At 35.0% G+C, this 72,089-nt stretch overlaps 4 protein-coding genes and 2 pseudogenes across 4 annotated transcripts; 4 read left to right on the top strand and 2 right to left on the bottom strand.

Annotated features, from left to right (window-relative positions):
- The window catches only part of LOC103561516 (olfactory receptor 11H12-like), a 940-nt pseudogene extending 381 nt beyond the window's left edge, over positions 1 to 559 (bottom strand).
- A 4,869-nt stretch (positions 560 to 5,428) lies between these two features.
- LOC103561508 (olfactory receptor 4N4C) lies at positions 5,429 to 6,367 on the top strand. Its single transcript, XM_008536157.2, has one exon. The coding sequence runs from the start codon at positions 5,441 to 5,443 to the stop codon at positions 6,365 to 6,367; it is 927 nt and encodes a 308-aa protein (XP_008534379.1). The 5' UTR covers positions 5,429 to 5,440.
- Positions 6,368 to 16,872: 10,505 nt separating this feature from the next.
- Positions 16,873 to 17,796, top strand: LOC103561517 (olfactory receptor 4N2-like). Its single transcript, XM_008536167.2, has one exon. It carries the CDS (start codon positions 16,873 to 16,875, stop codon positions 17,794 to 17,796), a length of 924 nt encoding a protein of 307 aa, XP_008534389.2.
- Positions 17,797 to 35,743: 17,947 nt separating this feature from the next.
- Positions 35,744 to 36,624, top strand: LOC103561518 (olfactory receptor 4K15-like; annotated as a pseudogene).
- A 2,652-nt stretch (positions 36,625 to 39,276) lies between these two features.
- LOC103561519 (olfactory receptor 11H4-like) lies at positions 39,277 to 40,248 on the bottom strand. Its single transcript, XM_008536168.2, has one exon. The coding sequence runs from the start codon at positions 40,228 to 40,230 to the stop codon at positions 39,277 to 39,279; it is 954 nt and encodes a 317-aa protein (XP_008534390.1). The 5' UTR covers positions 40,231 to 40,248.
- A 14,314-nt stretch (positions 40,249 to 54,562) lies between these two features.
- LOC103561509 (olfactory receptor 4Q2-like) lies at positions 54,563 to 55,500 on the top strand. Its single transcript, XM_008536159.1, is given in 2 exon segments — positions 54,563 to 55,475; positions 55,478 to 55,500. Coding segments are annotated over 2 exon segments (936 nt in total).
- The last annotated feature ends 16,589 nt before the right edge of the window (positions 55,501 to 72,089 follow it).

Below are 72,089 nucleotides of genomic sequence, written 5' to 3'. Positions count from 1 at the left end.
TAGTGGTCCTGGGTTACATACAGTATAGTCAATAGTGTTTGAACCACAGAAGGGCATCTGAGAGAACAATGGGGATCAGGAACCACAGAAATCCACATACCCAGCAGGTAATGACCAGTTTGGTACAGAGAGGCACAGTCATGCTGTTAGGATAGCGCAAGGAACAGCAGATAGCAAGGTGCCAATCAAAGGTAATGGCGACAAAAAAGAAGCAGTCAGATGTTCCCAAAGAGAAAAAGAAATAAACTTGGAGGAAACATCCAGCAAAAGAGATGATCTTTTTCTCTGAAAGGAAGTTGAGCAACATCTTGGGGACTGTAGAAGAGACATACCAGATCTCTAGAAAGGAGAAATTCCCTAGGAATATGTACATGGGGATATGGAATCATTAGTCACACCATAGAGCACAAACAATGGCCCCATTCCCTGTTATGGTCAGAGCACATATTGTGGTGAAGAGTGAAAAGAGGAGGATCTGAATCTTCCACTCACAGGAAAATCCTAGGAGTAGAAATTCTTTTACAAAAGCAAAGCTGGAATCTGCTTCAGAGATATTCATTGGGTCAGCATGATTAGATATGAGAGAAAAGATCAAGAAGTGTCAATATTTAAGTTAATTGACTGAAATACGTCAGAAGGACATGTGGTTTCCCAATTAATATGAAACAAGTATTTGATTTCATTGATTAGTGTCCCTTGCATTTTTACCTGAGGCATTTGAGGTCTACATAGTATGACTAAAGCACCCAGTTTGGAATGAATGCTCTTACCTTATAGTGTAAAATGATTGAGGGCATCAGGAATCTATGCCCTAGCAACACTGGTCTATGGGCCACAGACTGCTTGAGGAATGCCTAAAATCAGACTCCTCACGTGAAAGACTAAGGAGGAAAAAGATTATTTAGACCTTTATTACCTCTTAATCGCACTCTTGCAGTCCTTAGAAAGTCCTAAAACATAACCTTGATCTTATTATTTGCCTGCTCATCAGCCATCAACGGTTTCATTATTCAAAAATTCGCAAGTTCTCCATAAATCAGTTTCAAATTACTTTTCCTGTCTTGTTTTTCCCTACTCCCTTTTACAGATAAATTGGACAACATATCATTCTCTGAATAGCTTTTTTCCCCCTGTATTTATTTCTTTATGTCATTTTCTGTATTTGGAGCCTCCTTGCCTCCATCTACACCTGCAAAACTCCATCTATCCTTCAAGATATAGTTCAAATGACATTTTTCCATAATTCTTTCCCTTATTCCCCTAAGCAAAGCAATTTTTCCATCTCTGAATTTTTATTTAGCCTTCTTTGTATATTTCTTCTGATACTTATCTCAAGATGCTTTATGTTACACTTATTTGTGTACTTATCTTTTCTCCTCTCTCAGATTGTAAGGTCTGTAAAAGCAGAGAACAAATATTATTCAACTTTGATTTAGTGACGATGGTAAAGATATATTGCATTGATTAGTCTTTATTAAATGTTTGTTGAATAAATGACATTCTTCTTTCTTATTATATGAGTTTTGTTATTTGTAAAATCAACACGTGGTACTCAAAGGAAAAAAATACCACCCCAAGGTGCATGATAATATTATACTATATTTACAGATACTAAAGGAACTCAGAGGAAGGGAAGGATTTATGTAGGTTAAAACTCATTAAGAGAGACTTTTTTTAACGCTATTTGAAGAGCTGGCTTGAACTGTGATGTGGAATAGTGTTACTCAAACTGTGGTCAGTGGACCAAGGCAGTTCTCAAATTGTTGTTACCAGTCCGTGACAAACAGAGAAATTCAGAGCAAACATTTAAAAACATTTATAGAGGCTAGTTTTATGTTTGTTGAATATAATACTATTTTAAATATTTATGTTTTTATATTTAATTTTCCAGTTATGAATTTTTATTTTACAAAACTCTTAGCTGCAATAAATTGGAAAGGAAAAGAGCTAGTCCTTCACTTCAGTTAGTTTCAGAAGCACTGATTTAGAGAACAAGCAGAATTTATACTCAATGAGCAGGACAATCTCAGAGAAACTGTGTGTGGGGAACTTGGGTGGAAAGAGTGGTTAGGCTCTAATGTGCATCTTTGGGGCTGGTAGGAGAGGGGAGGAAGAGGACAGGAGTGGGTGGGAAGAAAACTTTAGGAAAAGGAAGCTACTTTGGTTGAACTAGAGAATGAAAGGTTCTTCACGTATTCTAGATGGTAAGCCCTTGTTAGATATATGATTTGCACATATTTTCTCCAGTTCTGTGGGTTGCATTTTCACTCTGTTGGTGGTGTCTTTTGATGTGCCAGTTTTTAATTTTGATAAAATCTGACCTATCGTTTCCTTCTTTCGTTGCCTGTGCTTTTGGTATCACACCCAAGAAATCATTGCCCAATCCAATGTCATGAAGATTTTCCCCTAAGTATTGTTCTGAGAGCTTTATAGTTTAGCTCTTATATTTAGATCTTTGATCTATTTTTAATTAATTTCTTTTATATGGTGTAAGGCAAGGGTCTTACTTCATTCTTCTGCATTTGGATATCCAGTTTTTCCACTACCATTAGTTGTAAAGACTGTCCTTTCCTCCATTTAGTAGTCTTGGCACCCTCGCTAGAAATCATTTGACCCTATACGTGAGGGTTTATTTCTGTGCTTTCTGGTCTAATTCATTGCTCTATATGTCTGACTTTATGCCAGTACCACACTGTTTTGATTACTGTAGCTTTCTAATACATTTTGAAATCAGGAAGTGTGAAGTCTCCAAATTTATCCTCTTTCCTAAGAAGGATTATGCAAAGAAGTCTTAGGGAGCATCATTTATTTCCTCTTTGTCTATCTCTTTGTCATCAGAAATATGTTTTATCTAATGTATTTGCCATTTCCTTTCTTCATATATTAATGATCTCCTGTCAGTTATACTACTTTTCTCTTTTTGAATTGCAGTGTAAAATACAAAATAACCTCCCTTCGCTTTCTACTCACTCAGACCTAATAAACATGCTTGCCATTTCATTATCTCTGACACTGATGGAATGTTGATTTTAAAACCCAGAAATGACACAGTTTCTCTTTAACTGATATACACTTGAGTATTTGTACCTAATAGATCTTTAGCTTAATTCGCTGATTATATGTTATTGGCATTCTAATAATTCCCATTGAAAGTGTTCTGTAGCTTTGTTAGCCTTCAAATTCCCAAAGTACATCATCCTCTTTGTATCACAAATTAGTTGTGTATTTCCAAATGTAAGAGTCTCCTCTGTGAGAAGAGGTATTTAAGAACAAAGGCAGGAATAGCCATAATTGTCCATTCCATGAGGAGTTGACGTCTGCTGTGCGAGAGTAGTGTTGGATTGCTAGAGAGGTGAAAGTGTTCGTCATTCTTCATATTTATAAGGAACTGCAAGAAAGCATAAATGGAAACATATTACAACTCTTCAGGTGGGACATCGGCTGTGTCAGAATGCAATGGTCAGAATTGTAGTAGAAATAGACTAATATTGGAGGACTACATGTGAGAATACAGCAGCACTTTTTATCTATTCTCAATAATATGGCTGTAGTGCCTCCTGATATTTAGAATTACTTATTGGGGATATATAAAACCTTTATTAAAATAGCAATTGTCTTGGGATGTTAATACTTGGTCTTAAATGTACACATCATATATTAACTGAAATAAGTGAGGGATGTTAGATAGTAAAGAATCCCATGTGCTAAAGAGTCCTTAGAAGACCAGAAGTACGAGATAGGAAATAAAACACAAGGCACAGTCGAAGAGCCTGCAACACTTAACCTTAGAGGCACAAAGCTTTCTTTTATGTCTAAGATGGCCTCAGTGTTTGAAAGAGTGTGAAATAACCAACCGTATGAGTCTGTAAGATGCACACTACTTAGGAATATGTAGAGAGGGATTCCTGACTGACTTTTCTAACAGCAGGTTTTATGCACAGAAGGAAGGATAAACATTGAAGCCAATGAATGCCTAAGTAAAGAAGGAAAGGAAGGAAGGAAGAAAGAGAAAGAAAGAAAGAAAAGATGAAGGGGACAGAAAAGCTAATTTGGATGGTGCCATTTGTTAATTATTACCCTTCAATTTTGCTTAGGAAATAATGTGTGTGTTTTTGGTATGTGTATGCATGCACACATTTGTACAAACATATGTTTGTGATATAAAGGACCTCTTTCATAATTCCTAATTTTGACTATACATGGAGACATCTGTTATTAATTAATCTGTTTGGGTTGAGATATACAAAAAGCAGACATTTTGATGTTTTGAATAGATGTTTCACTGTAAGTATTTCCTTTGGTTTCTTGATTTGGGACTTTATTGTTTTCCTCTTCCTTCTTTCTCTCTCTTCTCTTTTTTCTGTTTCCCCTTACAGTTAACCTTAGTGGGTCCTTCTTTCCCTCCTCTCTGCAGTCCATATTCCACAGCACTATTTAAAAAGAAATTTGCCATGTAGTTGAAAGCCTGCAAAATATAGTTTTATATCACACTGTAGTATTTTGCTCTAGTTCGACTCTTCAAGCTTTTTAAATTTTTCATCGGCAAATAAACCATTTTGAGCATGCACAAGAAACATATATTTTGTTTGTATATCTTATACTAAGTTATACCATGATTCTATAGAAACTATGAAACTTTCAAAAATAGAATTTCAAGGAATGGAATATAATAATATATGTGTAGGAATTGTACCAGTATTGTTTTCATACCAATAAATTATAATGTCCATTGAGTGAGCACATTCCCAATTTGGAGACCATTGTACCCATAAGCAGCAGATCTTAATTTCTCCAGAATGGCCAGGATTCTTTTTATTTATATCAGGTTGATGGGTTGATATTGTATAGAGAAAAAGGAAATATTTTAAGTAAACACAGCCTTTTTTTTTAACTTTTTAGGTCAGCATTTCTAAGGCATAATTTACATATAGTAAATGTACCAATTTCTATGCAGTTTAATGGTCCAATACATTTTGACAAATAAATGGACACTTGTAACCATTACATCCAAGATATGGAACATTTCTATCATCTTAAAGGGACCTGTCATTTCTCTTTGCTGTTAATCCCTACATCACCCCCTTTCAAATAAAAACCTGAAGAACTTGATAACTGTGGTTAAGTTTTTTCTGAATCAGAAAATTTTCATATGCCTCTTGCATATCATAAACAAATCCAGGGCAGGGACATTCCAGAGTGCCACATGAGAAAACAGTTAAGTAGAAGCACAGGACTGAGGCAGGAGAAGAGTGTGGCTCCAAGACCAGTGTTGACAGATAGGAAGGTAGAAGAATAAAGGGTAAAGATTTCTTAGACAGCGGGAAAGTGATGGCATAACATACATGTGGCAAACTCTGCTTTCAGTTTGAGAAGAACTATGATCTAGATGGAAGAGATGGAAACAAAATCTCTACTGCTTGATGTTTCATAGGCAGAGGAGATGGAGATAGAAAACAGCACAGTAGTGACAGAATTCATCCTTCTTGGTCTGGCCCAGTCTCAAAATATTCAATTCATGGTCTTTGTGCTGATCTTAATTTTCTACCTCATCATCCTCCCTGGAAATTTCCTCATCATCCTCACCATCAGATTAGACCCTGGCCTCACAGCCCCCCTCTACTTCTTTCTGGGCAACTTGGCCTTCCTGGATGCATCCTACTCCTTCATTGTGGCTCCCAGGATGCTGGTGGACTTCCTCTCTGAAAAGAAAGCAATCTCCTACAGAGGCTGCATCACTCAGCTCTTTTTCTTGCACTTCCTTGGAGGAGGAGAGGGATTACTCCTTGCTGTGATGGCCTTTGACCGCTACATGGCCATCTGTCGGCCTTTACACTATTCCACTGTCATGAACCCTAGAGCCTGCTATGCCTTGATATTGGCTCTGTGGCTTGGAGGCTTTGTCCACTCCATTATCCAGGTGGCCTTCATCCTCCGCTTGCCCTTCTGTGGCCCAAACCAACTGGATAATTTCTTCTGTGATGTGCCTCAGATCATCAAGCTGGCTTGCACAGACACTTTTGTGGTGGAGCTCCTGATGGTCTTCAACAGCGGCCTGCTAACACTCCTGTGCTTCCTGGGGCTTTTGTCCTCCTACGTGGTCATACTCTGCCATGTACGTGGGTCTGCTTCTGAAGGGAAGAACAAGGCCATGTCCACCTGTACCACTCATGTCATTATTATACTTCTCATGTTTGGACCTGCCATCTTCATCTACACTCGCCCCTTCCAGGCCTTACCAGCTGACAAGGTGGTTTCCTTTTTCCACACAGTGATCTTTCCGTTGATGAATCCTGTGATTTATACCCTTCGCAACCAAGAAGTGAAATCTTCCATGAGGAGGCTATTGAGTCAGCATGTGGTCTGCTGAATGGATTTTATAATATGTCAAGAAGGGGGAATTCCAGCTGTGAATCATTCATTTATTCAACACATATTGTTTTTCATTTAATGCTTCCCTCCCTTTTGTCAGGTACTATTGTAGGCAATGGGGGAGAGTTCTGAGTAACAAGAGAATAAACTTGGTATATTTAAAGAATATAAAAAGAAACAGCAGAGCTGTTCAAGTATAATGAGTAAGTGCGAAAGATCTAGGGGTTAAATTATATGTGACAGTAAGGGTCAAATTACTAGGTCTTTCATGCTGAGATAAGAAGTTTTATTCTATTCTAATTGAGGTAAGAATTCCTCTTAACATTTTAAGCCAGAGAGTAACTCATCCATAATTGTTTCTTCTATAGTTTAGAACAACATCATCAAGATTCTGGGCAGAGATCAATAAGGCAGTAACCGTTATTAAGAGTCAAATGTGATGCAGCAGACCTGTTTTGAAAGGTTGGCAGCAGATGTTAGCTCAGGGCGAATCTTTCCCAGTAAACAAACAAAAAAAAAGAGAGTGAAATGTTTGGTAGATTTCACCAGGCGAGCCATCTGCGTCTGATGTTTTCTTAGGGGGACGATTTTCAAGTACAAATTAAATTTCTTTAATAAATACACAGCTATTCAAGTTATCTAATTCTTCTTGAATTAGCTTTGGTAGCTAATAACTTTAGAATTTTGTAGATTCAATCTAGCTAATCAAATTTATTGGCATGAAATAGCTCATAAAATTCCCTTAATATTCTTTTAATTTCTGTAATATCTGTAATGATTGCCCCCACCCCAATTCCTGATGTTGACAATTTGTGTAATCTCTCTCTTTTTTTTCTTGACTAATTTGGCTAATGTTTTATGAATTTTATTGTTCTTTACAAAGAGTTAGCTTTTGGTTTCATTTATTTTTCTCTATTTTTTTTTAATTTCATGTATTTCTTCTCTTATCTATATTATTCATTCCTTCTTTGGATTTAATTTTCTGTTCTTTTTCTAAGGTGGAACATTAGATTATTAATTCAACCTCTTTCTTATAAACTCTTTAAATATATTCTGTTGATGGGACAAATTTCCTTCAAAGCACTGCTTTATCTACATCTCACATATTTTTATATGTTGCATTCTCATTTCAATTCAATTAAAATATATTCTGATTTCTACTGTGACTTTCTTACTCATGGGTTAATTAGAATGTGATTTCCTCCTGCATATTTGGGAATTAAAATATATTCTGATTTCTACTGTGACTTTCTTACTCATGGGTTAATTAGAATGTGATTTCCTCCTGCATATTTGGGAATTAGCCTCATACATTTCTAGTTTAATTCTCTTGTGGTCCAAGAACATATTTGATATGACCTCAAGTTTTTTGAAAAATGTGTTGAAATTTGTCTTATATCCCAGAGTAAAATCTAACATATTAGACTTGCCATGTTGAATGTCAAAATAAGTTTTAAATTTTAAGTGTAAGAGTATACTTTTGAAAAATGAAGCTAGTCTGATTATGTCCTGTAGATATATGTATAGGACATATCAGCAAGATGTTAAGAAGTTATAAATTTTATTGAGTTAGCTAGATATAGTCTTTACATATAGTATAAAACAGCAGTCTCATGGGTATTTCCTGAATTTCCTTTTGCTGAATTGTAACCTTAAATATGATCACTGTAAGGAATTACTCTGTTTTTCCTATCTTGTCTCTTACTATTTCTCCACGTCCATAGGCTTTGATTCTCTGATGCCTTTTTGCACATTCTGCTCTCTCCTTTCACCACTTTATATGAACATTTCAGTCATGACTCAGCCATAACACTCCTTCCTTCTTGAAATATTCCCCGTGCCCCAGTACAGGGTTCACTTCTCTTTGCTTTGGTGATGCTCTAAGCATAGTTCTTTTATAAAACATCTCACTGTTATTTTAATCATGTGTATCTGTATTGTTCACAATGTTCTGCCTTATTTGAAGTAGAATTTGTGTTATTAATTTTTGTATTTCATGTCTTAGCACAATGACTTGTTCTGGTTGATTCTCAATAATGTTTGGTAAGAAATGAATGAGTGAATGAATACATTATTCTTTCTGCCATAGAAAGCAGAATAGGAAAATTCGAAATGAGACAATATAGAGTTTTACCTAATGTGATTATGTGAATAACAATAATAATTTAAAAAACTGACTTTGTGGTAGAAAGGAATTAAGAAGTAACATACAGAATAGGAAAAAGGTCAGAGAATGTATATAGCATTTTGAAATGTAGTTTTCCACATTTTTCAACATGTGTAAAGTTTTTTGTTTGTTTAAATATAAGGCCTTATTATATATGCTTTTTTAACTAGCTCTTTTAAAAATATTCTAGAACATATATTATGTAAGTATACACACACATATATATATACTTAAGTATTTTATATATATAATATTTTTAATGCCTGCGAAGCATGGAGTTGTATGCTGTTAAAATTTATTGGAATAATCTAATTTTGGATGTTTATCACATTTGTTTATTAATACAAAGAAAAGAATGTATAATCATATTTGCTTATATATGCAAATATTTTGGGGAAGATACACAAAGAATAACATCTGTTTCTCATTGTGAAGTTTGTGTGGAAGAAATATAGATGAGGGACAGAGATGGGGAGGAATTTTCTATCTCTATAAATATTTTCATTCTCTTGGTACCTTGGCCTCTTTTCGGAACCTCAACACACCAGATTTTTCTTTTTGAGGGCTTCTTTGGAATGGCTTTTTTAGACATTCAGAACTCTCTTTAATGGAACCGTCTCAGAAATACTCTCCTGACCACCCCTTCTAAAACATCAATCTCTTTCTAGAGCTCTTTCCAATTCATACCCTGTTACGTTTCGTCTAACACTCATTACTGTTTTCTTTCCCGCTTATTTGTTTATTGTCTATCTCCCTGCATTAGAATGCAAAATTCCAAAGAACAGGGACATTGTTTCTCTTGTCCATACTGCATTGCTGATACAATACTGCCTGTGGTAGACACCCAATAAGTGACTGTTGAATTGAGTTCAAAATCTAAGAGAGTGCCAAAAACTCAGTAATAGAGATAAACAATATCTTAATACTTTAAACCATCAAAAATACCCCATGTACAGGTGAGAAAACAGTCTAAGAAACGTTGTCTTATTTTCCACAAGCCACAGAACATTTATAGATTAGAATCAGCACTGTATCCTTAGCTTTTCACTTTCTTTCTAGTAATCTTTCCACTGTAATAGTTCATTTTTGTGTATATACTTCTTGCTCAGTAAGTTGGCTATGTATTATCTTGGGTCAACCTGAGGATAGAACTCTTGAAAATTTTTGTTTGTTTGTTTTTTCTTATGTTCTAAATCTATTCAAGATGATAAAGCTTTCCAAGCTGGGTTAAAAAGCCTCTGTTATGAGAACAGTTTTGATCTTCAGATTAATTTTATTGTACCAATGGGATGAACATTAAAAAGTTAAGGAAGCCCCAGATTATGTTTATAATTATGGAAAAATATAACGTATTTAAGTCTCAGGACTCTAACCTACTCCAAGATGAGCTGTTATTCTACCTAGGTGTGTATCTAACTCCATATATTTTCCTTTTCTTTGTCCTTTTTCCTCTATATAGACCTGTTTATCACTCAGTTTCTTTGTGTAGCTACATGGATTTGTGGAATGTGTATGCCTGTGGGCCAGTTTCTATCTCTTCACTTTAAAAAATATAGAGAGAATTATATAATTTCCTTTCTATTTATGTTTCCACTAGTCTTTCTTTCCCGTTTTCTTGTTTTTTTTTTTTTCTTTTTGAGGAAGATTAGCCCTGAGCTAACTACTGCCAATCCTCCTCTTTTTGCTGGGACTGGCCCTGAGCTAACATCCATGCCCATCTTCCTCTACTTTATATGTGGGACGCCTACCACAGCATGGCTTTTGCCAAGTGGTACCATGTCCTCACCTGGGATTGGAACCAGGGAACCCCGAGCTGCCAAAGTGGAACGTGTGAACTTAAGAGCTGTGCCACTGGGCCAGCCCCTCTGTTTTCTTGTTTTATATTTTGATCATTCTAACTTTCTCTGTACTTCTTTTCCCTCTCCTTTCTTCTTTCTTCTTGTTTTCTGCTTCTCACACTGTGTCTTTGTCTGAGATGAAAATATATTAGAACAAATGCATATTTGATTACGAATTGTATTTAGTTCACAAGAATGTATGTTCATTATTTCAGTTATAAAGCAACTCATCTCAGATTCCCATTTGAAGCAAAACAACAAAAACCACAACTAGATACAAAAACCAAAATTGTTACATTTAATTGCTCTTATCCTTAATTTTTCATTTTATTAACCTTTAATGGAAAAACAAAAATTCTTCATCTTTGTTTTAGCTAAGCAGAGTAAAAGTGAGCAAACAACAAATTCTGAGATCATGATACATCTTTTTGTTTCCTATTTGGGATGTCACTTTTCCTCAAGGAAATGGTCTATCCTACACCAAACAGTTCTTTTCTCTAAGAAGAATTATACCTTCAAAATTTTCACGAGCATTACGTATATTCTCTCTGCTTATGTCTTCATCAACAACAATATGCTGACTCCTACATACTCATCACTGACTTGGCCTCATTACTTGGTTTCAGGGCCAGTGGATGGTGAAGCTAGAAAGAGGTGAGTAAGGGACTTGTCTTGAGCCCAAAATTTAAGGGAGTGGCAAAAAAAGTAATAGAGATAAAAAATATTTTAATCAATATTTAAAAAAAGAAATTAATTCAAAAAGCCCACGATGAGAAGATGAATACTGAATTTTAAATAAAGACAGAATCAGTCATAGTGTCATGCTGAGTCATATCAGAACCTGAGGCAAAAGGGAAAATCTGCAATGTTGATGTCTTTATTTAAAAAAATTGATATTCTGTTCATAATTTTCACATTTACTTTGATTTTCAAAGTGTTATTTATCTTGCTGACTGACATTTTTAGTCTCTTGGTAAATTTTGTGACTGAGGCAAGTACCTCAGTAGACTCCCCCTCATCCTTGCCTTGCTGGCTTTCTTTATATGTATATATATGCCAATAATCTTTTTTCACTTATTTATATTTTTTCTACTTTTGAATTTTATTATAAGATGTAAATTAACTTCTTTTCACCTTCTATTTACTTTTTTTTAAAAAATTGGCACCTGAGCTAACATCTGTTGCCAATCCTTTTTTTCTTCTTTTCTTTTTCCCCAAAGCCCCCCAAGTATGTAGTTGTTTATTCTAGTTGTACACCCTTCTGGTTGTGCTATGTGACATGCCACCTCAGCATGGCCTGATGAGCGGTGCCCTGTCTGCATCCAGGATCCAAACTGGTAAAACCCGGGGCTGCCCAAGCGGAACGCACAAACTTAACCACTGGACCATGGGGCCAGCTCCTGTATTTACTTTTGACCTAATAAATATGCTTCCAAATGGGATTCTATTATCTCATTCACTGATAGGATTTTAATGTTAGAATTCAGAATTAACCCAGTGTGGCATGATGTGACACATTTTAAAATATTTATTCCTTACAAAGTTCTGGTATTTACCCTTGCCTAATTTAGTTGGCATTCTAATAACTCCCTTTGGAAATATTCAGTAGGGTTGTAGTGATCTCAAATCTCCAAAGCACTTTCTTCATTGCATCATAAAGACTTAGAGGAGGTTTCAAAAGCTAACCTTCCCTATGTGAGAACAATTATTTATGAACAATGACAAGAAGGGTCAGTTAACGTTTATCAGGAGAATGGCTACTTTGTGAGAACTACATAAAACCCCTGGAGACTCCAATTTCCTGGGTGGGGGATGGGAGGTATTCATACTTACAAGAAACAAGAAAGAGAAGACAATAGAAAAAATATCGCAACTATTCTACTGGGTCTTCTGCTGCCTTGGAATACAATGGAATAAAGGTCAGTGTTTCAGTAGGAATAGCCAGAGGCTAAGATCTAAATTCAGCAGCGTGGCATTTTCTACCGTCTCCTTCAATAGATCTCCATCTGCTGGTGACTCTTAAAACTATTTTAATGGTGCACTAAAACTTTCATTCTAGTATTATAATTAAATGAAATTATCAGTAGACTTCAGAGAGTTGGCATCTAGTGTTAAAACCAAGGAGCATACAAATGACTGATACCTTTATGTTTTTGTTTTTTGGTGAGGAAGGTTGGCCCTGAGCTAACATCTGTTGCCAATCTTGCTCTTTTTGTTTGAGGAAGATTGTCCCTGAGCCAATCTTCCTTTATTTTTTGTATGTGGCATGCTGCTACAGCATGGCTTGAGGAGCAGTGTATAGGTCCGTGCTGGGGATGCGAACCTGTGAACCCCAGGCTGCCAAAGCAGAGTGCATGAGCTTAACCAATACTCCTCTGGGCTGGCCCCCTTATATGTTTTATTTTCCTTACAAAGTACAGATGAAAGGGGGGACGATGCAGAAAGTGTAAGCTAAGATCTCCAGAGAAAATTTTAACAGATTTTATGATTTTGCAGAAGATTAGCCCAGATTTCCTAATTTCCATACTCAACATATTTGAAAGTGTCCTCTGTTGCTTACGGTTTTGTTATTCATCAACATAGGACTTTGACAGAGAGAGAGAGTTGTGAAACTGAGAAAACTTTGATATACAAACAACTGACTGCATTGGCAATTTTGCGTGAGGTATTTACCGCGCCTCCACAATTTCTTCTCTCTATTAATCACTCAGATTTATGCAGCTCCATCACCCAGGGTTTACCCTCAAGCATTGACAAAGGATTTAGTGGCAATGTGAACACTCAATAGAGCTACCTCTTAACATCTAAATATGTTCATGGTTAGCTTTGGTTTAGACACACTTGAATGAGTTACTTATTATTACCATCATCACTTCATTTGATACTCATATCACCTCTGTCAAACAGAAAAAGTCAGCATATTAGTCTATTTTATAGATGAAAACTCAGCCTTCTGAAAGCTAAGTGACCTTCCCAGGGTCATACATTTATTGAATTGCTGAGGCAAGGCATTGGAGTCAGATAAAATGATTCCAAACCAAGGATATTTCTGCATTATGACATTGCCTAAAAACCTAGGATTTGAAGGGAATTCAGAAGTAATTTACCTGAAAAATCACATTTTATTGATGAGGGAATTTCCTGGTGGCAGACCTATACTTTCGTGTAGTGTGTTCTATATATCCATCATCAGCATCAGTATCAATTAAATATTTGATCGTGTTTTTCAACCTGATCAACATTTTTCAGAACATGAAAAACTTGTTAATTTATATTTAAATAATTTATAAGCTTCAATCAATATATTGAGAGATATTTCACTCAAATTTCTGGAAACTTTATTAAATATATTCATTTCCTTAGAATGATAATAGTGTGATCTACTTTTCTTAACAAAAGGTAAATTATCTCATTTTCTCAGGTTCACTTACATGCAGAAAAAACATAAGAGGAAATGAGAAGTAATTAGTGAGTGGTTCAGATTTGTAAATTGCAAGAGAGATGCTATTCAAGAGAAAAAGGTACTGATGAGTAAATTATATATTTTTACTTTGTAGACCAAATGTTTAAAATGGAAGACAGTGGGAAGCATATACATTGCTCAATCTTGCTTGAAAGGAAACAACAGTGAGGTTTTTTTGTTTTTGTTTTTAGATATAATGGCAAAACAGGCATGGGATATAATGGAGCTGCTGTGAACATAAGACAAGTAGACAGTGAAAAAATATCAGAGTGGAAGAACACGAATAAATGAGAGGGAGAAAGATGAGAAAGAGATTTTAAAAAGAGCAAGATGCAAAGAAAGCAAAGTAAATAGGGAAAGAATATTAGGGGAAAATGAGAAAATAAATCAACAAGGGAAAAGAAACCACAATCAAACTTAGAAAATAAATTAGAAAAATAAAGGCTTAGTGATGAATGAAAGGGGAGAGAAGGAGAAATGAGGGAAAATAAGGAAGGAATCATGAGGAAATGTTTCAAAGAGATGGGGAAATCAACCCCTTGGGTCTCTAATCACCTGGCACCAGGAGCTGATCTGACCACAGTTTCCACTCCAGGCTGCACAGTGTTCCCTCTAGATATTTGAGTCTCCACCCTTCTCCCTCACTTTCCCTACTCCTCTACTGTACCATCATTTCCAAAGTCAGGTGACTCTCTGAATTAGCTGAAGTGGCAAAGAAGATTAGAGACATAGTGATGAAGATTTAGATTTCTGTTTCAGCCTCTTCTGATAATACTTTCCTGCTAATGTTCCCACTAATTTGGCCAAAATAGAATATTTTGTCCTGAAGAGGTTGTAATTTGTAGATTTTTTTCCCCAGAAATTTATTTTATTTTATCGAGAGAAATGCTCATACATAGTCTCTGGATATAAGCCAACCACCATCTCAGAATCACAGGTACAGGAAATACACAGATGAGAATGGGACATGGGAAGAAAATGGATCAACTATGTCAGTTAGTGTGGAATCCCATCTGTTAGGCAATAGTGAGAAAACAGAGATGAAAGATAAGAAATAGCCAGGGGAGGAGCCTATAACCCTCAATCACAAAGACCTTCAGAAATCCTCTGATGTCTTAGAGATATTGTTACACACTAACACATCATGAAATAATCCACTCTGATTGAGCTTGTGGGACACAGAAAAGCTAAGAGTAAGTAGAAGGGGGATCTTGACTTATATCCCTGAGTGTGTTTTTATAGGCAGATGATGGAATGAATGCTGAGATAAATGGCTGCCTCAGTGGAGAAAAGTTAAGAAGTGAGAGAGAAGCTTATTTGGAGAGCCTACGAAGTATTTTTTTCTATTAAAAATTTGTGTAGTTTCCATTTTGCCTGTGTGTGTGTGTGTGTGTGTGTGTGGTGTTTGTATGCGTATATATATTGATATGTTTAAGTATGACTTTCATAAATTCCAACTGTGGCTGCTAGTAACACATGGGAACGCGTATATTCACCACTCTATTCAGCTCTAAAGATATTTAAAGCTGATATTTTTAATGTTTCCTAAAATTCCTAAAAGTATGTTTTAATGTTTCTTAATAATGAACAGTATGGGCTGTTTTTGTGTATATTTTTCTCTCTTTTAGTTCTCTTCTCTACTTTCTTTCCCTCACCTTTCTCTTTCCCTGACTTTCTTTTCTAAATACTGACTCACTAGCATTTTCTGTCAAAGATTTTCCCTTCTCTTTGTAGTCAAATAGTATGGTGAAAATTGGTATATATCACATTGTATTTTTCTATAGATTAGCAATTTTCAAACTTTACAAATGTTTCCTAGCCATAACAAAGCATTTTTGAGCAGCTAACTTAACTATATGCACATTTTAAGTGCATGTATACTATTCAACTAACACATATTATAAATATTAAAAAGCAGCATTTTTAGTTATTCAAGCACACAAAAAGGAGCATCCATTGATTAAAGCTGTGCTAATAATTTCTTTATGGGTTTAAATAGTATACAACTGCATTCTTCTACTACTGGTCAATCAGAACAAAAAGGAAACTCATTCTAAACTTAAGGAATATAACCACAGCAGCCTTAGTTTTCTTCTTTGAAAGGAATGAATTAGAGTATAAGATCTTTATTGTTACTTCCACCTCTTCTATGCTATGATTTCATGAGTTAATTGATTTTAAAAAATTTTATACAGGCAGATTTTTTATTGCAGCATATTGTTTCTTGAAAGACTCTCCCTTGGGTGTCAAAATAGGATCTGAGAAATATGAAGATTGAGAGTATATAATAAATAATTGAGATTCAGATAGTGTTGATTAAGCTGCATGAACAAGATATGGAATGGCTTCATAAGTGGTACTTAATCAAGGATACAGCTAAGAAAGACTACCTCTAAGTTAGGTGAAAAGTACAGTTATTGTTTGGATCCCAGTGACTAGTTTAGAGTCAGGGTGATACAAGGACACCAGACCAGAGGAGGGTAATCAGAGAATTAATAATAGAATACAGAGAGTAAGGCAGAGATATAGCAGGTAGGAACTGGGAATTCCAAAGAAACTGAAGAAAGGAAATACTTAGTAAAATTTTTGACTTGGTGGAGGAGGAGAAAAGGGGTGTATATCTAAGAAAAGAGCTAAACCTCAAGCACAGTACAACCACAATAAGGCAGAGATTTGATAATTGGAGTTAGATTGAATCTCAATCAGGAAAATTCTCCTATGACTCAAGAAGGTACGAATCCCAAGGTGTGGGATGCCAGACTCTTAAAGTGGAAAGTAGTCCTATAGGAGCACGTGGTTGAATGGGGGATATGAGTGTGGCTTTGAGAACAATATTTTTGTTTGTTTGCTTGTTTGCTTTAAATCTACAAGAGGGAAAGTTTTAGAGTTTACTTAGGATACTGGAAAGAGTTGAGATGTTGTTTTAGCTGAAGTGGTGGATATGTCAAACATTTTTAGCTGGAGAACAACTAGGGTCTAGGCGGAAGAAATAGTAATAATGATAAACTCTGCTTCTTCATGTGCTGCAGGCAGAGATGGAGAGTGAGAACAGTACAGTGGTGGCAGAATTCATCCTCCTTGGTCTGACCCAGTCTCGAGATATGCAGCTCCTGGTCTTTGTGCTCGTTTTAATTTTCTACCTCATCATCCTCCCTGGAAATTTCCTCATCATCCTCACCATCAGATTAGACCCTGGCCTCACAGCTCCCCTCTACTTCTTTCTGGGCAACTTGGCCTTCCTGGATGCATCCTACTCCTTCATTGTGGCTCCCAGGATGCTGGTGGACTTCCTCTCTGAAAAGAAAGTAATCTCCTACAGAGGCTGCATCACTCAGCTCTTTTTCTTGCACTTCCTTGGAGGGGGAGAGGAGTTACTCCTTGTTGTGATGGCCTTTGACCGCTACATGGCTATCTGTCGGCCTTTACGCTATTCCACTGTCATGAACCCTAGAGCCTGCTATGTCTTGATATTGGCTCAGTGGCTTGGAGGCTTTGTCCACTCCATTATCCAGGTGGCCCTCATCCTCCACTTGCCCTTCTGTGGCCCAAACCAACTGGATAATTTCTTCTGTGATGTGCCTCAGGTCATCAAGCTGGCCTGCACAGACACTTTTGTGGTGGAGCTCCTGATGGTCTTCAACAGTGGTCTGCTCACACTCCTGTGCTTCCTGGGGCTTCTGGCCTCCTATGCGGTCATCCTCTGTCATGTACATGGATCCTCCTCCAAGGGGAAGAGCAAGGCCATGTCCACATGCACTACTCATATCATCATTATATTTCTGATGTTTGGACCTGCCATCTTCATCTACACTTGCCCCTTCAGGGCCTTCCCAGCTGACAAGGTGGTTTCTCTCTTTCACACAGTGATCTTTCCTTTGTTGAATCCTGTCATCTATACCCTTCGCAACCAGGAAGTGAAAGCTTCCGTGAGGAGGTTGTTTAATCAGCACATAACCTAACTGAAGGGAAACAAAAATAAGAAAATCAAGAGTCGAGAATTTCATCAGAAATTAACTTATTTGTTTCCAAATACTGCATTTATTGACTATCTTCCACTAGTTAGAACTATTATAGACACCGGGAAAAAGAGTTATTAATAAAACAAGTAAAGTCACTGATCTTTTGGAATCTAGTGGGAATAGACAGCCATTATGATAGAAAATAAACAGCATGGTTTCAAGGAGAGATATTGTCCTGAAGATACCAAAAAGAAAAGCAAAATAGATAGATAGATGATAGAGAGTGTGGGGTGGAGGTAATCAGTTTACTTTCAATCTTCAAGCAGGGTCTTATTCAGAAGGTGACATTTTATCTGATATCTAGATAAACTGAAAGAGTTAACCATGCAAACATCTGAAAGCAGAGCATTCTAAGCAGAGGGAAGACATATTGCAAAAACCTGAAGATGGTAATGAACTTGGAATATTTGAAGAACACAGCAAAGTTCAAATTAATTGAAGTATATTGACCGAATGTGAAAATAATTAGAATTAAAGTTTGAGATATTGGTAGTGTCCTATACATGTGTGGATATATAAAGAGACTATAACAAGTTTGATTTTTTTGTAATTACAATAAGAATTTATTCTTTTTTTTTTTTTTTTAAAAGATTGGCACCTGAGCTACCAACTGTTACCAATCTTTTTTTTTCCTGCTTTTTTCTCCCCGGTCCCCCCAGTATATAGTTGTATATTTGAGTTGTGTGTCCTTCTGGTTGTGGCATATGGGACGCCACCTCAAGGTGGCCTGACGAATGGTGCCATGTTGACGCCCAGGATCCGAACTGGCGAAACCCTGGGCCGCCGAAGAGGAGCGCATGAACTTAACCACTGGGCCACGCGGCCGGCCCAAGAAACCATTCTGAAACTTTAAGAAAAAGAGTGATTTCTCTGATGCAGTTCATAAATGACTTAGGGCTGTAAACTCAAGATTCTTTACAGATATCAAAGAGCTGAAAAATGACATTAAGAGGGAAATATTATGCTTATAAGCATATTCTGAAAGAAATTAAAATGTAAATTTTTCTTCCACAATTAGAGGAAGGCAAAACAAAGCTGGTTATTTTCACGTGAAAAGGTCATGGAAGCATTTAACTTTCTTTTTTCCAGAACTTCATGATTTCCCCCAGCAGATTTTTGTGACTCCTAGCTGTTTGTTGATTTCAACCTCAGTTGATTTCACAGTGAGTATAATGAGGATAATTCTTTCGTGGACCAGTCAGGAATCCACTGCAGATAGCAGAAACCTTTCTAGCTATTTTAAACATTATACAATTTAATATAGAGAGCTGTGTTCCTACAAAATAGTTGAAAAGTCTAGAAGAACACACTATATGTTGGGCATCCAGAGATGTCTCCCAGAACAACCCAGGAGACCTGGGCTGTCAAGGGAGCTATTGCTCAATCTTTGCCATCTGTTGTCTGCAAAATACCACCATGGTGGCTGTAGCACGAGGAACAATACAATGATCCAGAGCCACCGTCTGCCTGTCAGATCTCCCCTAGCAAAACAGAAGCCTCTCCAGCTACTGTCTCTCTGCTTAACTGAATTATCCAAATTCATGTCTCTTATGAGCGCATTGATGGGTTAAAAAGTTTAACTACTTTTTAAAATACTTTAAAGAAGTATTAACCATAACGAAAGAGTAACTTTAAGATATAAGGAAAGCCTATAAAGTTCCCTAGGGCAGAGGGAGAGTACACAAGGAAGGGCAATCTTATATATACAACATATACACAGGCAAAAAGATCACAGCATACACACAAATATCTAACTCAATAGATATTTAGCAAGTCTCAACAAATCAAAGCTTTCTTTTCCATTCTTTTTTCAGATTTTAAAATTGTTATTCACCATTCACTAGAAATTTACCTCATTCTTTTAGTTTATATACATTGCATTCATTTAGTACATATTTTCATTAGGTAGAGTTCATCATTTTACATAATACTCCATAAACTTGAGCAAGAACAACTTTATTTCAGAAATGGATAAACAGAAAAAATTGAGTCATTCATGGGATAAGGTATTAAATAAAAAATATTTAAATATATGAAACTACGTAAATAAAAAATAATTTACGATCTATTTCAGAATCTTCTCAATTATTTCCTGTTTATTGATAATGCATTCATTTAATTTTATGGGTCATTTTAATTTTTTGCTCTGACTCCAGAGTCCACAATAATGTATATTCAAAATGTTCCTCTCAACATTCTTTCGATAAGAGTACAGGAAATGATTTTCTACTTGAAGGATTCCCTGTGTGAATTGTGATTTCATTCATCTAAATGAGAGGCTTTGTTGATCAGAGGTGACAAATTTTCAGATATGCAAGATGAATAAGTTCTGGTGAACTAATGTGGAGCATGGTGACAATAGTTAATAATAATGTATTATTATAATGTATTTGATTATTGGAATTTCCTAAGAGAGCAGATCTTAATTGTTTTCCCCCCTAAAAAGAAAAGGGTAACTACATGTGTCTTGTATGTGTTAATTAGCTTGATTGTGTATATGTATATCAAAACATCATTTTGTATACCTTAAATATATGCAATTTTTATTTGTTAATTATACTTCAAAAAAGCTGTGGGGAGAAGAATGAGAGGCTAGGGTTATATCCTAGAGACATAGGAAGACTTGGGCTTCCTGTTTGAAATAAATCGGCAGTGCAAGATAATGGTGCTCTTACATGAGGCTGGGATCACATTGCACTCTTAGGTTCTATGACTGTTGTCAATAGTTAATTGTCAGAACTAGTAAGCTTCCTAATACAGAAGTTCTTCAAAATTTCTCTAGTTCAATAAAATTAGATTTATATATCAGTGCTGCATCTTTACAAGAAAAAGAATGAGATGTAAATTTGAGCTAATAATTAGGATTATTCTGATTCCAAACAAAACATATTTTTAGGAGCATGTAACTTTTATAACTTGATTATTTTCTCTCTCTATGCAAAAAAATAAAATGAATAAAGTTCTAAAATGACCCTATTCTTTCATTAATTATAAACATATATTAATAGGGTCATGGAGAACACTAAGCAGGAGAAACACAATTTAGCCTAAATATAGCATTGATAGGCAAAGAAAATAGAAAATTTTGGTACTGCTCTTAAATAATCAAGCAAAGATGAGTTTGAGAAAATTAAGAGAAAGTTATAATATGCACTTTAAGAATTTATATACATGAAAAATTGACAAATTGGGTTGCAATTATAGACCTAGATAATATATATTCAACAGTATCTCCTTAGTAAGAATTGACTAAATTGTGTAAGATTCCTGCAATAGCTGTAAGGTACATTTTTGTTATTATGGAGATATTTAACATATTAAGAACATCTACTGTATTATCACTATTTTGATAGAAAAATATCATGTTATCATATTTAAGTTCTAAAACTTTTCGTAAAGTAGATTTTTTTAAAATTTTTTCCTTTTTCTCCCCAAAGACCCCCAGTACATAGTTGTATATTCTTCGTTGTGGGTCCTTCTAGTTGTGGCATGTGGGACACTGCCTCAGCGTGGTTTGATGAGCAGTGCTATGTCCGCGCCCAGGATTCGAACCAACGAAACACTGGGCCGCCTGCAGCGGAGCGCGTGAACTTAACCACTCGGCCACCGGGCCAGCCCCTTCAATATTTTTCTATTCGGCAAATACACATCACGTCTGGGATCTCAGAATCACTCACCTTAAAAGTGTTCTTAGTTGGTAATTATGAACTTATGTAGAAATAGGAGCTTGTATTTCAAATCTTTCACTTAATGGGCTTTCTCTGATCAGTTAAGATAATTTCAGTTCCCCTGAAGTTATGGGTCATAGAAGAGAGAGGAAAATCTTTAAAACCGAATCATTTAAACACCGAATTTTTAGTATGTGCTGTGAGTAGCTGTACAACACTCTGCTTTTGGACCAAACATGAAGTTCTTAGTGATGACAAAGCAATCATACGCTCAATTAGCAACCGGGACACCATAGCTGGATCTCTTCCCTGGACTCTAGGGACCATTAGGGAATTTATGAATATTGATTAGAATTTTTAAGCTTACATTCCCAAATCCTTCAGTTATTAAAAGGCAAATAGACTTGCATAAACATTAGTCTCTCCTTTTTGCCAAGAATCGAAACACTGGTTTTGCACTTTGTTGTTTTCCTTCTTATCTTCCCAAGTCCAGCAAATCCTTTCTGAATCCATCCCTGGTAGAACCATCATTAAGGAAAATACTGAAGAAATCTTGAGTATTTCCTCTTTTCCCACCTCATCCGATTTTTGCTTCTCTCTATAGCATCCTACTTCTGTGACATAATATTTTTTGCTCTTTTCTACTCTCAAAATCTACCTTCCAGTAAGGGTAGCAGAACAGTAGTTTATACCTCAGTGTAAATTTAAATTCATCAGTTACTTCTCCCAGGAATTCGTACATGTTCATTTCTTTCTAATTTTATAATACAGTTCCATCAACAGCGAGAGAGAAGTGTTGGCAGATTAGATCTAGAACAGGGACAGGAAGAAGAGATCTTACCAATGTCCCCTGAGGCCATATCATGTAGGCCCCTCATATTCTGGTCATTCTACGGTCTGCTCTTATGATTGCTGTCCTTCTTTTTCTTGAATAAAGGTCCGTACTGTATGATTTGCTCCTAAACAGCCTATAGTACCAAAGCATTAGGGAGATAGGACTCATTAAAAAGCTTGTTAATGTCTTCCTCTTTTCAATTGTAGGTGAATTAATTGCTCTAATTTGAGATTGAGTCTTCTTTCTAGGCATTTCATGAAAAGATTACATTAAAACTAGCAAACAATGTAAATCAGTGTGCTAGGAAATTCACAAATTATGTAGTTTGGTTAACCACACTCATTATTAGCTACATAGGCACTCATAACATACAAAGACAAAAACAAATTCAAGAGTTCAGACACTTTAAGAACTTTTTTCTCCTATGAAATATTTCAAATTACTCTCATTTCTATAAAAACAGAGACTTTCATAATACTAACACTAATGCTTTTTAAATTTTTTTTTGAGGAAAATTAGCCCTGGGCTAACATCTGCCAATCCTCCTCTTTCTGCTGAGGAAAACTGGCCCTGAGCTAACATCTGTGCCCATCTTCCTCTACTTTATATGTGGGACACCTACCACAGCATGGCTTGCCAAGCGGTGCCATGTCTGCACCCGGGATCCAAACCAGTAGTGAACCCCGGGACCCAGAAGCAGAATGTGTGCACTTAACCACAGTGCCACCAGGCTGGCCCCCGACTAAGGCATTTTTAATTTAATTTCTTTCTGAGGGAAATTATTCAAGGCAAATAACGCTGTAATTAAGTTAGAATTGAGACATTATGCAAGGTAGAATCTCATGTTATATTTTGTCTACAACAAAAAAATATACAATTTGGTAATACATTTTTTTCATATTGCATTTCAAAGTAATAGGATAATATGAAAATTCCTTTTTTTCAGTCTGTTTTACAGATCTCTGTAGGCCTTTCCTGCACCACTGAGGTTTCATTGTACAAAAATGGTGAAAGAAGAAATGAACATTTTAGTTAAGGTGAAAATAACTTTAGTTAATTGAAAACAATATAAAGAAAAGTGTCTTGAGCTGCTTGTCAAAAGACTTAGATTTGAACATCGACTATGACTAACGGGTGACCTTGAGCAGATTACTTGCTTTTGATCACGTCACCAATTCTTTAATCTTTCAATTCCTATCCACTACTCTTAAGATAAAAGGGAAAAAATCCTCTTTAACCTGTTTAATAAGGCTCCGTATGATATGACTCCCCACTTATATCACCACGCTAACTTGCACCATCATTTAATTAATATATTTCTCCCTGACTGAACTAAACTCCATGGGAATAAGGACTTTATCTGTGGTAGATAAATGTAATCTTAAAGTGTTTTTGATAAACTGAATACTTAAAAATATAAGAAGGGATGCTACCAAAAGCCAGGGCAGACTTGGTTTCTTCAACTCTCAAAATGTGTTACCTGTGCTATGTGTATGAGCTAAGTGGATGAGCAATACTTCTGAGAAGGAACAGAAACTTAGTGCATAGCTCAGTGTATTTAAAGGAACTGATGTGAAGGAACAGACTAGAGAGAGAAGATGATGTGGCCAGTGGAAAGTGTACCTCAAGATGCTGGTTTAGGACAAAAGGTAAAGAAGCTTTAGTTCCACTAAGTCTAAACAACTGGCAATAATATGATTCAAGTTCATCACAGGACAAAGAGAAAAGCATCAAGGATACGATTTTCAGGAATGCAGATTAACAGAGAGAAACAGATTACAGGAGAAACAGATTAAGTGATGGCAAAGGCACTTCAAGATAGTCTTTAGGAGATTAAAAGGGTCAGGGGGTGGTAAAATCTGAAAGCAGAGTCAAGATTCAATATTTCATCATAGGTGTTTTACATTTTTGACAAAATTTATATTTTATCATAAATATTTCTTTGGAGAAGATCTTTGCCACATAACATGCTGTATTTTCAATATCTTGAAATTCTGATATATATTATCATAGAATTAAATACATGAAGGATACCACAAGGGAACTGATGTGCCAACAAAATTTGAAGAAAATCTCTCAACTCTATCTTGTGATAGAATTTTCACAATTAAAAAAAATTACAACAGTTATTCTCTAACCCTCTGAAGCATTTACAGTTTGTCCATTTTTGCATTAACTCTGCAGCTCTCTGTCACAATATAGTCTTCAGGGAACTTAACGGTCATGATAACCTATAGAAAATCATACCAGTCCACTACGTTGAAGACATACAGTGACTGGACGTGTGAGTAAAACGTGACATAAAAGAGCATAAAAGATAATTCCTATAAACTTTTTAGAGACCAGCTAAATCATTCAGATTTTAAACAGTCCAATAATCTGGGGTATGCCACATAATCTTGTATTTCTTCTTTCCTGGATGTGAGTATTAGCAACACAAAATTACAGATTAACTGTAGGTTCAATGTGTCATGTGAACTAGAAAATCTAAGGATCACCATGAGGGAGCGTAATCCTGAATGAGAATGAAGAACTTTGAGCAGAGCACAGCATCATGCCAATTATTTTTGCTAATGATATGGTTTATTGAGTTACAGAATTGGATTTTTATCCTAAGTGCAAGGGATTGCATAAAATCAGTTCCTGGTGTAATATTTAAATATAATTTTAACCAGTTTTTGTATTGTTTATAATTCTAAAGTACAAATTCCCTTGAAAATATTTAGTAATCCTTTTAAACATTTTATAAAGAATTTAGAGATCCTAATTTACATGAAGTGTCATTCATGTTACTAAACATATGATTTCTCGAATTGAATACATGATAATTTTATAGCTTGGAATCTAAAAGTACAAGTAAATTGAGTTTCTAACAGCTTCACTCAGCTTATTCCTAACATTTTTCCATATATTGACGTAGCAGAAAAAAATACTGTGTTTTACAACATGGATTTCACCTCATTAATGTACATTTGTCAGCTTATCTTTTCCTTGTGTATTGAATATTTTGATTTTTTATAATTTATCTATTTCTGTGTTCCAATATTTTTTCTCTTTTCTTTTAGATTATTTGATATGCATTTCTACTCATTACAAAACTTTTTCTAGATAATTGGTCCTATCGGTAGCATATATATCTATATTCCAAGTCTACTTATTTTTAAATAGAATAAATTTGTTATAATGAATTCTACCATATTTCATAAAAAATTCCAAATGACTCTGAAATTGTTTGCAGATATGGCAAGTGATGAATATTTAAATTCAGAGAAAAAGTTAATTCCATGTGAACCTAAAACATAGAAATGCAAATTGCGACAAAATTTATTTGCGGCTGAGCATCAAACCCAAAATCTACTCTTTCATAGCTTTTGGAAAATAGAAGAGGGAAAGTAAAATTCACATAATCTGATAATGCAGATTTAAAAAAAACTATTATTGTTTCATTTGCTAGCCCCCAAAAAGAAAGAATTGCTTAACAGAAAATAGAAAGCCTGCAACTGTCATCACTTTGGATACCGTATTTTAATTACACTATAAAACATAAGTCAGTGGCTTTGTGCATAGATATTAATTCTGCATGCTAAGTCTTAACACAAGCTGAATTTTGGATACAGACACACAGACTTTTTGAACAGTGATACTCCATAACTAAGATTCCTTGAAACTGAAACTTTTGGTCAATTTCACTTGTACAATGTCAAATACAGTAATGATCTTTTAAACTTGACTATGTTTTATATATTTTTATACTGTGCCAAAAACACTTTTAATATACAATAAGCATTAATGCAGTCATAATATAATTGATAGTATTTTTTTCCTTTTAACTCTGTCCTGCTGGTGAAAATAGAGGGGTATTGATAATACCCTTGAAAAATCAAGTCATTTCACCGCTTTGATCTTCAGTAGTCTCATAGAGAGGAGGAGTATGAGGTGCAAGGGGAAGATGGAGTGAGAGGTAGAGAGAGCAGCAGAAGAGGGAGAGGAAAATTAGAATTGAAGAGTGGATGTTTGATTTGGTTAATTCTTTATAGTGTCAGTGATACATTTCCCACTTTTTAATTCTTAGTTCACCATTGTGTCTACTTGTGTTTTTAGTGACCAGGCATGGCTGTAACCTATCATATTAAGTTTGACAAAAAATGCAAAAGTCACAAAGTTGAAAAAAGAAAGCTTGAAAAATCTGACTACGTAATTTTCCATGAGGTTGTTTTTTTGTTTGTGTTTTTATTTTTTTAAGTCCATCACAAATGAAGTCAAAAGAAAAACTACGTGAAAAGCAGTATTATTTGTAGGGGTAATATCTTTAATTTGTAAGAGCTGTTATAAGTCAATAAGTAAATGGCCAACAAGCTAGTCAAAAAATTAGCAAAGTGTTTGAGTAGGTATTTTATTATTAATGCAAAGCAAGTGACTCTTGAACATATCAATAAATGATAAAACTATCGTATAAGAAAATGCAAGTATAAGTACAGTGAAATTCTTTTATTCACCTACATAATTGGTGAATATTCAAAAGTTTGATAGTAAATGTGTTTATAAGAGTTGGATAAAATAGGAGACCTCAAACATTGTTATTATATCTCTAAGTTGGTAGAATATATGGAGGGAAGTTTTCGATATCTATTAAAATTTTAAAACTTTGAATTGACAATTATGCTTCTATTATTTTTTACAGATATATCTACACATGTATAAAACCAAATATGTACATAATATTTATGCAAGCATTGATGTGAAAAATAAAATATTGACAAAACATCTAAACATTAAAACCTAAGTGTCCATCAATGTGGACTCCTGAAATATGCTATTGGTACATCCATAAAATAGAATACTATACAGTTATTAAAAAATAATTAGGTACTATTTGGTGCTTTGATTAATTTACAAGGAAACGAAGTGCCCCAGAAGAAGGGGGAACTAAAGAACACTTTACCGTGGATTTTTGGGTTGGAAGGTTTGTCAGAATTTAACCCAGACTCCTCACTTTCACTGAGGTAATTCAATCCTAGAGATTAAAATGACCTGTCCAAATGACTCAATGAATTAGTGACAGAGGCAGGATTCACTTACACATCTCAGTCTTTCCTTCTACCAAGTTGCTGGACTATAGAATTGTAGATCTGTGTACAGGTTGCTGTTTTAGTAGGTGTTTCACGAATATAGAGACTTTGAAAAGAATGTACAAGTTGAGGATGCATTACAATTGGTGTTAGAGCCAAAGATTTTTCAAACTTTATACTTAGGATTTTCCAGAGAACAGATTTATTATAATTTGATGCTAGATTACTCCAGATATAGATGCTTTCTATTTGTATAATGATTTTTTAAAGATTTTTTCCTCTACAACAAAATACATTATGTTTTGATTTTACAGTCTAAGCAAATGCCCTCTACTCGGCTAATAGGTCTAATCTAGGTGGTGTTGCTTCCTTAAATATTCTTAGGAGAAGAATAAGACTAAACCAACACAAGTCATGATTGATTTTATTCCAGGTCACATGTAATCAGTCACATCCTCTATATTGACCAAAACAATGCTTTATTTCTGATATGAACTTTAGAATGGATCTAAACTTATAATGGCCACTTTTTTGAATGTCTAACAAGTACCAAAGACATTCAGGGTCACATTTGGTCATAGTGGCGTTGTGTGGCAGAGAGTGTACCTTATCCCTTTTTTGTAGATGATGAAACTGAGAAGCTCAGTGGGAACCTGTATGTCTAACAGCCATTTCCTATTCATTACAGCACCACAAGTGAAAGCAGACTCAGAAGTGGAGACCTTGCTCTCTTCTCTTGATTTTATAAAGTCTTGCTCTGAGATCAACAAAATTGCAGCAGCAACTAGAAATCCATAAGACCGAAAAGGCCTATGAAAGCTAAAAGCAAATATCAAAAAGTCTAACCATCAAAGTAAATATTCTTTACTACAAGAGGACGTCTTGGGTTGTCACTCAAAGTCCGTTAGTTACCAATTTTAAATGCTTAAATTATTAAAGCCATTTTGTTAAAAATTCAAGCAAGATATAATATTATAAAGCAAAAGTGCTGCCTCTACTCTCCACTCTCTACACCATTTTCAGAAGTAATTGCCAAAATTTTTACATGTATCCTTCAAGAGATTTCCTTTGACTTTTCATATTCAGTCATATACGCACACATGCAAAATCACTTTTCAAGTGTTTGGTTTTTTTTATGTAAATGGAAGTGTATTTTCTTTCAGCTTGTTTTCATAACAGCATGTTTTAGAAATATTCCCATGGTCAGTCATAGATCTGCTACATCTTTTTAACTCCTCCACAGTATTCTATCATTTATTTATCCATTTCCTTATTTACAGTTATTTAGGTATTTCCCTTTTTTTTGCTATTGCAAACACTGCTACAGTGAACATCCTTATACATATTTTTTCACATAGAATATATGCAAAGATATGTGTATTTTATATCTTACTAACTACTACTATCATATCACTCCCTAAATGAGATAGACCAATTTACACACCCAGCAATAGCATATGAGGGCAGCCATTTTCTCCCATTCTTGCCAAAACTAAATATTGCAACTGTAGGGTACCCAGCCTCTAATGACCCTAGTATTCTGGTTTTCGTGCATTTGTGTTCTCCCTTGCACATTAAATTAGAGATGGTTTCTGTGTCCAAAAGAATATGATGAAAGTGACCATGTGGTGTTTATGAGGCTTGGTCAGAAAAAATGGCTTTGTTCTCTTGGAGTTCTCACTCTGGGTAGTGTTAGTCACTATGCCAGGAGGACACTCAAGTGAGTCTATAGAGACGAACTGAAGCTTTCTTCCAACCTACAGAACCAACTGCTGGCCATAAAAGTGTATTTTCCAGACACAGTCAAACCTTCGATGATTGTAGCTTCATGAGAATGAGACACTGGAACTGTCCAGACAACCACTACTGAATTCTTAATGTACAGAAACTGTGAGAGATAATAAAATACTTTTTAAGATGAAAAAAAGAAAAAAATTAGAGAGTTCTTTATGTGCTGATAGGAATTATTTCCACAAGGTGTTCATATATGAGAATATCAGCATGTGTAATCATGTGCAAAACATGCTACCATTTGTGTTTAGTGACATAAACATATACGATGTATTACATGTATTACATGGCAGAGATTTCGAATATAAGGAGCAACCGTCTATAAAAGTCTTAGAAGAATTAAATGAGGAATCTAGGGACCAGCAGCAGGAACCTACTACCCTTAGCTTGAAGGGACAAGAGAAGAGAATGGGAATTTGTGACAGCTGGAGCCGTGGAGGGACCACAAGGTATTCAGTAGACAAGTCAGTAATTACTGCCAGAATTTCAGCAATGTGGCAAGGAGGAGAAGTGAAGAAATATCCAGACCACTCTCTCCTTCCCTGTAATGTCCTGCCATTACTGTCCGCTCTCCAATCTCAATAAAAGCCAGAGGCAAAAAAGCCCAGATAGTGTAGTCCATGAAGTTTAGCCTACACGTGAACAGATCAGAAAAGGGTATAAAATGAAGCAAATGGGAGAAAAAATCAGAACAGCAAGAGTGTTGAATGAGGGATAATGAAGTGGGGACAGTGATGCAAGTAGCTCTCTCATGAATCTTGTGTATAAACAAGAAGAGAAAAAATTATAGTTGGGAGAGGATTCATTACACAAGCAAGGTACTTAAATAGAGAAAATGACAAGACTCTAGACTTCGGATAATACTTTTGGCTTTAATAGGATAGAATGAGTTTATCGAGTGCATACCGTTTTCTAAAACCCATATAAAAGTCCAAATGTCCTGTTTTAAAATGTGAGATGACGATCAAAGCCATTTTCTGCACATTCTCCCCCCACCATCACATAGGCCCACAATCGTTAAATATCTTCAGCACGTTCCACTACTGTGGCCCAGGGTTTGCCGGTTCAGATCCTGGGTGCAGACTTATGCACTGCTTGTCAAGCCACACTGTGGCAAGTGTCCCGCATATAAAGCAGAGGAAGATGGGCATGGATGTTGGCTCAGGACCAGTCTTCCTCAGCAAAAAGAGGCAGATTGGTGCCAGATGTTAGGTCAGGGCTAGTATTCCTCAAAAAAAATATTTAAAAATTAAAAAATTAAAAATAAAAAAATAAAATCAGAAATGAAACAGGAGAAGTTACAATAGATACCACAGAAATACAAAGGATTATAAGAAACTCCTAGGAAAAGTTATATGCCAATTAATTGGATAACCTAGAAGAAATGTATAAGTTCTTAGAATTACACAACCTCCAGAAAATGAATCAAGAAGAAATAGGGACTATGAATAGACCAATCACAAGCAAAGAAATTGAAACAGTGATCACAGACAGCCCCAAAACAGAAGTCCAGGACCAGACAGCTTCTCTGGTGAATTCTACCAAACATTCAAGGAAGATTTAACAACTATCCTTAAACTCTTCCCCAAAATTGAAGAAGATGGAATAAATTCAAACTCATTTTACAAGGCCAACATTACCCTGATAACAAAACCAGGACAACACATAAAAGGAAAATTACCAGCCAATGTTGATGATGAACACAGATGCAAAAGTCCTCAGCAAAATATTCACGAACTGAATACAAAAATACGTTAACAGAATCTTATAACACAAGCAAGTGGGATTTATTCCAGGGATGCAGGGGAGGTTCAACAACCACAAATCAATCAATGTGATAATCTATATAAATAAAATGAACAATAAATGTCACACGATCATCTCAATAGATGCATAGAAAGCATTTGCAAGATCCAAACATCCATTTATGATAAAAACTCTGAATAAAATGGGCATGGAAGGAAAGTACCTCAACATACCAAAGGCCATATATGACAGACCCACAGCCAACATTATGCTCAAAGGTGAAAAACTGAAAGCCATTCCTGTGAGAACGGGCACAAGACAAGAATGCCTATTATCACCACTATTATTCAACATGGTACTGGAAGTTTTAGCCAGAACAATTGGGCTCTGGTACATAGTTGTATATTCTAGTTGCAGTTCTTTCTGGTTGTGCTCTGTGGGACACTGCCTCAGCATGATTTTATGAGTGGTGCCATCTCTGCACCTAGGATCTGAAACAGCAAAACCCTGGGCTGCCAAAGCGGAGTGTGCAAACTTAACCACCAGGCCACAGGGCAGGGCCCCCATCCCCAGACTTTAAAATTTGCTCCTACTGGGAGAAATAACATTCTTCAGCATCCGTTGGATGGGGACAAATATAGGGAACCCATGTCTTTCCAGACTTATACTTTGAAGTATTGTTGTCCTTAGTACATAGCAATGAGAAAAGCCATCACAATAGTTAGAAGCTAATTAGTGATTTGATGTCACTGGACTGTAGTGACCAAGAGACCCAAAAGAGAGTTGTGATAGCAGAAATCACCTTCATTAGGGCTAATTACATAAGAGAGAGTTCGTTTGCTCACAAGATTTATAGGGCATCACCTTGAGGATTTCACAAAACGGACAAAGCAGCAGGACTAATGGAAATGCTTCGACCTGTTGGAGAAAATGTAACAGAGTGGAAAGAAAAGCAATGAATGATTTTGTTGGCTAGTCCTTTCTGCTTCAGGAGAGATTTAGAACAAGGCCACTGGGAGTGTCAAAAATTAATGAGGAGCCATTTTGTTCCTCTTTGTACTATATAGCAGTGCAAATGTCTTGGTATTTTAACAGTTCTAGAGGAGCCATATGCCTGGTTTCAAAGGCAAGGATTCTGGGGTAGGGCAGTGACAGGTGTTTTACAGTAGAAACACTGCATCCTACATAAGGAAATTCCAGTGAAGGGACTTCAAGTAATTTTGAAAAAATTTGAACTTTTTAGTCCAAATTTTTAGAAAAAGTGGTCTGCCAGGATATTTCACTAAATAAAAGGCTTCTGGTCTTAGGAGGAATTACATTATTCCTTTGTGAGAAGAAGGAGCTAAAGGTAATATGATTTTAAATTGTGTGTTTTTCTCTCTACTATATATCCAATTACCTACTGATCATCTCCACTTCAAATCCATTATGTACAATACTTAACTCATCATCTTATGTATATTTGACACATAATGAAAGTTTAAAAAAATTAATGAATGTACTCCCCTAGGAGTATGTATCTTCTTGTTAGTTCCCAAAGCAAGAAATCTGAGCGCCAAAGTTGCGTGTCCCTTACCTTCAAATGCAGCCAATCAATAGGACTTACCTTTAACTATCTCTGAATCTGCTCAATTCTCTTTGTCCAACCCTTCTCTTCCATTGCAGGCATCCAATTTATCTCATAAAGGTGGCATCCTTGACAAGATTCTTTAATATTTCCAGAGATAATTTATGGCTATATAAGTAAATAAAGTAAATACCTACATGTATTTAGAAAAAATGCTGGTGAGTGAAGCTCTGATTTTCTCCTCTTCTGAGGTTATTCTACATCAAGGACAGAATATAAAAGGATAAAGAAAGAATTTTCTTCTTATTATCCCATAGAATTTTGATGCTAGTGTGATACTAGAAATCAACTAATTCAACATCCTAAGTGTATAGATATATTGAAAGAGCTCTTGAGGAGTTAGTTGCTTGACTCAGATTGCACTGTCCAGTTAGAGACATGTCTACGTTAATCCCTTGTCTAATGTCCTTCCTAGTCTACCATGATACTTTTTCCACAAGTTGGGACATTTTCAATTTATGATTAGAGCTAAGCTGATTCTTCATCTCTTCCCAGATACATGAGTTTAGAGCACTTTTTGGCCAATACTTCCCAGTACCCTGCCTTGATATCTGTTGCTTCTACTACCCTTTTCATGTAGATAATCTCTAAAAATCTTTAATTTTGAGTTTATTTTCTCCTTAAGATCTCCTGCTGGGTGATGTAATACATTCAAATGACGTTACACCTTTATAAGAAGGAACCCTAAGTATACAGCTCTAATTTTAAGGTTCCAAAATGTATCATAAGTCACCACTGCACCACAAATTTAATATCTGAAAAAGTAACATATTTTCCCTAAATTTTCCTTTACAGTAAATAGCGACTCTGCTAATTTCATCATAATCATGCTCTGAAACATCCAGGCTCAAATCATCAACATGATAGGTGATGTTTACTTCTCTAATATCCCTATATTTGCTTCTCAAATCTATTTTAGTAAGTGGTATCTATAGACTGCACTGTGTTCACCACCAAAGGCTGGTTTCCATCTGTCACAATACATATGCAACCCTTGATCCTTTCCACCCAACTCCTGCCCCCTTCTCCTCTGGTAACCACCAAACTATTCTCCTTATTTATGTTTTTGTTTGTTCATCTTCACAAAACAAGCCCTGAGAAGCTAAATGAATTGCTCAGTGACATACAGCTGCCCACTGACAGGACTGTGATCTTAAAATAGATTTTTTTATTCTAATAGCTTTATGTTTTCTCTATAGTATAGTAATTTCATTTGGTGTAAAAAAACAGACCATTTTATCTAACAATGAATGTGCTAGGCTGTAAGGGGAAATGATGATCCACTAACTTCTCTAAATGAACAAGGGATTATGAACATTAGTAAATGATCTTCAGAGAGGTAAGTTATAAACCTAACTACTTTATCACCAATGCCTAGCACAGTGGCCTGAGAAAAGCAGCCATTTACTTGTGTACAGAGTAAATGAACTACAAAATAATGCATTTATATTAGAAGTGAAGGATGTATATTCAGAGTATATTTAGTTAGAGTTCCTGTTGCTCATCACTTTGATTAAATCAATTTGCCCAACATTTTCCTCCATGGAAAATAGGGTACTTTCTTTTTATGGGAATCTCAAGAAGTCAATGACAATGGAAGAATACAGCTTTGTAGAAGATTCATTGGGAGGATGATTCTTGTAATGACTTTCTCACATAATTGGATTAGGTATTTTAATAATAATATGTGAATTAATATTTGGTGGGTTTTGTAGATAGTTGCAGATTTGAAATACAGGGGTGAGTCCCTGAATTTGGTTCCTAGGCATTAAAATTATTCATCATATGCCCTGTTGCTATGCATAAACTCCTCAGTGAAACTCAAGGAGACTCTAGGCTATTTGAATTGTGATCTAAGAAGATGTTAACTTTAAGCATTGCAGGTGATTAAAAATCAATAAACCAAAGACGCTCTCACCCCAGACCTGTAGAGAAAGATTCTCAAAAGCAGATGCTTCTTTACATTTCACCTTTTATTCTTCTTATCCACCACACAGATTTTCTAAGCTCTAGATAGCTTGTAAAAGTAAAAATAACATAAAAAGAAGAAAGTCTGGGTAAAATAGAATGTAGAATAACCCAGTAAAAGGGAAAAACATTTTTCTCATGAGCTGAATTTCTTATGATGAATACTCTTATGCAATATAACTATAGTTTTTAAAAGCCCCACCAAATCAAATCAAATATCAATCATAATTCAATAATATGTCTATGGTTACTAACACCAAAGACTGAGTTTAAAGAAGCTTAGCATCTTCAGGGAATATTTGAAAGAAAAAAGCTCACTAGATTCCTTCATGTGACGGAACTCCATGCAAAGCTGAATCACAGCTCCAGGAAGAGTGCCAATAAGCTCTCAGTGTTTCATTTCTTCTGTGGTTTTGTATTTCACTTTATATAATTTGTAACTGGATAGAGAAGTGGATGAGACCTAACCGCTCAAGGCAAGGATTCTTCATATGAGCTCTCTCACGTGGTATAATGCTGTCTCTTTCTCTCTGTTTTAATTTTTATAAATATATAACACACACAAAAGTGCGCAAAGCAGAATTGCACAATCTTCATACATTTTCACAAAGTGAGCCACATCAAGAAACAGAACATTACCAACAATTCAGAGCTCCTTTCTGTCTTCTTGCCTTTATTCCTCTTCAAGGATAACTATTCTTGGAGCTTTTTTTAACACTATAGATTAGTTTTGCCTACTTTTGAAATTTATCTAAACAGCTTCCTACACTACACACTCTTTTTTTCTAAGGTTTTGGTCAACATTAAGTCTGTAAAATTATCTTGCTCTGTGTTCGACATTCAAGAAAATTGTTATAACATTTATTGTAGAAAAATAATTTAGATATTTTCTCTGTAGATTTGTACAGTGAATTTCTGTAATGTCAAAAAATAACTTTTCAAGTATTCAATTTCATTTGTAAATTAGTTTATTACATTTCTTAAATAGTTGGATATGCCATTGGTGGAACATCTTGACATCTCTCCCCTTCATTATTTACTAATGTTGTTATGCTGTCTATATAATTTTTAATAATGCATGAAAACTCAAACACATAAATGTAAGAAGAAATTAGAATCCATAGGGACTGAAGTGGAATCGGGAAATCAAACCCATACTCTGTTCATTAATTGATCCTGTTTCTCTCCTATTCAGGTTACTGAAGATAGGTTCATTCCAAAGTCAATGAATGAAACAAATCATTCTTGAGTGACCAAATTTGTGTTGCTTGTACTTTCTAATTCTCAGGAGCTCCAGCCTTTCTTATTTGTCATATTTTCACTACTTTACCTAACAATACTACTGGCCAACTTTCTCATTATCCTCAATGTGAACTCAGTGATGCTCAGCTTCATAACCCCATGTACTTTCTACTTGCAAACCTCTCTTTTATAGATACACATGTTGCCTCTTTTGCTACTCCAAAAATGATTGCAAACTTTCTGGTTGGGTGCAAGACTATTTCTTTTGATGTCTGCCTGGCCTATATTTTCTTTGTTCACTTTTACACTGGTAGTGAAATGGTTCTCCTTGTGTCCATGGCTTATGACCACTATGTTGCTACATACAAACATCTCCACTATTTGGCAATCATGAGCCACCATGTATGTATTATTCTCATTCTCATCTCCCAATTTGTGGGCTTCATCCATACTACTAGCCCATGGGCATTTACTGTTAACTTGCCATTTTGTGATCTGAATCAGGTAGACTGTTTTTTCTGTGACCTCCCTCTAGTGACAAAGCTGGCCTGTGTAAACACTTATGCTGTCAGCCTACTAAGAGTTGCAGACAGTGGCTTTCTTTCTATGAGTTCCTTCCTCCTCTTGGTTGTCTCCTACACTATGATACTTATCACAGCTAAGAATCGCTCCTCTGCCAGTGTGGCAAAGGCCAACTCCACATTGATTGCTCACATCTCAGTTGTCATATTATTCTTTGGACCATTCATCTTTCTATGTGTGATTGTGTGGATATTTGCTGTTCAGGAGACAACTTTCCTTTCCTTTCAGGTAAATAATTGATAACACTATGAGATTCCTCTCACCACTGAATAGTGAAGCCTGTTTATTCTGACCTATGGTATAGTTGTGGTAAATTGCTCTTCCTAAATTCAACACTGACAGGATTTTAGGTCCAAAAAAAAAGAAAACAAGAAAAGAAACATAATTACCTCTGGAATTTGCCTGTATCTTTTTTACTTCTATTACCTAACTGATATTTCTGTAAAATTTGAAAGTAAATTTTAAAATAAAGTTCTTAATTTCAAGGAGTTGAGGGAAGGGGTAATATTATGTCATGTTTAAGAATTTGATTCTAAATCCAGTTCCTGGTTGCAGTCCCCATTCAACCACTTACTATCTGTATTGCCTTGAGAAGGTCCTGGATATCTCTAACTTCAGTGAAACTACAAATGGTTGTGAAGAGTCAATGAAGTAGTGTGGAACAAGCAATAAGCAAATTGCTGGATCAGAATCACAGCTTAGAGAAGTTGGAGATACTCTTTTCAATATGCTACATATACCCAATCCATTTTCTTTTTTTCTTTACAAAAAAAATCATTTTATTGAGGTATGATTGGCCTAAAAAGTTGTACATATTTAAAGCATACAACTAGATGTTTGGAGATAAGTGTACATCCCATCCATGAAATCATCACCCTTTTACCCCCAGGGATGTCTTTCTGGTGAAGGAGTTGAATGGAAAGCAGACCAACTGCTTTAATTCCTTTCTCTCACACACTGATAAGCAAATTATTTGCTGCAACATGGCTACCACCAAAATAGTGTTTGGGGAGCTTTTACTTCAAAATAGTTATTTGGAACTTGCATATGATTCCTGTCTTAACAAATTCCTGTTAAAATAACCAAATAAATTCAAAAGTTGAAAAAATCATCTTCACTGAAAAATAATAGTATAAATACCCATAGACATAACTTTTATGACCTTGTATTTGGGAAGAGTTTTTTTTACATATGATGCCAAAAGCACATGTGACAAATTAAAAAAGTAGATAAATTGAAATTTATCAAAATTCAAAACTTCAAAGAACATGTTCAAGAAAGTAAAAAGGCAATTTATAGACTGGAAGAAAATATTTGCAAATTTTATATCTGATAAGAGGCTTATATTCAAAGTATATTAATATCTTCTGCAACTCAATGATAAAAAGACAAATAACCCAATTTAAAAATGGTTGAAGGGTTTGACTATATGTTTCTCCAACTAAGACATACAAATGGCTAATAAACACATGAAAAGATGATCAATCTTATTAGTCATGAGGAAAAATGCTAAAAAAACACAGTAAGATACCACTTCACACCTACTAGGATGGCTAAAGTCAAAAAGGCAGGAAATAGCAAGCATTGGTAAGGATGCAGAGAATTGAAATTCTCATTACATGCATTGCTTGTGAGATAGAAAAATGATACAGCCTCTTTGCAAAACTGTCTGACAGTTCCTTAGAATGTTAAATATAGAGTTTACATACAACCCAGCAATTCTACTCCCAGGGATATACACTACAGAAAGAAAACACGTTCACATAAAAACTTATTCAGGACTGTTCATAGCAGTGTTGCTCATAATAACTACAAAATAGAAACAATTCAAATACCAATCAATTGCTGAATTGATAAACAAAATGTAGAATAGCCATACAATGGAATGTTATTCAGCCATAGAAAGGAATGAAGCATTAGTATATGCTACAACAAAAATGGACCCTCATAAACATTATACTAAATGAGAGAAGCCAATCAGGAAAGGCCACATATTGTATGATTCCATTTATATGATGTCCAGAATAGACAAAAACACAGAAACAGAAAGTGATTGCCAGGACTTTAGAGAAGTAAGAGTGGGGAGAAATTGCTACTGGGTAAAGGATTTCTTTGTGGAATGAAGAAAATTCTGGTTGAGAGTATAAGATACTACTACCCTTGAGATAGTTAGCAGAGGCAATTCTAACAACTTCTGTAATTACAACAGTACCTGGGAGCTACCAGCCATTACATCTTAACCTACTGGCAAAAATGGCATATCAGGAAAAGGCAATGCAAAGTTCATCCTAAATAGAGCTCTTTTCAAAAATAATTCTTAGAAGTAAATACATAAAGGAAAAAATTTAATGGCAATCATCTGGATCTAAATACAAAGTATTTTCACTAAATCTTGGTGAGAAAGTGAGAAGAAATACAATTATGATAAATAAATTTTCATGAGAAAACTCAATGCGTGTTTTTTATGTTTTTATTATTGACACAAGAGTTAGCATTTAAACATTGTTTTGTAAAGATAACATACATAGATTCTGACTCACCTGAAAAATTTTAATAATAAATGTAAAATCCAGGACAGATTGTGTGTACATGTGTATGTAATATTGGCAGCCAAATATTAACTAGTATTAAATCTGAATTCCAGCAAGATGACTGATAATTTTTTCTTTGATTATTTTTCTTTAAATTTGAAAAATTTTACTATTAATACAAATTATTCACTAATAATAAAAAACGAACAGATGAATACAATTGGCTTTATAAACATTTTATTACTTTGAATATGTTCCTCCTCCCCCCAAAAAGATATTTTCCATTTCAATTAATACAATTGAATATCAATCTTTTAATTATTTATTTTCTATATATTATTTCAGTTATGAACACAATTCTTCAAACATTTCTTCTGTGCCTCTGACTAAATAGCAGGGTTCTGAATAATTTTCTCAGAGCTACCTTCATTTCCTTATTCCGGAGACTGTAGATCAAGGGGTTGAAAAGTGGAGTAATCACAGAATAGAACAAACTCATAATTTTCTGGATCTCAGCTGGATTGCCTGCTGTTGGACTCACATATACAACCATGATACAGCCATAGAATAAGGATACCACGGCCAGATGGGAACCACATGTGGAGAAGGCCTTATGCCCGCCTTCTGCTGAGGTGACTCTGAGCACAGCTTTAATTACCAGGATGTAGGAGCTTGTAATGAAAAGTAAGGTGGAGAAAATGAGGACTGAGTTATAGATGGCACAGAGGATCTCAGTGGCAGGCGCTGGCACACAAGACGGCTTAATTAGGAGATCTGGGTCACAAAGGACGTGATCAATTTTATTGAGACAACAAAACGGGAGTTGAGAGATTGGGTAAACAGGCAAGAGGAAGTACAAGAAGCCACACACCCAGCAGCAGGCTCCTATTCTGATGCAGCGTTGAACTGTCATGACAGTGGGGTAGTGCAGGGGCCTGCAGATAGCAAGGTACCTGTCAAAGGCCATGGCACACAAGAAGAAGGTCTCAGTGGTGCCTATGGAGAAGAAGAAGTAAGACTGAAGGAAGCAGCCAGAAACAGAGATGGTGGTGTTCTCAGAGAGAAAATTGGCTAGCATGGTAGGGACAGTGGAGGTGATAAACCAGATCTCCAGGAAGGAAAAATTTGCCAGCAGCATGTACATTGGAGTTTGTAGTTGATGGTCCCACCTTACAGCACAGATAATGCACAGGTTTCCAATTAGTGTCAGAATATATCTCCCAGAGAAGATTGAAAAGAGGAGCATCTGAATTTCCCAGGCATAAGGGAAGCCTAAAAGGATGAATTTACTCACAGAGCTAGAGCAATTATTCATGGTGGAATATTGGTTTGTTTTTAATGCTGCAAAAACAACAAATTTCCATGTTAGAAGTGACCTTAGATATTATTACTCATTAGGGCAGATGTCTTGCTTTGGGTCACATCATTCTGCATGTCAGTAAGTAACAAAATATCATGACTCATGCAGTGATATTTCCATTATTTTGAGGTATTCATAGACTTACTCTGGATATAATAAAAATACAAAGTGAACTGTCACTTTCCAGTCATCCTGAGGTTTACTATCAAACTTAGTTGGTATTGACAGTGAGCAACTATATACAAGGATGTCCAATGTCAGGTCAAGCATTGAATGAATAAGAACTGAATGAACACAGCCAGGAGATAACTCAGTGTTTGTGACATACAAAGATATTAAAGAGAATGATGCTCTATATTGTTTGCTCTATTTTTGAGAGAAATATGCAAGATGGTTTGAGGACAGTATCCAATAGATTTTAACACTGTTTATAAGATAATTGCTTTTAGCTTTATTGTGTTAGGTTACGGGAATTATTCCTATATTTTTTCTAGAATAGATTATAAATAAATGTTAAAATGAAAATTTATTAGATTTCCCTTTTCAATTCCTCCTTTCAGTAAAAATACACTCTAAAAATACGATATGTATATAATTTTTAAATGTTCACTGCATTACAGTACCTGATATGCTGCATAGAAAGTCAAAGAGATCTTGACCATTGAATTTATTAATAAAAACAGTCCAGGTAAATGGATATATTTCCTACTCGTAATCTTATAGTGAAGAAATCCCACTTTCTAAATTTCAAATCTAATGACAAATTTTCTCTAAGTTGATTCTCCAACACTGTAATTTAAATTCTTCGAATTAGCCACATTTACAATGATCATAATCATTGAGTAATTCAAAAAATATAAATATGGAAGATAGAAGATAGTATTTAATAAGACTCTCCAATACCATATGATTATTACAGAGAGTGAGTCTTCAAATCTCAGGTATTTTGTGTGGAAAAAGAAAATACTCAAATCTGACGTTCTAGAAGAGTGGTTTTTAAGGTACAGTCCAGGGACTACGGATGTTCTTCAAAAGTTTTCAGGGCATCGAGGTCAAAACTATTGTCATAATACGACTAAAATATTTGCTTCATTCATTCTCAGTTTTGTTGATACTTAAATGAAGTTTTTCAGGCTGCATGATGGGTGATCTCACAAAATACTAATTAGGGGAGTGGATACAAGCATCTAACTGTCCTCTCTTAAGGTAAACATTAAGAGATTTTCAAAAAATATAACTACACTATTTTCTGTTATTTTGACAAAACAATTATTTTCAAATTGAAATTTATGTTAATATGTTTAGTTTATTATTGCTACTTTAAAATGAAGTTTTATTTAAACATTATTTTTCCTGTTTTCATTTCTAAATGGTAAACATGAATAATTATAACTTACATAAACAAAAGCTCTTTGGGGGTCTTTGACGAGTTTTAGGATTATAAAGAGCTCCCAAATCAACAAGTTTGAGACCCACTGTTCTAGATAAATCTCGCCTTCTGTAAAATAATTAAATCCTTTTCCAAACCATGCAGGGCAAACTATAGTTTGGATCAGAGCATTATGTAGTGCTTGCCTTGTGTGCATTTTTCCATTGGTATATTGTATTGTTGCTATTTTCTCTAAACATTGTCATCATTAAGATTACATATGAAAATAGTAGTTTGACTTTGGAAAAAAATAGCCTTTAGGAAATAAAAACACGTCAACTTTAAATTCAACATTCACGCATTATAGAATGGTGAAGCTTTTATTTGCAAAAATAAATGACTCTATAATGTGAAGATATAATATTTTTTTGTTTTGGTTTGGTTTGGCATTACATAGCGTAGACAGGCTAAATTTTAAACAAATTGTTGTGAGAACACTCAGCAAATTTCAAGTGTACAATACATTAACTATTGGCACCACATTGTACATTAGATCTCCAGAATTTATTAATCTTATAACTGAAACAAAGAAAAAAAAGAATAACTACATAAGGTGATAGATTTATTAATTAGTTTGATTTTGGTAATCATTTTACACTGTATAAGTTTATCAAATCATCTCATTGTACTCTTTTTTTTTCTTTTTTTTTCTGAAGAAGACTGGCCCTGAGCTAACATCCGTGCCCATCTTCCTCTACTTTATATGTGGGATGCCTACTACAGCATGGTTTAGCCGAGTGGTGCTGTGTCTGCACCCGGGATCCAAACCAGGGAACCCCGGGCCACCAAGGTAGAACATGTGAACTTAACCACTGTGTGACAAGGCTGGCCCCTCATTGTACTCTTAAATGTATCTAATTTTTATTTGTCAATCATACTTCAATAAAGTTTGAAAAAATATACCATAAAATAGGACAATCAACTTGGAAATGAAGAGAAAAGAAAGAAAAAAAAAAAAAAGAAAGAAATTGGCCCGTAGGCCTAAAATCTTAATCAGGAGTTCAAATATATTCAAACCCTTTAAATTCATGAAAATATGTCTTTTTTTTAAAAAAAAAGTTATTTTAAAAAATAAGCTTTGACATTTGAAAAGCAATGGATTTATACTAAGGAAGAATTTTTTTTAAGCCAGTCAATTCATGAGAATTCCAAACTAAACACAAACAATTACCCAGACTGATGCCCTAGATTGAATGACTGACAGTGTTACTCAATCTCAGCCCCTACAAGCCCTCAACAATTCTCTCTTGCTTTTCCATTGACTGGATTTTCTCACTTCATATGTTTTCATTCATTCTAATAATTCCCATACGTTTGTCGATATGTCTCTAAATATCTTAGTGTCTACATATTTCTCTGTTTCATTTGGTTTCTGTGTGTGTCTGTGTGTCTGTGTGTGCAAACACTTTTGTAATTCTTGACATGTCTATAATTTATTCAACTGTAGCATATCTTCTCCAGGTTTCATATGGTATTTTCCTGGTGTCCAGTTTCCTTCTATCCAACTGAGTTTTTTCTCTCTCCTCCTCCCACAAATCTCTATCTACCTCTTCACTTCTTATCCTGTTTCTCCACAGTAACTGATTACATATGAAAGTAAAATCGATATTTTATTAATTATATTGAATCTATTTTATGAGTATAAATATTTTCAGTTTGAAAAACTGCTGTGTATAATACTTATATCTTTCTAAAATGAAGTAAATTTTTTAAAGCTACTCATATAAGTAACCCTCATCTTTGACATATACAAAGATATTTCCCAGATTGAATTAAAAACTGAATTGTGAAAAGCAAAACTTTAAAATATAAAATAAATGGAAATTTATACAGGAGAATATTAGCATTACAAAATGGAAAACTTTGTTAAACAGGGCATAGTAAAACCAAATCTATAGAGATTAACATATTTTTAGTTGTATTAAAAAAAAAACTTCGGAAAAACAAGACACCATATAATAATAGTAAAAGAAATGCCAAAGTAATTCCAAATAAAAAGTAACATCCAGATATCAAAAGGAGTGCTGAAAATCAATAAGTAAAAGACAAACAATATGTTAGAAAAGTGGGTTAATGTTAATCTCTGCCTGCAAGAGGGGTGCTGACAATCTGCTGTATTTTACCAAGAAACTTAAGGAAACAAACTCTACTAATAATATTATCCTTCATATCGATCGAGCATCATCCCTCACAACACACTCAATTCCTAATCTATGTGATGTTGTTCTTCCTTAAGATTACACTTGATATAAAATAGTTTGATAGTTATTAAAGTCAAATATGTATCATTTATAAAGATATGTCAAAGTCAGTTATGCTCACAGAGACTGTTCCTCAAATTTTGCAGTCAAACTATGAGTAAAACGCCCTTGTCTCCTAGCTTCTAGAAGTAAATATAACAGGGATAGGCAATATATCACTTGAAGTCTCATTGAAGGAAGATGTATGCACATTCATTTTCTGGAATTTTCTCTGATGCAGCGTTTGAACCTCGTCATATATAGTCAGAATACAAAGGGGGAGCTGGTAAGCCTCTTTAAGAGTAAATTTTTAAAGTAAATTTTTTTATAAGCTCTCAGCAAAAAATGTTGGCTTTGATCCCAGAGAAGGAATACTTTCATAATTCTCATATTAAGTTGCAGAATATAAAACTAGAGAAAGGTGAAATGAGGAAATAGGGGAGTTTGGAGTCATGTGAGCTTTACTTTACCTGAAGAAACAGAGTGCGCATCACAGAAATCTGTTTGGCTGAATGTCATCTTCCACGTCAGAGTGCAAACTCTAGTCTCATATCTCAGAAAAAGCAAATATAATAATGTTCCATGCATTATTGTGGGAATTCATATGAACTGCTGAGGAAACTTTTTGGAGTAAGAACATTACAAGATTAAGAAATGAGTCGAGGACATTCTTTGGACTTGCCCTCTCTAGCTCTCTTTCTTATATATACTGTGAAGGTGACTTGACAGTTGCAAAAAGAATAACAGTTTCATGATCTAGATAGAATCAAATGAACAATTCAAATGAACCCCTTTACCTCTTAAGGAGTGTCTTTGGAGAGTAGCTCTCTAGAGAGGGAATTTATAACGTTGTCCTACTGAACCCAGTTTCTCATTCTGTTCTTTACTCACCATGCTGGAGTTTGTCTCAGCTTCTTACACATTTCCTATTCTAATTCAGGGATTTTACATTTAGAATAATGAGGGAAATTGAAACAAATAAAAATGATTTTGGCAAGAATAAGCTTACTTTTTTTAAACTATGATCAGAAATAATCTCCTGGTGATAAAGGGAAAGCTGTAGCTCAGGCAACGAGACTTGGTTCCAAGCTTGGAGAAAAGTCTCTGGACTTTTGTCTCTGGAGCCCATGTACTTAACCACGTTAAAAACTGTTCATCATCTTCTCTCCAACTTGTTTGTCCCACCACAGCTCACCACCACCACCAAACTGAGAGATGCATCCTCTAGCTATGAGTAAAATTTCTTAACATAGGAAAGATATTTATGAAAACCTCCCATATGTTAACCACTTTGATATTTTAAAGACTCCATACTATAACATTAGCATTTTCTGAATAGACACAAATTTATGTACTGATCTCCAGTTTGTTGAGCCCTTAGGTATGATATTCAGCATTACAAATATTCTGAATATAATATTAACCCATATTCTAATGCAGAATATTTCCAACAATGAAATATTATCAAGTAAGATTTATTCCTTTAATTTAAGAGGTATCCAACATTGTATCACATGTGAATATAATACAAGAATATAAATTATTACATTAATTAATGGAAAAAAACATAGAAACACCTTTATAAGTGTAGAAACAGCAATAGATAAAATTGAACATCCAATCTTGATAAATAAACCAGAAGTAAAATCTAGCAAAGAATCTGTTTATCAGAAACAATTGGCAAAACCATACTTTCACAGTAAAACACAAAAAGCATTCCAGTTAAAATCCAGGACAAAAGATATGACCACATAGTAAGGAGAGTTACAGCCCCAAGTGATTCATTGCCCTTTGTATAAAAAGATTATACCTCCGTGTTTCACAGATGTTAGACTAGGCAATGTGACTTGGTTTGCCCAATGAAGTATAAGGCAAATTTAAATATGCTGCCTCTGAAGAAAACCTTTAAGAACCATTATGCAGTGCATCGTGGTTCTTTTTCTTGTGCAATAAAAAAAGAAAGTGATTTTTTTTTTCTTATCTGGACCCAAGAATGAAGAAGATATGTAGAGCCAACCAATGGGCAACACATACCATGAGTAAGAAAAAAAAATTGCTGAAGTCATTGATATTTACAGGTAATTTGTTTTTGAAAACATAATTTTGGAAAAGTCAATTAATACAATTAGGTCACTGTATGTATCCACATCAATGAATTGAGACATTATAATAATATAAAAGTATAAATATTAGAAAGGAAGAGAGAAATTTTCAGTACTGAAAATTGGCTGAAGAAATGATTGTCTACCCAGAAGAAGAGAATCAATTAAAACATTAATTTAGCTAGTTAGAAAATACACAGGAAATGCAATCTTCCTTTTATGGGTGTAATAACTTGTAAACTATTCTGGGGAAACTATTTCATTTTTGACGGCAACACAATTTCAAAATCACCTAGAAATAAACTTAGCAAGATAATTATGAGCACCATGAAGAAAATAATGAGTCTTTGCCAATTCAATAAAATGGTGTTCACCCAGTTATAACTGACAATGTGAAAATTATCCATCATGTAGAAACAGAAGCAAAAAAAAAAACAGTGAACGAAAGTTTTGAAGATACCAATACTTTTGACACACTAAATTTTTTTCTACACACCTTTTTTGTCTTTATAATGTATTTAAAGAAAAGAAATTTATGACTGTATATTATTATAATTGTCATAATAATTTCTTTAATTCCATCCTTCCTTTTACTCTATATTCCACAACTTGCCTATTTTTTTGTTTTCTTTTATCAATAATTTATTTCTCATCCTTTACCCCTCCTCTAAATCAATGCCTTAAATGTCTCTAAGAGGTATTACATGAACATAAATTATGAATAATTTATTTTAAAAAGATTAGATCAAGATTTGACAGTCTCTGGGACACAATCAAACAGATTCCTCTTGAAAATGTGTGATATGCGACAATCTATTTAGGAATATCAAGACCGCAAAACAAGAAATAAATGACATGCAGTGACTCATACGATCCTATAAACTTGCGACACGTTTGACTATGCCGTAAAGTGCTTGCAAGCTTTAGTTCAAAGTAGCAATTTGGAGCTTGCATTGATTCCTGTCTTCACAAATTCTTCTTAAAAGAACCAAATGAATACAAAGTTTGAAAAAATCATCTACATCAAATAATAAAAATATAAACAAACATGGAAGTAATTTTTGTAATCTTGGATTAGGCAATGGTCTCTTAGATATGACACAAATATAAGTGACAAAGAGAAAAGTGGATAAACTGGACTTTATCAAAAACTTCAAAACTTCAGAGAACACAGTCAAGAAAGAAAAAAGGCAGACCATAGATTGAGAGAAAATATTTGCAAATTATATATCTGATAAAGGATTTATATCCAGAATATATAAAAACCTTCTACAACTGAACAATAAAAAGCTGACTAAACTAATTAAAAATGCTCAAAGATAAGAATATATATTTCTCCAATGAAGACATACAAATGGCCACTAAGCACATTAAAAGATAATCAACATCAGAGGAAATGAACATGAAAACCACAATAAGATACCATTTAGTATCTACAAGGATGTCTAAAGTAAAAAAACAACAACAAAAAAATCCAGAAAGCAGCAAGTGTTGGTGAGGACACAGAGAAATTGAAAACCCCATACACTCCATACTATTCTGGTATGATAGCAAAATGGTGCAGCCACTTTGCAAAAGAGTCTGAAAGTTTCTCGAAATGTTAAATATAAAGTTAACATGTGACCTAGCAATTCTATTACCAGGGATATACCCTAGGAGAGGGAAGACATATGTTCACACAAAAGCTTGTTAATGCATAACTCATAATAGACCAATAATGAAAACAACTCAAATATCCATCAACTATTGAATAGATAACCAAATGTGATATATGCATACAGAGGAATGTTATTCAGCCATTAAAAGGAACAAAGTACTGACACATGCTACAATATAAATCAACCTTGTAAACAATACGCTAAGTGAAAGAAGCCAGTCACAAAAGGCCACATATTGTAAGATTCCACTTCAACGAAATGCCCAGATTAGGCAAACTCATAGAAATAGAAAGTAGATTAGTGGTTCCCAGGAGCTGGAGAGAGGGGAAATTGGGAAGTGTTTGTTTATGAGTCCAGGATGAGAGAAATTCTGGCTGAGAATATGAGATACTGGTACTCTTGCGACAGTTGGCAGAGGCAAATCTAACTATTTCTGTAATTTCAACAGTACCTGGGTGTCATCAGCCATTATCTCCTAACTTGTGAAAGGCAACATCAGGAAAAGGCAATGAATGGTTCATCCTAAATAGAGTCATCCAAAAATATTCTTCAGCCAGCCCTGATGGCCTTGTGGTTAAAGTTTGGCGCTCACCACTTCTGTGGCCCGGGTTCACTTTCTGGTGGCAGAACCACACCACCTGTCTGTCAGTTGCCGTGTTGTGGCAGCAGCCATACAGAACAAGAATGATTTACAGTTAGGATAAACAACTGGGATTTTGGGGAGGAAAAAAATATTTAAAAAAATAAATATATAATGGAAAAAATGTTGGCAACCATCTGGATCTAAATACAGAGTATTTTACCTACAAAAAATTTAACAAAAGATAAATGAAGACAGTAAGAGAGGAAAGGAGGGACAAAAATGCTTCAAGACATACGGAAAACAATGAACATAATGGCAATAGTAAAGTCTTCCCTATCGGTAATTACTCTAAATGTAAATTGATTAATTTCTTCAATCCAGAAATGGATTGGCTGAATGGATTAAAAAAGTAGGTTCCAAGTACATTCTTTCTATAACAGATTTTCTTTAGATCTAAAGACACACATAGGGTGAAAGTGAAAGAACAGAAGAAGATATTCCATGCCTACATCAGCCAAAAGAGAGCAGGAGTGGCCATAATAATATCAGACAGAATAGACTTTAAATCAAACACTGTTGCAAGAGACAAAAAAGAACATTATATAGCTATAAAAGAGTTGATTCACCAAGAAGATATAACAATTATAAACATTTATTCAACAGACTTCAAAGTTTCTAAATATATGAAACACTTTGAAAGAATTGAAGGGATAAATAGACAATAACACAGTAATAGTAGAAGACTTCAGTACTCAACTTTCAACAATGCATAGAGCAGCAAGACAGAAGATCAGTAAGAAAATAACACTATAGGTCAGTTGGATCTAACAGACATATGCAGAACACTCCACCTAACAACACCTAATTATACATTTTACCTCAAGTGCACATGGAAAATTCGCCAGGAAAGACCACATATTAGGCCACAAAACAAGTCTTAACAGATAGAAGGAGGTTGAAATCATACAAAGTATCTTTTCTAATTATAACTAAATGAAATTAGAAATCAATGGCACAAGGAAAATTGGAAAATCCACAAATATGTGGGAATTAAACAACATACTCTTAAACAACCAATGGGTAAAGAAGAAGTTACAAGGTGAATTAGCAAATAGTTTGAGAGAAATAAAAATGAAAACACAATATACTAAAATTTATGGATGCAGTGAAAGCAGTGCTAAGAGGGATATGTGTGCCTGTAATACTTGCATTAACAAAGAAGGATCTCTAATTAGAAACTTATCTTTACACCCCAATAAACTAGAAAAAGAACAATTAAACCCAAAGGTAGCCAAAGGGAGGAAATAATAAAGAATAGACCAGATAGAAACTAAATAAAAAGTAGAAAAACAAGGGAAAAAAGTCAGTGAAGTTGAGAGTTGGCTTTTGAAAAGATCAACAAATTTGACAAATCCTTAGCTAGATTAATTAAGAAAAAAGAGAAAATCCTCAAATAACTAAAATCAAATGTCAAAGGGGGAACATTACTACCAATGCCACCAAGATAAAAGCATCATTAGAGAATACTCTGAACAATTGCATACCAACAAGTTGGATAACCTAGAAGAAATGGATTAAATCCTAAAAACACACAATCTGCTAAGACCTAATCATGAAAATAGAAAACATGAACAGTCCAATAATGAGCAAGGAGATTGAATCACTAATCAAAAACCTCACAACAAAGAAAAGCCCAGGTCCAGATGGATTCGGTGGACAATTATCCCAAACATTTAAATAATTAGCATGAATCCTTCTGAAGCACTTCTCACAAGTCGAAGAGGAAGGAGCACTTCCAAGCTCAGTTTGTGATGCCCATATTACCTTGACAGTAAAGCCCAACAAAAACACTATAAGAAAATTACAGACCTATATCTTTGATAGATAGTGAAGCAAAAATCTCAACAAAATGCTATCAAATTGAATTCAACAGCACATTAAAAGAACTATATACCATGACCAGATGGAATTTATTCCTGAAATACAAGGGTGCTTTAATATATGAAAACCAATCAATGTAAGATACCATATTCACAGAGTGAAGAACAACAAAAAAAAATGATTCTTTCAATTGATGCTGAAAAAGCTTTTGGCAAAATAATACCACCTTTCGTGAGAAACACACTCAAAAACCTAGGAATAGAAGTAAATTACCTCAGTGTAATAAAGCTCACAGCTGACATTACACTCAATAATGAAAGACTGAAAGTTTTTCTTTTAGATCAGGAGTAAGGCAAGAATGCCCACTCTCACCACTTCTACTCAACACAATATTAGAAGTCCTAGCCAGAGCAATTATGCAAGAAAAACAGATAAAAACTACCCAAATAGGAAAGGAAGAATTAAAATTATCTCTTTGTAGACAATATGATCTTTTATGTACAAAACCCTAAAGGCTCCACCAAAAGAACTGTTAATACTAATAAACTCAGCAAACTTGCAGAATAAAAAATCAACACACAAAAATCAGTTGCAATCTTCTACACTAGCAATGAACAGTAGAAAAAGGAAATTAAGAAATCTATTTTGGTTACAATAGCTTCAAAAAGAATAAAATATTTAGGAACGTATCTAACCAAGGAGGTGAAACGCTTGTACACCAACAACTATAAAATATTGACGAAAAAATTAAAGACACAGATAAATGGAAAGAAATCCTGTGTTCAAAGATTGGAAGACAGTATTCTTAAGATGTCCATGTTGTCCCACTTGGCCTACAGATTCAATGCAATAACTATGTTAAGTGAGTTTAGCAAAGTTGCCACAATAATCTTGAAATTTTCAGGAGAAAAAATATGTAACTAGTAAAAGCCTGAAAAAAAGTACATTCACGCTACTGATGAGGAAAATGCAAATTAAGTTAACAGGCTATCATTTTTACTCATTATATTTGCAAAATTAAAATGAAATGACAATAAAGGCTGCCATTATCCAGTGTTGGAAAGAGCGTGAGAATAATATGTATATTGTTCATGGGAGTGTAAATTAGTACAGCTTTTTTGGGAGAAAAATATCCGTCAATATTTGTGTCAGAAATTTCACTTTCAGGCCTCTATGCCCTACAAATAATCAATAAATGTCTAAGGAAGTGTGAACAAAATTCAGTGTTGTTCATTGCGGTGCTATTTATAATAGTGATAAAACAGACGATTTACATGCGCATAAATACAGTACTTATTTCATTATAGCCTACCCAAGTTTTTAAAATATGTATCAATTAAAAAAAGAACTAGAGCTTCATACAGTACATGGAAATATATCCATGAATCTCTCTTTCCCCTTTTCTCTCTTCTTTCTTCTCTCTCTCTTTCTTTCTCTCTTTCTTCCCTCTCTCTCTTTCTCTCTCCAGCCCCCCCCCCCACCCATGACACAGAGGTGGCACTGGAAGAAAGGGGAGACTGTTATTCTTACTTTACATTTTTCTATAATCTCAAAAAATAAAATAAGATAAAATCTAAAGTGAAAAATTCCAATTAGAGAAGGCACTCCATATGAAGAAAGCAGTGCAAGCAAAGCTATACTGTTTTTGGCGAGGCACCTGCAACCGCACTTTCCTTAATCTTTCATTATCCTTCCCATCAACCCCCGTTCTGGGAACACTCAGCTCTCAGTATAATCAGCTGACGTTATTGCAACAATCTTATCTTTTTTCTTTTTTTCTTTTGCCTTTCCATTGTTTTTACGCTCACATCCTGCTACCACCATGACACATATTTCTGTGTTCCATATTTTCTGGCAAAAAGTTTTGATTAAAATTTTTTAATGATTCCCTTTGTGATTCGACTATGAGTAACTAAATCCCTAAATCTCTAAACATCAAAATTTCCTAATGATGGCCAGTGTACCAAGGGGGTTCCATCTAATTTATTTATCTTCTTGGCTCTATAGTGCGTAGTGTGGATTCTGCGTCAGCACGCCAGGCACCTGTGACTGCAGGACTTAAGTATCCATACTTTACAGACAGAAGGCATGTAATTTGACTTAAAGCCTAGTATACTGAAAGACGTTCATATGCTCCTGTCATCTTAACTCACGTGCACGTCAGTACTTAACAGTAATTGTGGTATTTTACAGTAGTATATCCTACTACATATATAATATTATATCTACTATATAAATCAACCAATGCATTTTAAAAAGGTTTAAGAGTATACGACTAGTTAAAGTTAATAGTATTTGCCTCTTGGTACTCTGAGGATGATTATTTTTTTCATGTTTCCATATTTCAGTAATAAGCATTCACCATTTTTGTAACCAGAAGGAAATTTAAAACATGAAAAATTAAATAAATACTGAAATATTTCTTGCAAAAGAAATCCATTGTTAAGAACTTGTTTTTAACAAATATGAGGTCGTTTGATGTTATACCTAGACAACAACTATTACTCTAAAAAATATTACATGGATTATAATTAAAGGAAATTCTTACCCAAAGTTTAGTAACTGTAAGTCGTAACCAAATTGCCGGGAGATAACGAATTCCAAATGTTTCATTTTCTCATATAAAAATAAAATAGTAAGTCATATGAGTGTAGATGTGTATAGCCATATAAATACATAGCAAATTTATATATTTAGTATAAATATAATTGAGTTCATTGTAGAAAATTAGAACCTATCACATCAGTAAAAAGAACATCCCAATAGTCAAAGTCAACACATAAATATTTTATCTTTTCCTTTTGTTGCTTATATGGTTTGACTTTTCTATGTTTATAGATTTTACATTTTGAATATACGTTTGTGTCTTTCTTCCCTTTATTATTTAATCATTTCCTCAGGTTAATGAATCTTTTGCAAACATCATTTTAACAAAATAATATTTAAATTTTGGGGTTTCTCTTCATCTTGTTTCTTGATATTTTCAATTGTTAGAGAGCATATAATTAAGATTTCTACTTATATAATTGCCTTAATTAATAAATATGCAAAATTTATTGTTTTATTTAAACTAACTTTTATTTAGTTTAAAGTTAATTTTCCTTTTCAAAACTTTTATTCTTACTATATTGCTTAGAGGAAGATATTCAGTTCACAGATTTAGAGGAGGCATAAACTGTGATAAAATAAAGAAAATTCACCAATATCTAAACTTTAAATTATTATGTCTTAATTCCTCAAAATATAGCTCTTTGTGTGGTAGAACTGTGGAATTTGAGTCAATAGCAGCTATCATGAGCCCCACAGTCCTCAATGGACTATCACCCATTTCGTCTCATGCAGCAGCACCTTCCAGCCATTGCTCATATGAATGGATAAAATACACAAACATACACATACTCCCTGTATTGTTAATTCTTTTATCTGAGAGAAATAATTTATTTTTGCCCAATTTGATAGGGTAGTCAAAAAGCAGGAATCACCTAAATGTATGAATGACAATTTTGTCATTATATTTAAATCATTAAAAGCATAACCTGTGTCCAAATGTCCTTAGCTATGAGTTTAGATGAGAAATGTATTATAGACAATAATAAGGTGGACAGGCATTCAGGAAACCTAAGTAAGGGTCAGTGAACTAGCAATAAGCCCAAAGTGGAATGTGACCCTTCCTCCAACCATTTGTACAGGATTAGAGCCCCATAAGTGTTATCTTTATAGAAAAGGGCACAAGCTTATTATAGCGGACTATCCATCTATATGTGTGATTTCCTATCCCAAATAAAACCTTCATAGACCCTAATGCCTGCTCACTGGAATCTTAAATTTTACCTTCAAGTTTTATTTTTCTCCTAAAGATTCATATATATATATATAGTGTATATATATACTTACGTATGTATGTTTTTATATATCTATTTATATATATCTATTTATATATATATAAATATAAATATTTCTCTGAGACATATGTTACATTTCCCTGAGATATTAATATTCTAAAAACATATATATAGATGTATGTATAAACATATATTTTCTCAGGGAAATGTAACATATGTCTTAAGACTTAATGTAAAAAAGGAGAAGGAAAATACTGACTAATAGAAGAGAGAGATGCATCAAGTTGAAGTTAAAGGCCTGGGACCAGGTGACTTTATGCTCCACAAGACCTTGGCTACTTCATTGTCTCAAAGTTGGAACTTGTTGCTAAATGTGTATTCATATCAGCTAAGGATAAAATAATTTCTTCCAGCTAATCAATCAGAATGTATCCTAAAGAAAAATCTTTTAAAATGAGAAGATTCTTACATATTCTGAGAAATATCTCATCCATTTTTAATGTTACTAACGCCCATTATTTAATTTCTTTCATGTAGGTGGAGCCAGGTCAAATGGATAAAAACCAAACAGAAGTGGTGAGAGAATTTGTCCTGGCAGGCTTCTCACAGACACCATCTATCGAGGCAGGGCTATTTGTACTATTTCTTTTCTTTTATATGTCTACTTGGGTAGGGAATGTCCTCATCATGGCCACAGTGGCTTCTGATAACTATCTGAATTCATCACCCATGTATTTCCTTCTTGGCAATCTCTCTTTCTTGGACCTATGCTATTCAACAGTAACTACCCCTAAGCTTCTGGCTGACTTTCTTGCTAACGTAAAGCTCATTCCCTATGACCAATGTATCGTGCAGCTCTTCTTCCTCCATTTTGTAGGGGCGGCTGAGATGTTCCTGCTCACAGTGATGGCATATGATCGCTGTGTTGCAATTTGTCGCCCCCTGCACTATACTACTATCATGAGTAGAGGATTATGCCGTGTTTTGGTAGCTGCCTCCTGGATGGGAGGATTTGTGCACTCTATTGTCCAGACAATTTTAACTATCCGTCTGCCCTTTTGTGGGCCAAACCAGGTGGACAACTTCTTTTGTGACATTCCCCCTGTGATCAAGCTTGCCTGTGCAGACATATTTATCATTGAATTGCTAATAGTATCTAACAGTGGGTTGATCTCTACCAGCTCCTTTGTGGTGCTGCTTTCTTCCTACACCACTATCCTGGTCAAGATTCGCTCCAAAGAGGGAAGGCGAAAGGCACTCTCTACCTGTGGCTCCCACCTCATGGTGGTAACACTCTTTTTTGGACCTTGTATTTTCATCTATGCTCGTCCTTTCTCCACTTTTTCTGTGGACAAGATGGTGTCTGTACTTTACAATGTTATCACCCCCATGCTGAATCCTCTCATCTACACACTGAGGAACAAAGAGGTCAAGACAGCCATGCAGAAGCTGTGGGATAGGAGTGGACTTGGAAAAAGCAGGAGACATAAGATGTTGAAGTGAGTTTACGAGAGCAGAGAATATGAGGTTAAAATCATTTCTTTTTCACTAATGAGTTAGGAGGTGGTAGCCTAGTGGTTAGGTTTTCTCTTATTAAATTGTAATACTCTTATTTATGGCTTTATAATTACATTTTTGGCTTTATAATTGAATTAAACTCCTTTCATACTGAATTGTTCTGTCTTCTGCTTCCTTTTCTTCTCTGAAGCAAATCTAACCTCTGGTTTTCCATCAGTTTGTATTCTTCCATTCTATCCATTTATTTGATCAATTTTTATTTCACTCATTCTTTCTATTCAATTTGCTATTACATACTGATACAAACCAACCTTTCCAAACTCTCACCACTGTCTTCTCCACCTTGCCACAGGTTTTATTTTCTTCTAAGTTTTAACTTATTCTAACTAGATGTCTTCAATGAATTGAAGAAGAAATTTATATATGTTTCTTACTCTCGCAAAATATTTAAAGGGACATCAGTTAGATGAATTAGAGCAAATCAGATTTATATGACTGTGTACCACCAAACTAACGTGATATATTACTCAGCTTCATCACTTCACCACACTACTACCTACCATCTAGTAGTGTAATTAAGAGAGTAATTGCCTAATAATGTGAGTTTAAATACCCCTGTTTGAATTACAAGCCAAGCGAATCCAGACAAGTCACTTAACTTATTGGAGCCCTAATTTCCTTATCTGTAGCATGCACAGAATGATGCCTAACTCCCAGTTCTCTTGTGAGGGATAAAAATGACAGTAGATGTGAATGTGTATAGTTTGATGCCTGGCTCATAACAGTACTTCACTATTATTTATTCATTAAAGTTGATTTTTTTCAATGATGGAAAGATGCAGATGGTGAAATTCTAAACTGGTTGATTTGCCTTAATAGAAAAAGTGTATGATCTATCATAACTAGTTTCTGGAGGATGCTAGAAAGTGTACAGAAATGAATCATGACATTTTCATCTTTATCAATATGATTGATGTAGTAATGATCAGGGAAGAGATATTTCAGAGCTATTTTCTATTCCCATACTTGGAAGGATAACATAAATTTCCCATGGAGATGTAATACATGCTTTGTGACATGCTACAGAAGCAAGAATTGGTCAAAAATTTTTATAGCTCTTATAACAGACATCAAAATACTTATGGATATACCACCACTATTGTCAGTGAAGTCACATAGATATCTCAATACTAAGCAGATAATGAAAACATCCTGTTTATAATACAAACAACTATGAATCATGTGACTTCATCTATAAAGAATTGATTATGGAATCAGAATTTGATGTGGATTCTCAGTCAGGTCTTTAATAACAGTATTACCAACAGAGGAGGTAATTGAGGGTCATATTCAGCAGAATTGAGTCCACTAATCATAAAGACATAATCCAGTTGATTTCTCACTAGAGATTAATATAGACATTTCCTACTAATCATTGATATATAGAACAAATGATACTTAGGAATTTTAAAAACTATTCAAATTTTGGAGTAGGAGGAGAAGATAAAAAGTGCATAAGATAAAATTAGCATTCTTAGGAAATGTAAAATACAAAGATACAGATATAACCATAAATTCTACAAGATACAAGAGAATACATACCTAAATAGAAATATAAATAATGATCTCTAGAAAGTCTCAAGAAAACACACATTACAAAAAGATTGCTTCTGTGTTTGCAAACAAACACTTAGAAATTACTAACTGTATTAGTCATTTTAAATTGCTTTTCTCTTATCATTTTTCAAGGCTGCTTTTATTTCAACATATAATTAAACTCTATGAGAAAAGAAAGGCTGGTTTGTAATAAGAATAGTAAAAGACAAAGTTAAGGAATTTATCTATGACAACATATGTAATGACTGATACGTTTAAATCTCAAGTCAAATATCTAACGCTTCTGTTCAAACAAAATAAAAATATGAAATCTCAGATTTAAAAAAATTGTCACCAATTTTCACAGTATTTGTCAGTTTATAATGAAATCACAATCCCTGAAATTTCATTCTCTTTACACAGCAAATACATATGTTTTATTTATATTACACTACTAATATAGGTTGCAGATCAGCAGTTGGTCTTTGTTTATTCTAATGATTAATGGATCCACACTGAGGCTTCACCTCCACATGGGTTTCTATTATCACTGGGGTAGGAGAAAAGGTATATGGTGAATCTCACACTAGCTCTTGAATCTTCTTATAATGCATTAACTAGTTAAATTATACCAATCAGTTCAATAATTTGAATAAAATTTCCTCAAAAATACAATTATTTAAGGCAGCAAGCAGAAAGTTTAGAAAACCTGTGTAGGCTAAGATTTCTTAAATCTATTCTTAAGATTATCCCCACAAGGACAATCCACATTAGTGAATTCTTCAAATATATAAGGAAGGAATAAGATCAATTTTGTACAAACTCTTCTTGTGTATAAACAACAGAAAAGAAATTTTAATTCTTTTTATGACAACAGCATGTCTTTAATTCCAAAATGCAACCATGATGTTATAGTAAAAAAATTAATTTCACCTATGAACATGAATATAATAACTCTTACAAAAATTAGTAAACTGAATCTACTGATATATAAAAAACATAGGACAACTTGTATTGTTCCAGGTATGCAAGGCTAGTTTAGCATTCAAAATACAATCTCTGTAATTAACCATGTTTACATATTGATAGATGTAGTAAAACATTTGATAAAATTCAACATCAATTCATTAAAAAAATGTAAACTAGGAACAAAATGGAATCTTTTTTTTGGGTGGGGGAAGATTAGCCCTGAGCTAACTACTGCCAGTCCTCCTCTTTTTGCTGAGGAAGATGGGCCCTGAACTAACGTTCATGCCTATCTTCCTCTACCTTACATGTGGGATGCCTACCACAGCATAGCGTGCCAAGCAGTGCCATGTCTGCACCTGGGATTTGAATCAGCGAACCCCAGGCTGCCAAGAAGCGGAACATGTGAACTTAACTGCTGTGCCACCATGGAATCTTATACTAGGTAATACTTAATCTGATAGAGAGTATCTACATGAATCTCTAAAATAAATATTATGGTCTCTATTGAAACATTAAAAACTGTCACCTTGAGAATGGGAAATAGATAAGAATGCCAGTTATCACCAGTTTAATTCAACATTGTTCTGGAGGGTCAGATGGTGTAATAAAGTCAGAAAAATAAGCTAAATTTAATAAGAATTGAAAAGGAAGAAATTAAATACTTATTATTCACAGATGGCACATGTAAATATATATATATATATATATATATGGAAATTCCAAAAGAATCTACAAAAAGTCAAATTAATAAATTAGTTTAGCATAACCATTAGATATAAAAACAATATTTTAAAATCTACTGTAGATTTCCAGATCTGGGGCAAGATGGATTAGATATGCTTATCTGTATTCTTTCCAGTAAGTAAAGATAAAAACTCTGGATGTAATGTTCAAAGCAAATACAAGAAAACTCTGACAGGTGGAGAGACGACAGATTAGCTAGAGACTTCAAGACTTAAAAAATGAAATAGAGGTAATTCCTGTTTTTGACTTTTTCTTTCTTTTTCCTCAAATAAATCTGACTGGGAGTTGCAGCAGATACCAACCCATAAACGCCAATAGATGCAGACAACAATACCTTCAAGAAAAGCCAGCTCTTCTAGCCAATTGTTAAGAAAAGGAACAGTTGAGCAAGACAGAAAACTTTTAGACAATAACTTCTCTATACCAGCCACACACCACAATAAAACTGCAGCCTAACTCCATCCCTGTCAGCAAAACTCAGTAAAGAGCTTAGATTTCAAACCTCCCCAGCAGTAATAATACTCTCTCCACTGGTGTCATTAGAGAACCTGTAGGAAACCTGTAATTCCCCCTCATCCAGTGGCAATAAGGCACCCTTCTCTTTCTCTGCCAAGGTGGTACCAAAATGGTTAGGTTGAAAGCCAAGATTTTCAATACTTTCCAGAAGTAAAGATCACCTCCTCCCACGGTGTCAGCGGAGGTCATGTGGGGAGCAATAAGGAGGTTCCCTTCCCCTCCTAGCCAGCGTGAAGTTAGCAGAAACATAGAGGGGAGCTTTAATTCCTCCCTTGGCCAGCAGTAGTGAAGCACCCTGCTGAACCCCTTGAAGAATCAGTAGAGGCCACGGGGGAATCGGGACTTCCTCCACCATGTGGCAAAGAATGCAGCATCAGATGAGACCAGGTAAAACAAAAGATTGTTTTGTTCTAATCCCCATATATTCAAATAATTTTCAGTCTCATAACACAAAACTCAAAAGTCTAGATTTCACTTAAAAAAATCACTCATTATACAAAGAACCAGGAAAATCTTGACTTGAATGAGAAAAGACAACAAACAAAGACCAACTTTGAGATGAAACAGATATTAAAATTATCTGGCAAAGATTTTAAAGCAGTTATCATAAAATTACTTTAACGGTCAGTTAGAAGCATGCTTGAAATAAATGCAAAATAAAGTATCAGCAAAGACATAGAAGACATAAAATAAGAAAATGGAAGTTTTAGAACTGAAAAATAACATAACCCTCTCCAAAAAAAAAATAAAAGTAAAACGCCTCAATTGATAGAATCAAAAGCAGACAGAGGGAGCTGGCCTGGTGGCACAGTGGTTAGGTTCACACGTTCCACTTCAGTGGCCTGGGGTTCACCGGTTCAGATCCGGGGTGCAGACATGGCACCACTTGGCACACCATGCTGTGGTAGGCATCCCACATATAAAGTAGAGGAAGACGGGCATGGATATTAGCTCAGGGCCAGTCTTCCTCAGCAAAATGAGAAGGATTGGCAGCAGTTAGCTCAGGGCTAATATTCCTCCAAAAACAGAAGCAGACAGAGGATGATAGCAGAAAGAATCAGTGAACTTGAAGACAGATAGAAATTTTTTTTTAAATAAAAATAAAGAATCTTGGAACATCAGGAAGGAAGGGACAATGGAAAGTGTAAAACTGTGAGTCAATACAGTAGACTATGTCTCTTCAGTTTTCTAAATGGTGTTTGGCAGTTAAAGCATAAAATATAGCACTGTTTAATGTTGTACTCAATATATGTAAATATGTAAGATAGTTATATTAAAAATATGTGAAGTCAAAAAGACTGAGGGGGTAATAAGATATCTCCCCTATATTTGAAATGGTAAAATCTTGACAAAAGTTGATGGGGATAAGTTACATATAGATAACGCAATACCTAGAGTGAGCGCTAAAAAAACTATATAAAGAGATACATTGAGGCATGACATCAGCATCATGCTGCATAATATCCTCAATTCCACCCCTCCCCCCAACAACATCAATTTGGCTAATCTCCAAGGACAAAAGTGCCTCAGAGGGAGCTATGAGATCTAATACCATATGCCAAAGGACCTAGGAAGAGTCTTACCTAACCATGGATTGAGCAATAGGAGACAGACCTCAGTTCCAGCTATGGATCATGCTCTGCCCATAAACTGGCTTCACCCTCTTTTGGCTATGGCCCAGGAGCCCCTACAAAGCACCGCCTTAAATAATTGCCCAGGGCGAGAGCCTTTGTAGAAGTCCAGGTGACCAGAGAAGTTCCAGCATACTATTGGAGAAAAACAAAATATGAGTTTGGATGCATTGGAACGCATAAGAGGAAAAATTTGACTTTACCTACGTCATCCTTCTCCAAAGTGGCACAGCTTAGGGCCAAGAGAGATCTTTTCAGTTCACAATTTCTCCTGTGTGGGGAAGGGAGAGCATGTGAATAAGCATCCATCTTCCCCTTCTGTGTGAGATGCTGTCAAGGTCCTCACTTTTCTCTTGCATCATTCAGAATACTTAATTGTGAGCTACCAGACTGGGGATTGAGAAAAGGCTGGGTGAGCAGCATATAGAACTCTCAGAAGACAATAAAGGGATGAAAATCTTACTAACTTCATCACACATTCTACCAAGGAGCCCACTCATGAGCTACTGGGAACACCTCACTTGCCAATTGCCCCAACTGGCCCATTTCTGATACAGAGCTCCAAGTCATAAAAATCTACAATTTATTCAATAAAGAACTCAAAATGGCTTTTTAAAGGAAACTCAGTGAGACACAAGAATATAGAGAAAGACAGTTCAACAGTCAGGAAAATAATACATGAAAAAAATGAGAAGTTTAACAAAGATATCAAAGAACCAAACAGAAATTCTGAAGCTGAGGAACACAAAGAATGAAATTTAAAAAAATTCAAAAGAGAACAAAAACAACAGAATGGATGAGGTAGAAGAAAGAATCTGTGAGATAGAAGATTGGAACTTAAAAATTTTCTAGTCAGAGAACAAACAAAAAAGGATGAAAAAAAGAGAAGAAATTCTATGTGATCTATCAGATACCATCAAAATAATGTTTGCAAATTATTGGAGTTCCAGAAAGAGAAGAGAGAGGGATGAGTCAGAAAGCTTATTTAAAGAAATAATGGCTGAGAAATTTCCAAACCTGGGGGGAGATCTGGATGTTTAAATTCATGAAGCTCATAGGTCACCAAATAAAAACAACTTAAAAAGATCCTTTCCAAGACACATTATAATAAAACTATCAAAAATCAAAGAGGAATGGAAATTCTTGAAAGCTACAAGGGAAAAAAAATCTTGTAATTTTACAAGGGACCTCCCATAAGGCTATCAGCGGATACTACATCGGCAGAAACATTACAGGTCACAAACGAGTGGGATGCTATAGTAAAAGTGCTCAAAAAATGCCAATCTAGAGTACTTTATTCTGAAAAGCTGTCTTTCAGAAATGGAGATATAAACCCTTTGCAAGAAAAAGCAAAAGCTGAGGGTATTCATCACCACTAGACTTGCTCTACAAGAAAGACTGAAAAGAGTTCTTCAAGCGGATATGAAAAGAGGCTAATTAGTAACATGAAAAACACATGAAAAATGCAGCACACTGGTAAAAGTAAGTACATTGTCAAATTCAGAACACTCTAATGAGGTAAAAGGGTAGAGCATTAACTACTTAACTCCAGTATAAAGGTTAAAGGACAATAACATTAAAAATAACCATAGGTAAAATAATTGTCATTGAATGCACAACAAAAAAAGAGGTAAATATTACATCAAAAACACAAAGTGTTATAAACTAGAGGAAGATGGGCACAGATGTTAGCTCAGGGCCAGTCTTCCTCAGCAAAAAGAGGAGGATTGGCAGCAGATATTAACTCAGGGCTAATCTTCCTCAAAAAAAAAAAAAAAAACACCAAATGCTTGGGTGCAAGAAAGAGGGTGGAATTTTGTTGTGATTAAGGTTAAATTGTAATCAGCATAAAATAGAATGCTATGTCTATAAGATGCTTTATATAAGCCTCATGAAAACCACTAAGCAAAAACCTATAGTAGAAAAAGAAGGAAAGTTTCTTACCGCTATGGGAAATAATCAATTCAGAAATGACAGAATGAAGAGAGAAAAAAAATAAGGGAACTAAGAAACAGACAGCAAACAAGAAGATGGTATTAGTAAATCCTTATCTATCAATAATTACGTTAAATGTAGATTGATTAAATTCTCCAATCAAAGACACAGTAGCTGGAGGGACGAAAAAAAAGAAAAAAAAAGAGGACTAAACCAAATGCTGCCTACAAGTGATTCATTTCAGCTTTAAGGACACTTGTAGCCTCAAAGTGAAGAAATGGGAAAAGACATTCTTTGCAAGTGGAAACCAAAAAAGATCAGGGACACATAATTATAAGACAAAATATATTTTAAATCAAAGCTATAACAAGAGACAAAAGAGGTCAATATATAATAATAACAGGGTTAATTCATAAAGAAGATATAAAAATTGTAAATATATACACACTCAGCATCAGAGTGCCTAAATATGTGAAGAAAATACTAATGGATCTCAGGGGAGAAATAGACAACCCTACAATAATAGTAAAACACTTCACTCCCTACTTTCAAAAGTACATAGATCTTCCAGACAGAAAATCAACAAGTAAATATTGGACTTGAGCCATAATGTAGACCAAATGGACCTAACAGACATATATAAAACAATCCATCCCAAAGAAGCAGAACATATGCTCTTCTCCAGTGCATACAAAACGTTCTCCATGACAGATCATATGAGAAGCCACAAAAAATTTCTTAGCAAATTTAAGAAGACTGAAATCATACCACATGTCTTTTCTTACTACAATGGTATGAAACTAGAAATCAATAGCATGAGGAAAGCTAGGAAGTTAAAAAATATGTGGAAATAAACAACACACTCATGAACGACTAACGGTCAAAGAAGAAACCAAAGGGAAGTCAAAAAATATCTTGAAACAAAGGAAAATGGAAACCTATGGGATACTGCAAAAACACTTCTAGTGAGGAATTTTATAGTGATAAACACCTACTTTAAGAAAAAAGAAATATCTCAAATAAACAAGCTATACACACAATGAAATATATATATTTATATATATATATATATACACACACACAATGAAATATTATTCAGCCACGAGAAAGAAGGAAAATCTTGCCATTTGTGACAACATGGATGGACTTGAGGGCATTATCCTAACTGAAATAAGTCATACAGAGAAAGGTAAATACTGTATGATACTAAATGCTGGTGAGGATGCAGAGAAACTGGATCTCTTGTATGTTGCAGTGAAATTGTAAGTGGTACAGCTGCTAGAAATATCCTAGAAATAGCATAACCATGCTAATCCTAGAAATATCACTCCCAAAATTTATCCCAGAGAAATGAAAATTTATATCCACCCCCAAAACTAGACACAAATGTTCAGCTTCTTTATTTGAGATAATCAAAAGCTTGAAGCAATCAAAATGCCCCTCAATAAGTGTGTGATTAAACAAACTGTAAAATATCTACACCATGGAATATTACTCAGCAATAAAAAGGACTAGACTTTGATACCTAAAGAACTTGAGTGGACCTCAAGAGCCTTATGCTAAGTGAAAGAAAGTCATACTGTATGATTTAATTTACATAACTTTTTAAATAATTTTTTATTGACTTTTTTTTTTAAGATTGGCACCTGAGCTAACATCTCTTGTCAATCTTTTTTTTTCTTCTTCTTCTTCTCCCCAAAGCACCCCAGGACATAGTTGTGTATTCTAGTTGTGGGTTCTTCTGGTTGTGCTATGTGGGATGCCACCTCAGCATGGCTTGATAAGTGGTGCCATATCTGCGCCCAGATTCTGAACCGGTGAAACTCTTGGCCAGGGAAGCCAGCACGTGGATTTAACCACTCGGCCACAGGGCTGACCCTACATAACATTTTTTAGATGACAAAATTATACAGATAGAAAACAGATAAGTTGCTATCAGGGTTTAGGAATGATGGCAAGAATGGGCATGAGGGACATAATTGTGGTGATGGAATAGCTGTATGTCTTAATTGGGTTGGTGGTTACATGAAGCTAACTAGTGATAAAATGGCACAGAATCATATATACATTGTTCTGATATCAATAACCTGGGTTTGATCCTGTACTATAGTTATATAAATTATAGGCATTGAGATAAACTAGGTGAAAAGTACACAGGACCAACTTATCTGCACTATTTTTGAAATACCTGTAAATCTGTATTTTAAAATAAGTTTTTGAAAGTCTGGCGTATTTCGATACATTAGCAATGCAAAAATTGAAAATGTTATTAAAAGAAAGGCACTAAAACTATGATGCATGGAGTAGTAACAGGGACTGGATTTACTCTCCCATCTGAAATGACGTAAAGACATAAAATACATGAAACAACAATTCTCAGAATCCTGGACAACAAGCAGTGAAGAATGACAATGGTCCCTCACAGATAGGAAACAAATGAAGTAAATCCTACAATTGCCCACCTTTTTGCTGTGAGAGAGTTTCCAGGCTGCAGCAGAGAGAAGGAAAATTCAGGCAGACTTTGATGAATATCCTTAGTTGAGGAGATGAAGAAGAGAATATGGTAAGACCAAGCCAGTTAGCTTTGACAGGACAAGCACCAAAGTAGAAAGAGATGCACAGAGAAAGAATTTTTTTTTTAAGTCTCTAAATTAGTTTTCAAAATACCTTTCTCTGAAGAGTCTAAATTCAATTTCAGTAAGTGGAAATGGACTGGATTTAATAAAGATAGAAGTGAAAATCCTCCAGATTTAATGCAGATGTAACACCAAAAGTATATAACACAAACATTTTATTTCTAGAGAGAAAGTAATATTTCTGAATACTGGAAACTTGAGAGAAGGTGTTCCTTAAAGAGAACCTCAGAGTTGCAGAAGTGAGTCACTTTCTTGGGCAAGCTCCATAGGTCCCTCCTGATGGAGGAAGAAAGCAACATCGGGGAAGCCAATGGTTAAAGGTCCATTTCTTTCTATATAAGTCTCCTTAACCTTTTCTTCTTCAAACTGCATCTGAGCTTAAAGAGGAAAAGAACTACATGAAAAAATAGTTTCCTCATGTATAGGAATAGAATTTTACTTCAAATAGAAATCCTTAAATTTCAGGGTTTCCTTTGAGAATTTACCATTTAGAAATGACCTGCATTATAAGATTATTTAGACAAAATAATTTTGAGTTATTTTAATACTCATCTTAAAGGAAAACATTGATATATCACCAAGAATTAGAATAAAAAATAGCTGACCTCTTAATGATTGCTGTTAAAGACAAGAAGAAATATTTAAAATGCCTTCAACTTCACAGAAACTTCTCACTGACCTTCTCTTATGAAGATAAACAATGTATTTTATGAGGCCACAATTTTTTAATTAACATATCCTAGTGACATATTTCTGAAAAGACACTTCAGTCCATTAATGGAGAGTTCTCTCACAAGCAAATCCTTCCAATCATCCCTTAAAAGCAACTACTCCTACAGATAGATAATGTCAACAATTATTCAGTGATTCTCGGTAATAATTGTGAATTAGAAATAGCTAAAGCAGCTTATAGTAGAAAGTGCATTTCTGGAGCTCGTTTCTATAATTCAAAATCAGCAGATCAGTGATGGAACCATATTATTTGCATTTTTTAAAGCATCCTATGTGATTTTAACACAGGCAGCCTTCAAATTTCAACTCGAGAAACACTGTATTATATATTTAAATTATTTTATTTCAAATAAGAAAAGGAATTTTATTTTTCTGCTTCCTCAAAAATTCAAGAAATTTCCTCTATTTGGAATCTATGGTTTCCTATGAACTGTCAATGGCAAATTTCCTGCAAAAGCCCATAGTTTGTGGAAAGCAGAAACTGGTGACTCTCACTCAAGTTTCACTAACACATCAAGCAACCATGTTTATTCAGTCCAGACAACTAAACTCCAGGGAATTCTGCACATAAACTGATAGTGCAATGGTCTGCATCCATCTTCCTGGATCTGCCCAAAGCAAGATGGAGAGTTCAGCAGTTATTGGGGATGGGATATGAGCCGATTAGGTAGTTCTAAAAAGTCAGAAATACATTGTGGAATCCAGCATTTATATGAGCACTTACTATACAACTTGTTCTTTGCTAAACACACTGTGTGTGTGTGTGTGTGGTAATAGGACAGAATCCAGAATCCTAGGAAATTAGAGAAAAATTGAAGTAACAAGGGAAGTCTTTCGTAAACGTGGGTACTGGATTAAGTTTCCCTTTTGTGTTCTCTTGGAGCATATCATGTTTATATGTTCCAGAGAAGAATATAAAGAAAAACTTTAGGAGATGCTCTGAAGTACAGACTCCATGAAACACAAATTTCGACACCAAGGAATAATTCTGCAGGTCCATTATCCCAGGTTTCAAATTTTGTTCTGAATCTATATAAAGAAAAGCGATGTAAGTGAAAGTGCCTGTCAACTGGCAGGCACATGAAAGTGATATACTAAGTGTTATCTGAATATAATCTTTAATTTATAAAAGAAAATATAAAATACAGCACCTGGAGATTAAAACCAAGTCCACACCAACCTGTATATTTAGCTTTTTCAGACTTCAGCATTTCCTAGGGACAGTTGGATATTCAGGGAGACTTCAGCACAGGTGAAGTTGGAGGAAACTTTATTTTCTTCCTTCTCTAGCTTTTGTCCATAGGAAAATGTGGAATAAACCAAGTACAGAATGTGAACCAAAAATCCTTAGAAGGTTTGAAAATATCAAGATTTTCTGAATAGTATGATGTTCTCTCTATCTGCGTCAATATTATTGCCCAATGGGTGATTGTTTTTAAGCATCAGAGCTAAGAATTTAAAGCTGAATTGCAAAAAAGAAAAGTCATGATGTAAAACAAAGGCAATTGCGTACACATTATCAAGCCTCTCTCCCTTCTCTTTTCTCTCCATTTACCCACACAAACACAAAACAAAATCTAGCAAAGTCAATTTGGTGTGTGATTGCATCTATCTAAACACCTAAACATCTAAACATGTGTCTCTTCCGAAGTCAAGAGAAGAAGTAAATTCTACCTATGGTAAAGTTAGAAGGAGAAAGATTCTTTTAAGTTAAAAAAAGCATGTTCTGGGTGTAGAACTTATTTGGGGTGATGTATAAATATAAGGTAGCTGGGAGATCGTGACCTCAAGTTATGCAAGTTGTTTAGTAATTTGGGGAGAGTGACAATATTGTGTTGTATGTGAGTTATAGAATGGCATTTGTCATATTCTTAGATAATATCTTTGAGGAAAATTTGATCTAAATAATAGCAGAGTTAGACAAAGTTTTCCTCTAAAGAGGTAATCTATGCCGTCAGAGAGAACAGCCTCTAATTGCAGACCACACAACCTGGATAAGACATAATTATCAAATTTACAGATAATACAAATGTGACAGACTTCACTTATAAAATATTTTAAAAGGCTGAAAATATGGGCTGTAATCAGCAAATTCCGCATATGAAGAATAGAGCGAAAACAGTATAGACTGATACTTAGCAGGCTAACACGGATGAAGAGTAGTATATTATTAATGTATTTTGTTATAAATGTTGTTCTTCTTATGCATTATAATTATAGTGAGAATATATTTTTACTTTCATCATTTAAAAATAAGAAAAAACTTTTTCTCAAAAAAATCTTATGATATAAATTGTTACAATGCTTATCATTAAGTGAATCATAAGGAAGATCTGGTTCAGAATAATGTCATCTTTTCCTCCAATTAATATTCAGCTCAACAAATTTCTTCCTAAATAGCAATAGAGTTGGAGTTTTCCCATATAAGCCTACTTGGAATCTTTTTCTTATTAAGATATAATTTACGGACTCTAAAATTTACCTATTTTAAATGTAAAAATCAATAATAATTTTTAGTGAGTTTCTGGAGTTGTACAACCATTTCTGTAATGCTTGCCTTGGAATTGAAAATCTCAATTCCTTCCAAGACTTCTCCTGGCCATAGTCAGGCTATCTTCTTCTTCCTTACTCATTTGCTCATTCACACACTCACTCATTCAGACTATATCTAACTAACACCAACACAGTTTCCCATCATTCCTTAATTTAGTACAGAAACCCATCAGTATAAAGGGAAATAAATCAATTAACCTAGGGTTTAATAGTGACTTTTCTGAATTATTTTTATAAATCCATATTCTTTGTCATGTGTATTCTTCCAATATATGATTTTTTTAGTGTGTCTTCAGCTAATGTTTTGACAGAGATTTCCTTGAAGGTCAGAAGTAAATGAGAGAGAAATAAAGACAGAAAGACAGAAGAGAAAGAAAGAAAGGAAGGAAGGGAAGAAGCAGAAAGGGAGAAAGGGAGAAAGCAAGGTATATTTACCTTTTTCAGACTTCAGTGTTTCCTAGGGACAGTTGGATATTCAGAGAGACTCCAGCATAGGTGAAGTTGGAGGAAAATTTACTATGAGACAAATTTTTCTAGGCATTACGATAAAGTGGTGTTTTAGCTTGGGGTAATTTAAAAGTTTCAGTGTTTTAGTTTGGAGTGATTTCTATAGCATATTTTTGCTCTACCATATTGTGTATCTGTGCCAGGTTTTCTCTGAGGGTGAATATTCAGGGGAGTAAAAAGAAAAAAAATGTAATAGTTAAGAAGGACGCAAAAGTCCCACGATGAAAGGGAAAATGGGCTGCCTTAGTGAGCGCTGAGCTCCCATTTCAGCGAAAGGTTCCTTTTTCCTAGGACTTCAGAGCAGGAATGCATCCCAAATGTTGCCTCCACCAATGGCACGATCTTCCCGATTATCTTTGCTTGAAGGCACAAAGAACAGAGAATCCCAGGTTTGTAATTAAATGGGTGAGTCCTGGACCAGCTTTGCTTCTGATTTGCTGTATGATCTTTGAAAGCTGCTTAACTTCTCTGTGTCTCATCTTAGGTGAGCCAGATGCTGGTCTAGGAGTTAGGGAAACTGGCAAGGTCTCTACTTGGACCATAATCAGTGTTGTAACTGCTTGGCTGACTTTCTGCCAGAGTTGAGAGCACAACAGGGGTGAGTGAGGGGATGGCCTTCAGACACTGAGCTCTCGGAGTAGGCAACAGCTTCCAAGGGTCACAGTGGCTGCTGAGGATAGACGGTCAGAGGGGCGTTCTCCCCCATGAAGTGGAGGCAGGTACCAAAATAGGCTTCCAGTCTCTCTGTTCCTGCTCTGTCCTGTGCCTCCTCCACATCCCACCACTGGCATTCCTCCTCTAGGTGGAGCCATGAGCCTTACTAGGAAGGGCTGATTTAGAAGGGGACCCCCTCACCAGTCCCAAATCTCCCCAGAGGCTGGCTGGTGGCTGAAATGGCATGGGCACCTAAGCTGGGCCAATATGGCATGGAGGAATGGAGGAGTGTTGAGGCTCTGTGGCAGGGTCCATCCACATGGGCCTCACCACAGGCCTATAAGGGACAGCTGCCAGTTTCTGAGCACTAGTGTGTGCAGGAAAGGAATTTCTCGGCAGTAGTGTATGCATATATTTAATTTCATTAAATAATGTCAAATTTCTCTCCAAATTGGTTTACCCTCCAGTAACACTGCATGAGGAGTTTTGTTATTTCCACTTTCTTGCCATCAATTTCCGTCATCTAACATTCTATTTTTATGTTAATTTGATAGTTCAAGTTTGTATTTAGCTTTAATTTTTTTTGTCATACAAAATTCAGTTTTGGGCCCACCAGGCGGCATAGCGGTTAAGTTCCTGCGCCCAGCTTCGGGGGCCCTGGTTTGCAGGTTTGGATCCTGGGTGCGGATCTAGCAGTTTTTATCGAGTCATGCTGCGGCAGTCGTCCCGTACATAAAAGAGAGGAAGATGGGCACAGGTATTAATTCAAGGCCAATCTTTCTCAGCAAAAAAGAGGAGGATTGGCAGCACATGTTAGCTCAGGGCTAACTATAAGAAATTACCGCAAACACTGCAGGTTAATACAATAGAAATTTATTCTCTCACAGTTCTGTAGGCAGAAGTCTGAAATAAAGTTGTCAGCAGGGCCATGCTCCCTATGAAGGCTAGGGCGGAATCCTTCCTGGCCTCCTCCAGCTTCTGGTAGCCCCAGGATTCCTCAGCTTGTGGCAGCATCATTCCAATCTCTGCCTACCTGCATCTTCACATGGCTTTTTCTCTCTATATCTGTGTGTCCTTTTGTGTCTCTTGTGGGCACTCTCATTGGATTTATGGACCACTCTAATCCAATGTGATCTCACTTAGTTCCTTAACTTAAACACATCTGCAAATACCCTATTTCCAAATAGGGTCACGTTCTGAAGTTCCAGGTATACATGAATTTTGAGGGACACTATTCTACCCTCTACCCCTCTGTTTAGACTTTCTATGAGTAAAATTATAAATTATTTACTGTTTTGTACTTAGCTTTTTCCATCAACATTATTTGTAAATTTCATGAAATTTGTTTTATCTGGTCATTTTCAAAAACTTCAACACCTGTGAGCAGAGGAGTCACACAGGTGAAGGGTTCTACATCACTTTTCTTTATCTCAAGTATTTAAGAGCAATAAAGTAGGCTTTGCATTGTTTGTCCATGGACTCAGTTTTACAGCAGTTATGTTTTAAACTCTTTCTGGATTTGTGGAATGAGGTTATTTATAAATGTGGTTTCCAGAATTTGAGTAACACTATTAGAAATAGTATAGACTTCTAAAGAGGTGTATGATTTCTAAAAATCTTCTACTCATTAGCTGTGGAAACTTACATAATTATGAAACCTTTCTGTCTCAATTCCTTCGTACCTAAAAACAGGGTTAAAAACAACACCTAGTTCAGAAGACTGTGATGTTCAAAGACTTTAATATGTAGCCTAGTTATTTACTTAATTTCTCATCAGTCTCTTTATTTATTTTTTGAGGAAGATTAGCCCTGAACTAACATCTGCCACCAATCTTCCTGATTTTGGCTGAGGAAGATTGGCCCTGAGCTAACAACTGTGCGCATCTTCCTCTACTTCATATGTTGGATGCCTGCCACAGCATCCACAGCATGGCTTGATAAGCAGTGCTTAGGTCCGCATCCTGGATCTGAACTAGTGAACCGCGGGCTGCTGAAGTGAAACGTGCGAACCTAACCACTGCACCACCAGGCTGGCCCCATCCATACCATTATTTTTAGTATAATCTATTCTTCTCACCTTGTCGTGTG

This window comes from Equus przewalskii, chromosome 1 (genome assembly GCF_037783145.1).
Source record: "Equus przewalskii isolate Varuska chromosome 1, EquPr2, whole genome shotgun sequence".
NCBI classification, from domain to species: domain Eukaryota; kingdom Metazoa; phylum Chordata; class Mammalia; order Perissodactyla; family Equidae; genus Equus; species Equus przewalskii.
This window is presented reverse-complemented; position numbering and strand designations above follow the sequence as displayed.

Coding starts and splice junctions, on each gene's coding strand:
- LOC103561508 (XM_008536157.2), top strand. CDS start 5,441: ATGGAGATAGAAAACAGCACAGTAGTGACAGAATTCATCCTTCTTGGT.
- LOC103561517 (XM_008536167.2), top strand. CDS start 16,873: ATGGAGAGTGAGAACAGTACAGTGGTGGCAGAATTCATCCTCCTTGGT.
- LOC103561519 (XM_008536168.2), bottom strand. CDS start 40,230: ATGAATAATTGCTCTAGCTCTGTGAGTAAATTCATCCTTTTAGGCTTC.